The sequence below is a fragment of the Eubalaena glacialis genome, chromosome 1 (assembly GCF_028564815.1).
Source record: "Eubalaena glacialis isolate mEubGla1 chromosome 1, mEubGla1.1.hap2.+ XY, whole genome shotgun sequence".
NCBI classification, from domain to species: domain Eukaryota; kingdom Metazoa; phylum Chordata; class Mammalia; order Artiodactyla; family Balaenidae; genus Eubalaena; species Eubalaena glacialis.
This window is the reverse complement of record NC_083716.1, coordinates 238,044,405-238,105,352: the sequence shown is the minus strand read 5'-3', so window position 1 is coordinate 238,105,352 and position 60,948 is coordinate 238,044,405. Positions and strand designations below refer to the sequence as shown.

At 54.9% G+C, this 60,948-nt stretch overlaps 2 protein-coding genes across 3 annotated transcripts; both read left to right on the top strand.

The window, feature by feature from the left end:
* Positions 1 to 558: 558 nt before the first annotated feature.
* Positions 559 to 38,999, top strand: PER2 (period circadian regulator 2). Its single transcript, XM_061206325.1, has 23 exons — positions 559 to 606; positions 11,767 to 12,014; positions 12,527 to 12,589; positions 13,533 to 13,687; positions 15,326 to 15,447; positions 16,479 to 16,680; positions 18,804 to 18,855; positions 19,935 to 20,077; positions 21,700 to 21,778; positions 23,986 to 24,092; positions 24,674 to 24,827; positions 25,051 to 25,159; positions 25,879 to 26,004; positions 26,464 to 26,548; positions 27,035 to 27,197; positions 27,285 to 27,409; positions 28,220 to 28,384; positions 29,359 to 29,613; positions 31,672 to 32,468; positions 33,487 to 33,673; positions 34,620 to 34,809; positions 35,777 to 35,927; positions 38,402 to 38,999. Exons 2-23 carry the CDS (start codon positions 11,785 to 11,787, stop codon positions 38,549 to 38,551), a joined length of 3,810 nt encoding a protein of 1,269 aa, XP_061062308.1. The 5' UTR covers positions 559 to 606; positions 11,767 to 11,784; the 3' UTR covers positions 38,552 to 38,999.
* Positions 39,000 to 45,001: 6,002 nt separating this feature from the next.
* On the top strand, positions 45,002 to 47,024 carry HES6 (hes family bHLH transcription factor 6). 2 transcript variants are annotated; one of them, XM_061206306.1, is made up of 4 exons: positions 45,002 to 45,152; positions 45,226 to 45,312; positions 45,422 to 45,503; positions 45,724 to 47,024. In XM_061206306.1, exons 1-4 carry the CDS (start codon positions 45,072 to 45,074, stop codon positions 46,146 to 46,148), a joined length of 675 nt encoding a protein of 224 aa, XP_061062289.1. In that variant the 5' UTR covers positions 45,002 to 45,071; the 3' UTR covers positions 46,149 to 47,024. The 2 variants fall into 2 exon arrangements, with proteins under 2 accessions (XP_061062289.1, XP_061062296.1); XM_061206313.1 differs by having other exon boundaries at positions 45,422 to 45,463; positions 45,724 to 45,852.
* The last annotated feature ends 13,924 nt before the right edge of the window (positions 47,025 to 60,948 follow it).

The following is a 60,948-nucleotide window of genomic DNA, read 5'->3' as shown; positions in this document are numbered from 1 at the left end:
AATGAGTGAATGAAAGATATCTGCGGGGGGCGCGCCTCTGGCCGGTTGCCCGAGGTGACAGCCTCTGGGGGCCTGGGCTTCAGCGGGGGTTCGGCTGCCCGGCGGGCCGGCGCGGGTGCACAGGAGCCCCCGTCCCGCGCCCAACTCCCCCCGCCCCGCGGTGGTAGGCGCCACTCCGCACTCCCTGAGCCGGCGGACCCGAGCTGTCTTGAATGGAAGGCGCCGAGGCCGGAAGTGGAAGGGCCCACTCGTGAGGACAAGGAGGGGGGCACGAGCGCGCCGCGTCTTCATTGAGGAACCGAATCTGTGAACATGGAATTCCATGTGCGTCTTATGTAAAGAGAGCGACGGGCGCTGCAGCCAATGGACGCGCGGCGCTTGCAGGCCCGGCCCCCCTGGTATGCAGATGAGGCGGCACCCCGGCCAATGGCGGGCGCCGGGGGCGGGCGCGGCGAGCGGTCACGTTTTCCACTATGTGACAGCGGCGAGTCCCCAGCGGCGGCGGAGGCGGGCGGCCCTGCGGGCTCAGCGCAGCTTTTGGCGGCGGCGGCGGGGTCGGCGGGCGACTAGCAGACGGTCTTGCGGACAGGCGAGGACGCGGTTCCGGTGAGTGCGCGGCGCGGCGGGAAGGGCAACCCAGCTTGGGCGCCGACCGGCGTCCGGCCGCCCGGCTCGCTGGTTACGTAACCGCCTCCAGGCCAGCCCCGGCCCCGGCCTCGGGCTGGCGGTCTGGGGTCTCGGCGGGCGGGCTGCGGGAGGCGGCAGAGGATCCTCTAGCCCACGGAGGCCTGAGCCGAGGGTTTCCTGGGCCCTTTTACTCCTCGTCTTGAAACCAGCCTCCTCGTCTTGAAACTGGCCTGGGGTGGGGACTGTTATTCCCATTTTGCAGATCAAGAAACTGAGGTCCAGAGTGGTTAGGCCCATGTCTGAGGTCACAGAGCTACTGAGTGGCTATATGTCGGACTGTCCTTTTCTAGACGATTTTCTTTTATGAACCCCTCCTCTTCTCCCTCCCTGACCCCCTCCCTCCCCCCCACCACCCCCGTGGGAGAAGGCTGAGAAAGGCCAAGGCAACTGAGGGTCAGTGCGACAGTCCCTGGGAACATGGAGGGACCCTTGGGGAGCCGGCTTCCTGCTCTGAGGCCACAGAGTCAAGTCTCTGGCTGGGGAAAGGCCACGGCTGGGCACTAGTCTAGGAGCCCTACCTGGACAGCCCATGGGTCCCCTGGAGTGGGTGAGTAGAGACAAGACAGTTCCTGGGCCAAGCCAGGCCTGAGCACCTGATGTTCATCCCCTTTGCCCACCCTGGACCTCTCTGTATTTATTCTCTCTCCCCAGGTTGGGTGGAAGAAGGGGGAGGGTTGTACTTTGTGATGCAGCAATCACATTATCCTTCTGGTGGGTACTTTGGCTGCCAAGTCCTGGACAGGAACCAGGGGGTGGGTGGTGGCCTGCTTATCCCTCCAGGAAGGCCAGGATAAGGGATGACAACTCGGTTACCAGGGTTTCTGATATGCAGAAGAAACCAATTTGGAAAGCTGATTCATACTCACAGAAAAACGGAGCCAGAAGGTACCCTGGAAATCACCCAGGGTAACCCCTGAGCTTGACAGATGAGGAAACTGAGGCCCAGATGCCTGCTGGGCACACATCACGGCAGGGCCAGGCCCAGGCTCAGGGTGCCTGCAGGGTCTTTCCATCGTCCTGAAGGTCTTGATCTGGGTCAGGATGAGCTTCAGAAGTTCCATGAAGGCCTGAAATTGGCTGCTGCTGAATCTTGAATGAGCTGGAGTTTAGGGAGAGGGGCCTCAGGCCCCCCAAACGTTACGAACCCTAGCACCATGGCAGAAGCCCCTCCATGAATACCTCTCCCTTCCCACGTCCAGAGCAGCAAGGCCACTGGCCTTCTCTCTACCTGCAAAGGGGAGATGCCCATCCCCTGTCCCCAGCCGGGGTTTCTGGTCCTGGGCTGGTTTGGCTGAGGAGGGAACAGCACTCTACCTGAAGGCATTCACTGGAAATTGAGTTTTTAAACACAAGGCTAATCACTTTTTATAAGGCGTCTGAGTAAAATGAGGAAAGGGACTCCTTTTTCTTAAGTGGAAGCTACGTGATATGCCAACAGGGATGGTACCATGGGTGTTCGCAGTTATCTGTCACTGTCATCTTGGTGTGATTCACTGGTACAGAACCAACACAGCCCTGGCTTTCTGTGGAGGCTGGGGCGCTGGTGAGGAGGGGGTGGCCTGTCACCAGCCAGCGGGCTGCTGCTGGCTGACTCAGCTCCACCCTGAGGCTGGTCTGTACAGCGGGGCTCAGGGTAGGTGATCTTTGAGGTCTGTTTCCATCCCTAGCTTTTTGGATTTCTGTTATTCCACAGGTGATTTCCTTAGGCACCTACACAGGAGACGCAAGTTTCTGACTCTGGGGCACATAATGTTACCCTGTGAGGTTTAGAAGGAAACAGGAAAAATTCCTGTCATTTGTACTATTTCTCAATCACACTTCACTTTCAGAAAAATACTGGTGGGCACGCCTCTGTTTTTAAATGATGATGTAACCTGACGGGGCCTCAGCAAATCACAGGCTCTGGCGGGTCACGGAGTCTCTGGCGAGCCTCTCAGCATTCAGTCCAAAGAGAGAGTGACGCTGAAAACTACCGTATTCGGCAAAACTAACTAGAAACACATAACCTGGCATCTCTGCAGACGCTCTGCACCCCTGCCCAGTGACAAGCTGGCCCACCTGCCAACTCACAGAGAACCAGAAAGTCTGGACAGGGCCTCTGATGGGCCTGCCCCGAAGCTTTTCTGTGAAGCCCTCCTTTCAGCTCTGTGCTCTTTGTAGGCACCTCTGTAACAAGTTTGTTACCGTATTTCCAAGTCTAGAGCAAATCAGAAGCAGTAAGTGAGCATCCCAGCAATGCGGGTCAGGGCGAGGCCAAGGCCACTGTGTTATCAGAGGCAGGCAGTTCTGAAGGTGGTGGGGCTCCGGGCTGAGTGCTGGACCCTCCCCAGGCCCCGAAGTCTTTGCGAATCCTAGCACTCTCCCTGGGGTGACACAAGAATCAGAACAGCTGGGCTATTCCCAGGCACCCCGACGCTGAAGCCAAGAAGCTGACGCCTTTGCATTATTGTTGTTTTAAATTTTGTGCTTCTCCGTATGTGAGGTTTTAAAGGCCGAGCTGAGAGTGCTTGAAGGGGTCTTAGAGAGGCGGAGACAAGCCTCTCCCCAGCCATCTTCCCTTCCATATTTGGACAGCTGCAGTCACATTTTCCTCGGTTACCAACCGTTTCCATGGAGAGTGCGGGTGTTTATTCAGCAGGACAAACATTTTCTCCAGATTACAGCAGGCTGGCCTCAGGGAATTGGCTCCTACCAGGAAGTAGCAACCGTGTTATAATATTTGGGGTTGTAAAATAGCGAGGGTTTGCAGAGACAAAGTGCAGGCTGTGAGATCCCTGTTACATAAAGTTCGGAAACAGGCAGAATGAACCAGGCTGCGAGAATTCAGGCTCACGGGGCCCTGGGGTGGGAGGGGCAGGGGTGGGGGGGACCACCCGGGGCCCCTGGGGGCTGGCAGCATTCTGCCTCCGGGCAAGGCCTTACCATCTCAAGTATCTTATCTTCCATTTCAAATCATTGATCGTCTTAAGTGATTGAACCTACACCGGCTTTCCGCTTTCCACAGAGAAATGCACGTTCCCCCTTAGACTCAGGGGTACTGAGTGCGGGGAGCCTTTATCAGTCCTGGCAGTGGCAGTGGAAGGTGGCCCTGGGGCCCAGGCTGTGTTTTTGTTCTCCATTTTTTTTTTTTTTTTTTTTTTTTTACTATTTATTATGGAAACTATGAGTACATGTGCAAGTAGAGAGGACAGGGTAATGAACCCATAAGCCAGCTTCGCTCTTGGCCCTTCTCCTTCTGTATCCCTGCCCATTTCCTTCCCGTCCCGAATACTGTGAAGCCATCCCAGACGAAGATCTCATCGTGGACGGCACTTTCTAAGTGTTTCTCTGTCCAGTCAGGGCAGCCCTCGCTGCTGAAGGTGTGGTCAGGGGCCAGGAGTCAGGGGTGCGAGCTCAACTCCTTTCCTCCGGTCTGACCGTTTTCCGGGGCAGAACCCGTGTGTGGACAACTGAGAAGCGGCCGCGATGGGCCTCTAGCATTAGGCGCTCGAGCTCATGCCCAGCGGCACACCCAGCTTCTCCACAGCCCCTTTGCAGCAGGGCTGTCCTTTCCTTCGCGGGGCGCCTGGGCTCACGAGGACCCCCCACTGCCCTGGTGGAAACACAGGTTTCCCGGGGCTTCCTCGGGGCCCTGGCAGTGCTGGCACGAGCGGACGCTCAGTGGACGTTGGTGGAAGGCAGGAGGCAAAGTCTGCTTTGACGGGCACGTTGGTTTTGCCAACTTGGCAAAATGAGGTCGGTCAGTTAGAGCTGTCAGTGCTGAGCGACGCGTTTTTCTGGAATAATGAAGCTCAGATGGTTTGGTTTGTTGTTTCCCATTTCTGCCATGCTTGCCCTACCCTCTTAGCAAAAAGATTTACCTTCCGCCGAAGGTCATCTTGTGACCCCTGCTCGATGAGTCCTACTCAGACAGGCTCCCAGGGGTGGGACCGGGGAAAGCCAGGAGGCCCTCCGAGGAGCCGAGCGGCACGCCTGGGCGAGCGTGATGCGTCTGCCAAGGGTCGTCCTCTTGCATGGGGCGGCCAGAAACAGCGCTCGTGACAATGAAGTGTCAACTGTTTTTTTTTTTAATTTGCTTTTTGTTACCCTGTCTCTTTTCCTTTAGTGATTGGCAGTGATGGTAAAAGCCAGCCTTTGCTGGACACTTACTGCATTCCAGACACTGCACTGCTGTCCTTTAACCCTCCGAGCAACCAGTAGGAAGCAGGTACTGCTGTAGCCCCATCTCACAGATGAGGAAGCAAGGCACCGGGACGTGTAGGAACTTGCCCAGGGTAACGGTCAGGAAGTGGAGGAACCCGCCAAAGCCCCCGCCGTCCAGGGTCTGCTCACTTAGCCCTCTGCTGCTGCCCTGTCACCTTCATAACTTACTCAGCAGAAAGGACCGGCCCTGCTGCTTGTCTGGGGAGGGCTGTGGGATGGGACAGGTGGTGTCCAGGGAGTGGAGGGGTCAGAGTGAATGTCCTCTGCACCCTGGGTGGCCCAGGGCCCCCTAAGAGGTGTTCTGGCTTCCACCTTGCCTCTACCCTGTGGCCCTGCTAACACGTGAGTCATACCTTATTGCACAGGACTCTACAGCAGTTCCCACCTCACTCAGAAAAAGCCAGGGTCCTGGCTCTGCCCTGCGAGGTGCCACATGACCTGGCTCTGACCTCACGTCAACCCCTACCTTCTGCCTTGCCCTTTCTGCTCCAGACTCGTCCATTGTCCTCAGACCCATCTGCCTCAGGACCTTTGCATGTGCTGTCCTCCTGCCTAGAATACTCTTCTTCCAGCACCGTCCTGGCCCATTCTGTCACTCTCTTCAGTCTGTCTTAGTTTGGGTTCTCTTAAAAGCAGAGTGCGGGCTGAGGCTTAAAGGCTAGTGCTTCCGGCAATCAGAGAAGAAAAAGAAATAAAAGGCATACAAATTGGAAAAGAAGAAGTAAAACTGTCACTGTTTGCAGATGACATGATACTATACATAGAGAATCCTAAAGATGCCACCAGAAAACTACTAGAGCTAATCAATGAATTTGGTAAAGTTGCAGGATACAAAATTAATGCACAGAAATCTCTTGCATTCCTATACACTAACGATGAAAAATCTGAAAGAGAAATTAGGGAAACACTCCCATTTACCATTGCAACAAAAAGGATAAAATACCTAGGAATAAACTTACCTAGGGAGACAAAAGACCTGTGTGCAGAAAACTGTAAGACTGTTGAAAGAAATTAAAGATGATACCAACAGATGGAGAGATATACCATGTTCTTGGATTGGAAGAATCAATATTGTGAAAATGACTATGCTACCCAAAGCAATCTACAGATTCAATGCAATCCCTATCAAATTACCAATGGCATTTTTTACAGAACTAGAACAAAAAATCTTAAAATTTGTATGGAGACACAAAAGACCCCGAATAGCCAAAGCAGTCTTGAGGGAAAAAAGCGGAGCTGGAGGAATTAGACTCCCTGACTTCAGACTATACTACAAAGCTACAGTAATCAAGACAATATGGTACTGGCACAAAAACAGAAATATAGATCAATGGAACAGGATAGAAAGCCCAGAGATAAACCCACGCACCTATGGTCAACTAATCTATGACAAAGGAGGCAAAGATATACAATGGAGAAAAGACAGTCTTTTCAATAAGTGGTGCTGGGAAAACTGGACAGTACATGGAAAAGAATGAAATTAGAACACTCCCTAACACCATACACAAAAATAAACTCAAAATGGATTCGAGACCTAAATGTAAGACCGGACACTATAAAACTCTTAGAGGAAAACATAGGAAGAACACTCTTTGACATAAATCACAGCAAGATCTTTTTTGATCCACCTCCTAGAGTAATGGAAATAAAAACAAAAATAAACAAATGGGACCTATTGAAACTTAAAAGCTTTTGCAAAGCAAAGGAAACTACAAACAAGACGAAAAGACAACCCTCAGAATGGGAAAAAATATTTGCAAACGAATCAACGAACAAAGGATTAGTCTCCAAAATATATAAACAGCTCATGCAGTTCAATATTAAAAAAACAAACAACCCAATGAAAAAATGGGCAGAAGACCTAAATAGACATTTCTCCAAAGAGGACATACAGATGGCCAAAAAGCACATGAAAAGCTTCTCAACATCACTAATTATTAGAGAAATGCAAATCAAAACTACAATGAGGTACCACCTCACACCAGTTAGAATGGGCATCATCAGAAAATCTACAAACAACAAACGCTGGAGAGGATGTGGAGAAAAGGGAACCCTCTTGCACTGTTGGTAGGAATGTAAATTGATACAGCCACTATGGAGAACAGTATGGAGGTTCCTTAAAAAACTAAAAATAGAATTACCATATGACCCAGCAATCCCACTACTGGGCATATACCCAGAGAAAACCATAATTCAAAAAGACACATGCACCCCAATGTTCATTGCAGCACTATTTACAATAGCCAGGTCATGGAAGCAACCTAAATGCCCATTTACAGAAGAATGGGTAAAGAAGATGTGGTACATATATACAATGGAATATTATTACTCAGCCATAAAAAGGAACGAAACTGCGTCATTTGTAGAGAAGTGGGTGAATCTAGAGACTGTCATACAGAGTGAAGTAAGTCAGAGAAAAACAAATATCGCATATTAACGCATATGTGTGAAACCTAGAAAAATGGTACAGATGAACCGGTTTGCAGGGCAGAAATTGAGACAGATGTAGAGAACAAACGTATGGACACCAAGGGGGGAAAGCAGCGGCAGGTGGGGGTGGTGGGATGAATTGGGAGATTGGGATTGACATGTATACACTAATGGGTATAAAATGGATGACTAATAAGAACCTGCTGTATAAAAAAATAAATAAAATAAAATTCAGTAATCCAAAAAAAAAATGCTAGTGCTTCCCTGGGAGGTGCAATCCCAGGACAGCTGGAGTGAGGGAGAGGGGAGTGCGGAAGAGAAGGCTGTGACACACACACACACAAACACACACACACAGGCACGCACACACGCGCACACAAGCGTTGATACCCTGCTTCACAGACACTCAGCTGGCCGCTCAGCCCCTTGGGGCCTCATCCAAAAAACTATCAAAAAAAAAGGAAGGAAGGAAGGAAGGACACAAAGAAAAGCTCCAGGACAGTCTATTCGAGGGAGGGGTGGAGAGGGACCATCCTCCCACCGGGTGCTGTGGTCAGAGCTCGCCCAGGGAGTACACTCTTCCTTGGGTCCGGCTGCCTCACCAGGCCCTTCGGCAGCAGCGGGGGAAGCAGGGTGCACCCCGTGGTGTGGCGCTTCATCCAAGGTCACACGTGTCCGGCAGAGCCAGAGACCCCTGACGGCCTCAGGTGTGGAGCCAGGAGGGCCGCATGGGTGTGTGCCTAGCGGTGGCCGGGGGGGGGGGGAGTGAGGGGCTGCAGGCCGTGGGGAGAGGGAGGCCAAGGGGCTCTGAATCACCACCACGTGGGGGTACAAGGTCAAACATCACTTATCCATGGGCCTTCCCTGGCCACCCTTCCTAATTCACGCCGGCTGCTCCCACACGCCTCCCGGACTCCTGCTCTGCTTCTTTCTCTTAGCACTTACCCTTAATCTGCTCTACACGCCCTTCCCTCTTGATGGTCTGTTTTCCCCACTAGAATGTAAGCTCCATGAGGGCAGGAAAGATGGCTGTCCCGTTCTCTGCCACCACGGTGGCCCTCAGTGCTGTGCACAGTCAGAGCAAGTTAATCAGAAACAGCCCTGGAGCAGTGCTGGCACACGCCGAGCCCTGCAAAGTGCTGCCTGTCATTTTTACTGTCACTGCTCACTGTTCTGTGGCTTGTCCGTTTATGCCCCAGCGTCTCCCCACATCAGTGTGTCTGGTCTCCGTCTTTTTGATGGAGTGCATAGTATTCCACAGGGCAGATGTCCCAGGGTTTATGCCTTCACACCACGTGCCAGGCCCTGGGGTACAGCCGTCAGCAAAAGCACCCACACGTTGGTGTGCAGTCGGGCAGTGTCGATGCCACGGGAGAGAAAGCCGAGAAGGGGATGCGGGGCTGGCAGGGCTGGGGAGAAGGCAGTGCTGTTTGTGCAGAACGGTCAGGCCATCTGCCGGACAAGTGCTGCGGGCACCAGGGAGCAGCAAACGCAAGGTCCCCGAGGTCGGAGCACAGTGCCTGGGCCAAGGGGGTGGCTGCACAGGAGATCCCAGGAAGCAGCTGGAGGCCTCGCTGAGCTGTTGACCCCTGTGCAGAGCAGAGCTGAGCTCTGCGCCCAGGGGAGAGAGGAGCTCACTTGCCCCGTGTGGTCCGCAGTGGGGTCAGGTGAGGCAGGGGGCCCAGTATGGAAGTTGAGGCTGGCGCCTGGTCAGGATGCGTGTGGTGGCCAGGATGCCCTGGACAGGATGCGGGTAGACTCCTTGCTGGTGGTTCTTTCCAGGTTTTTCTTCCTCCAGACCCCGTGCTCACACGTCTCTGTGCAGGAAGGAGCATTCCCACAGAGCTTCCTAGGAGTGGGGAGGGGCTGGGGTGTCAGCATTGCTAGACACGCCCAGAGACCCCCCCCCCCACCAGGAAGACTTCGTTAGTCCAACACAGTGCACAGGAGTCCTCCTCCTGGCCAACCCAGGATGCTGTCGGTCCTGTTAGATTTTGGAAACCTCATGCTTTGCGTTTTCCTCATGTCTAACTAGGTTGGGCATCCTTCCAGGTTTATAGCTCTTACCTGGTGTTTCTCTTTGTGGGAATAGTCTGTTCTTAGTCTTTGATCTCTCTCTTCCCAGATGTTAGCACCTTTCATTCTTTCATCGAATTAGCTAGAACTTCCCTGAAATGCTGAAGACCGAGCAGTAGACTTGCTTGTTTTGTTCCTGACGTTCACTGCAGAGAGCTGGCGTTTGCGGTTCTCTGTGATTCGGGACCAATAAACAGCTTCCGTCTAAAGCCATAGCGAGATCCTCTAACTGAGACTTCCTCCCTGTGGCCGCGACTGTTTCCTCTCAGAGTGTATAGACTTTATCTTCTGAAAATTTAACATTACAGCAGAGATGTCCAAGGCTAGCAGGACTTAGCATCCTTTGCAGGTAACCTGTTTGTTTTTCCTGTTGGGATGCGGGTAGAATTTTCTTTTTTCTTGAAAACATCATTTTCATCAGGACATAGATGGGCTTTGACACTTCTCACATAATTTTGCCTGGTCCTCAGGGAGTCACGCAGATGCAAATCTGCCTTCGGGATGGTTTCCTTCATGTGTATCTTTCACTGTAGTTTCTGTTTCATTGCTATGGTGTCTTTTTCAGAAAGAGATGCTATCTGCAGGTAAAAATGTGCCTTTAATATCGGCCCTTTCCCTGGGCGTGTTTAAAAAGTTTCTCACTCTCATCCTCCCCATTACTGAGTCTGAACTTTAGCTTTCTAATTGTCTGTTGTAATGTGACATTTTCACTTCAGTCTGCAGCTTTAGCTCATCCTTCGTTACATGTTTCATCGAATCCGTCGTTTCTTGATTTTTGTTTATGATACAGAGTTGGTGCTGTCCTAAATTTGCTTGTTTCCTCGTGCCATGGAGATTGTGTGCATTTTGTCTTCATTGCACTTCTTTTCAGAAGCTGCATGTTGGCTCTTTTCTGTTTATCTGGTTCATGAACAAGACAGGGTCTGATCAGACCTGCTGTTTTCCAAAGAGTAATGGGGTTGGATTCTGTGCGGGTCCCCATCTTCGGCGGGTGGGGGAGCCTGAATCCAGCACTGTCTCCTGCTGTGTGTGGCCTTGGGCAAGTCACCGGCCTGTTTTCCCATCCCTAGAAGGGAATGCTGGTGCACCGTGGCTGGTGATCATGAGGGTTACGTGAGCCAGCACGTGTCACATCCTCAGCACAGTGTCCACAGAGCCCTCCCTGCGGCCTCTGGTCCAGGTGCCTGAGCACAGGAAAGCTGCAGGGGCACATTCTGCTTTCTGGGGACCCCCCTCGGCGAAGGCACCGCTGCCTGGGCCCTCCAGATCTTCCCCCACTGCTCGGTGACCGAGGCTAGCCTTTGGGGACTGTGTCAGTGGGTCCCTCTGCCTTCTGGCTTCCTGACTTCCGAGCTCAGGAGGTTTATGTCCCCCACAGGCCGCAGGTTGTCTGGGTGCCTCTGGTTTCAGTAGCCCTCCTCTTCCTGCCCCTCCGGGCCCAGAGGAGATAACAGCTCCCTCCCCTTAACTGGTTGCCCCCGAGCTGCACATCATTTGTGGTTTCCTTAACCCTGACCACACCCTTTCGTGCCAGGCCTTCCTCGACCTCTCCACTGGGGTGCATGAGTGCCTGCTTCCTCCCGGGACCTCGCAGGGGAGCACCATCCCAGGTCCTGCTTTTACGCTGTGACCTCTCAGTCTCCCGTCCTTAGGCTTCTGGTCAACCCCTCCTGCCCAGGCTACTCACTGTCTTTACTCATCCCAGCCTGTGACCGGTCAGTCTCTCCTTTCAGCCTCGCTCCATCCACCTACCCCCAAAGCACCAAAGCTAAACTTCTGTCCAAACGCGAGCCAAGTTATAGGAGTGTACTGCCTCCAGTGCTTCAGTGGCTCCTCGCCAATCCCAGGTAACTCCGCGCTGGCCTGTACTGGCCCCTCCACCTCCCCGCCCCACTCGCACACACCTTAGCCCTCACCTTAGCCAGCCGAGCACCCGGACCCCCTGCTGCTGTAAGGGCCCCCGCCGCTCTGCCCTCCTCACGCAGTAACGCCTGCTCCCCGCAGCCTCTTTTCTCCCAGAAGTCTCCCTGGCCCGCAGCCTGGTTTCAGGCTCTCCCCCTGCCCGCAGCCTGGTTCAAGGGCCTCCTGTAACTTGTGATGGCCAAGATTTCTGAACCCCGCTGCCCCCTCACATCACCTGGGGAGGCCATCAGCAACTTGGTGTCTGGGGCTGTGGCCACCTGATTCATCCGCCTTCTCAGTTCATGGCAGGCGGGAGCCCTGTGGATATGAGCGCAGAAGACCCACGGTTGACCGCACCTCCTGCCGGCTCCTCCAGCGAAACGTGGAGAAAGATTCCCACAGGACACTTCACCTGGTGGCTGCACGACCTCCTGCCCCCTGAACCTGTGACCTTCTCTCGTTTGCCAGCGTCACTCAGGAGCCAGCATGAACGGATGCGCTGACTACGCCCCCAGCCCCAGTGACCCTTCCAGGGAGCCTGTGGAGCCCTGGCCCAGCCAAGCCCCCCTCCAGGAGGACGTGGACATGAGCGATGGCGCAAGCGGGAATGAAACCAACGAGAACGGCTTGACGGGGCAGGACTCACGGGGCAGCAACGGTGACGGCAGCGGCCGGGAGCTGGGGATGCTGCTGGGGCCGCCCGGCACCTGCCAGGGGTGGGTGTGTCCGAGGCCCCCAAGGCGAGGCCGGGCATTTGCTTTCTCAGTGTCTCATTCCGGGCTATTGCGATTGCTTTGGCAGTCTTTAAATCATGATGACCAAGTTTTTTAAGATTTTTGAAAATCTTATTGACTCAGAATAACTAAAATTTGCTAGGGTCTGTCCTTCCTTATGACGGTGATTTTGGGTGTCAGACCGCCAGTAGCTAGACACATAGCATGGTGACCAGATCTTGGGAGGCGGAAGAGTCAGGGAACCCCTCGAGCAGCTACTGAACCGACGCCCCGTGGTTTATAGAAAACAAAATTCTCCTCTAGTCTTGGGTTTATATCCCCCAGTACTTAGTTTTTCCGGTATCCAGAGGTTTCTTGTTCTTTTTCTCTTAAGCTCATATTTTTTCCTAATTGACTTACTGTGGTGTAATCCAGCCCGTCATCGCTGGGTGGATGGAGGGAGAAGTGGATGGATACACTCTTCTGAGTTTGGCCTTTATTTTTTGTTCTTTTAGTCCAGGTACATTTAGCCTGATGATGGTGAAGTCTGAACACCACCCGTCCACAAGTGGCTGCAGGTAAGACCAATTAGAACTCCCTCAATTTAGAGCCTTTAGAGAGATGGAAAGATTTGTCATGAGATAAGGTTTTGGGGGTGATGCGACTTTTTTCAGGCTTCTGCTGGAACCTGTTCGTCTGAGCAGCTGTCCCCCTTGTGAACCCAGCCACACCCTTTCAGACGACTGTCCCCACGGGCTGCTCACAGCCCCTGATGTTGCCCCAGACCTGTAGCTGCTCCAGCTCTCACTAAGCAGACCTTGTCTGCGTCTTAGACGTGTATCTGGAACACTCACTTTTTTTTACGTGTTTGTAACAAACATGTCCTTAATTTCATGCTGACAGACGCTTTCACATCACCACTGGAGCAAAATCCAGATCTCCGTCCTGGGCATATGGGGCCTTTGCCGTCACCCCAGAGGCCCGACCCCATCACTCTCTCAGTACCCTCTGTCTAAACAGGCCCATCTCCCTCAGCAAGTGCCCCCTGCCCTGCCTCCTACCCCTTCCATGTCCTTGAGTTTGAAGATCCTCCTTATAAACCTCCTTTCCTCTCCAAAGCCTTCACACTTCATTTATGTCCTCGCCCCAGGACGCCACTGTGCTGCCCTCTGGGGTCTCCGTCACTGTCTCCCTCTCTGTCTGAGATGGGGGTGGGCAGAGCTCAGCAGTGGGGCCGCTGGCCGGGCTGCGGCTGGACCAGCAGGTGGGAGGGCACCCTCCAGCATTCACCTGGGTCAGAGCACTGGTTCTCCCGGGCAGTTCCTCTCCCCGCGAGAGACACGAGGCGATGTCTGCAGACATTTGTGGTTGTCACAGCTGCTGGGGGCTGCTGCATCCTGCATGCCCACCAGGAACACGTGGACCGCGGTGTCCTCGCTCCCTGGTGGAGAAACTGGACCAGAGGCACGTTTCTTCCGAAAAGGGCACTTAGGGTACTGACGTCTTTCTTTAACTCCGTAGCAGCGAGCAGTCCACCAAAGTGGACGCCCACAAAGAGCTGATCAAAACGCTGAAGGAGCTGAAGGTCCACCTCCCTGCGGACAAGAGGGCCAAGGGGAAGGCCAGCACCTTGTTGACCCTCAAGTACGCCCTGAGGAGCGTGAAGCAGGTGAAAGGTACGTCCGCCTCACGCGTTTGTTCCAACCTGTAGAAGTAAGTTTCACGTCTCCCCAGATCAGAGCTTCAGTTGTGTTGATTTTCTAAAATTCAGTCCTGAAGTAGCAGAAAGAAGTTGGGGAAGTCTGATGAAATCTCAGCTGGTTGGAAATCTCGGTTCATCGGAAGTTTTCTGTTGTACTTGACTTTTAGAGGAAAAAAAAGCAGGTAGAAAACCAGCTGATAAAAGAAACCTATTTACAACATGAAGCTTTCGTGCCCAGGGCTGGGGTCAGGTCACGTTCAGGAGTGTCCAGCACCTTCCAGGCTCTGGCTGGAGAGTTGTGACGTGTGTGTACGCTGGCGACGTGAATAGCCCCCAGCATTTAGCTGAAGGCTTGCCCCTCCTTTAAAAAATAATGTGAGGGGAGAAAAAGGAAACAAACAGCAACAAAAAAAGGAAAAGATACAAGGAGGGTATTGCCTGATCTTATCCTTAAAGGACAGTACTTTCGAGCTGCTCCAGATTCAAGACCTTGGGCAGTTCATTTCTCGTTTTTCTAAAAATATGTGAATTTCCATCGTGGTGGTCTTTGCACCAGGAAGGCGGGCAGGCGGGACCAGGCGCCCCCTTTCCATCACAGGCACACAGTAACAGGACCCACGTGATCCAGGTCCTGCTTCCCTCTGGGGGTATGTTCGGGTTTTCCTGTTAGGTGGAAGAACTCGTAAGAGCTTTCAGAGCCGGTCAGTGGAATCGACTGAGGCTTTTACCTGAGATGTGTGTGCAGACCTCTTCACAGATGCAGTGCAGGAATCCACCAACAAACACTGCAGATGCCAAAGGACTTGTGTCATCAAGCTCAGACGCTTTACGTTGCAATACGTTCCGGGTCCCTGCCGTAACTTCCAATAGCGTGTAGTCTTCCTTCAGTTGCTCGTGTGGCTGGCCCTTCCACTGAGCTGGGGCCCCTTCCCTGGGTGTCAGGTAAACGCAGGTGCCTCTGTCTCTGGGGCAGGTAAGGAACGCGCTGCTGTGGAGGGAGCGCGGCATCTCTAGCGCACTCTTCTGCCGACAGCCCATCCCCGGAGACCAGGCCCAGGTCACCCACGCCGGGGGTCACCTCAGCACGGTTTAGCTGTTGAAGTCGGGCATCCTGGGTTCCACTCGCCTGAGGGCTCCCCTCTGGGTGGAGATAGCTTTGTCACCCTGTACGGGGTGTCCCTGGATGAGCGGGCCTCGTCTTCAGTTCTGTTCTGAACAGTTCGTTCTGAAACAGGGTTGTTTCTCATGCCCGGTGCTTCTAAGAGTCGATTCTGTGCGGATGGGAGCGTCTGACCCCTGAGGGGGCAGATGTAGGGGCTGCCACAGCTGTCCTGCGCGGAAACATAGATGCTGTGTCACGGTTACAGGCCTTTGGGGAAAGTGAGGCTTAGGTAGAACCGTGTGGCCGTTTACTGAAAATAAAGTGTCTTTATCGTTTTAAAAATTTCTGTAATCAAAGGCCTTCTGATTTTTCAGGGAAAAAAATCCCGGATTTCTGTTTGTCTAGCCTTCCCATTTCTCTGTGTTCTGTGCCCACTTTCTCATGAGAAAGGTAGAGCCCCCAGCCATGAGTTAGGGCCGCCCTCAGCCCTCCCCTTGGTCTCGCCTACAGCCAATGAGGAGTACTACCAGCTGCTGATGTCCAGCGAGAACCACCCCTGCAGCGCCCACGTGCCCTCCTACACGGTGGAAGAAATCGAGAGCGTCACCTCCGAGTTCATCGTGAAGAACGTGGTAAGTGTCTTAACGAGCGAAGTCTTCACCCAGGAGGCTCAGCTCAGGTGGCCGAGGTCTTCACCCAGGGGAGCTGGCTGAACCTCGGTTTCATAGCAGCAGGGTTGGGAGTTTCAGGAAATGAGTTCCTTCCTTAAAAGAAAAGAATGTAAGTCAGGGATTCCGAAGTGGCAGCCGTGTTGCCGACTTGTGCTGTTCTCTGAGGCTGTCCTCTTGCACTGTCCACCCCACACCCCGCGTGTGTGTGAGTGAGCCCCCCTTGACCGAGGGCGGGGCCCGCACGGGGGGAAGGGGCACACTAGGTGACTGTCAGTTCACTCGCAGGGCGGGCACTTCTTGAGACTCCACAAGCTCATGCATTTTTAAGCAACCCATAAAGGTGAGGCCTCCCTGGAGGTCTGGGGAAAGGGGGGGAGTTACCCCCAGTTCTCAATTAATGAGAGGAAACCAGAGGGCAGGTGGGGACCCAGAGGTGCGGAATCACAGCAGTGATGGCCTGCAGAATGGGACTCCCCGGCCCTTCCTGTCTCTTTCCTCCCGTGCCCTCCCTGCGGCTTAACCCGCAGGGAGCCCCACCCCGAGCTCAGAGGGCCAGCCAGCGTGGGGAGAGCCCGTGGTGGGCCAGGGGGCCTGAGGCCTCCAGCCCCCCAGGCAGCCCTGAGCCCCGGGAGAGAGAGGAAGAGGCCCCCTTCCCCCTCCCGCATCACCCGGGCTGGACGCCAGGGAGCTCCATGCCCAGAAGACCGAGCAGGTGACAGCTGCAGGGAATCAGCACAGCTGGGGTTCCTTTTGGCGGTGGAACCCTGATGTGTTTTTTCAGATAATATCCCCCTGGGACGCCAATATATGTGAGAGGGGAAGCAGAGTTACCCTGGTCAGGGCTGAGGAGAGGGGCCCAGAGGCTTCCCCTGACCCTTCACGCGTCCTGCTCCCTTCCCGTCTGTCGGCCCCGATTCTCTGCCCCTCGGGGGAGGGTGACCTGTCCAGTCCCCTCCAGCCCGGCCTCACCAGACTCGTGTTCTCCATTCCAGGACATGTTTGCTGCGGCCGTGTCCCTGGTGACCGGGAAGATCCTGTACATCTCTGACCAAGTGGTCTCCATCTTCCACTGTAAGCGGGGCACCTTCCACGACACCAAGTTCGTGGAGTTCCTGGCGCCCCGCGACGTGGGCGTGTTCCACAGCTGCACCACACCGTGCAAGCTGCCGCCCTGGAGTGTCCGCCACCGAGCAGGTGAGGGCCCCGCGGCCTGGGCTGCCTTGTCCTTCTCCACAGGCAGCATGGGGAGGGGGCCGGGCGGGGCTGCCCCCGACGTGGGGCTGCTGCCCACCTCCCCTCCGCTGGAGGCCTGCAGTAGGCCCCCGTGAAGGGGCCTGAGGCTGCCCTGTCTGTCCCAGGTGCAAGATTAAAGGTGGTTTGCTCAGAATACATTTAGAGAGAGAAAAAAGTCTTTTCATAAATTTCAGAAAGGGAAAAGTGCTTCAGAAGATTTTAAGACATGTCAGGCATTTTAGAAAGGAAGTGGATCGGAGCTGGAGTCTGGACATGAGGCTGCAGGGTCGGGGGAAGGACGGAGGTACATCTGGAAGGCTCCCTACAGGTGGTGCAACGATGTCAGCATAGCGGGGGGCTCTTCACCTCCGCCAGAGGCCGCGCCATCCTCCTGGGCTCAGACCCCAGCCTTCCAGGCGCTTCAGGCTCTAGTCTGCGCCCAGGTGGCTGCTTCCTCGGACCTCAGGCCCCCCACCCCTGCCATGTTCCTGGCCACAGGGCTCTCACGGTCAAGTGTCGTGTGTCCTTGTCCTCCTGCAACGTGGTTGGGGAGACTTTGCGTCTGGGAGACATGGAAGCTCTCTCGTGACCAGCACGGGCCTTCACATGAGTGGGTGCAGGAGGGGACCGGTTGACCAGACACGTCTCAGCAGAAACATGGCACGGGGTCCTGGCAGAAGGTACTGGAGAGGAGAGGGTCCCCACCAGCTCAGGCCTTTCAGTGACCATGTGGCCGACGGCATAAGTCCTTCAGCATCTGTCCACCTGCACCTAGACTGTCATTAGCCCCTCATTGGGCTCTGATTGCTCAGAGCTGAGATGGACCCAAAGAGGAGAAGCCAGGAGAGACGAACAGGAAACGGACGGGGCTGGGAGTCACCCCAGAAAAGCTGGGCCTCAGTCATGATCTTAACCAAGAGCCAGCCCTGGCGCGTCAACCAAAGCTGACTCCCATTTCATCCTTGGCTCCTGGGTCAGCATCTCTGCTCACGTCGAAACGCTCCTCAGCCCACTGTCACCACCTCCTGGATCTTGGGTCCCTCCACGCCATGGTGCTCCCCGCGTCCCCCTGCTCCCAGGCAGCTGGCAGCGGGGCCGTGACTGTCACAGCCACCTTTCAGCAGCTGTTCCTCCCTGACAACAGACAACCCGGGGCCAGAAGCGCAGTTTGCTTTAGGGTTGACTCATTAAAGGAGGAGACGCTCGCTTCGTGTTTCAGAGGTAGAGCTGTCTGCTTTCTCCCAAAGTCCCAGCCCAAGGACTGTGCAGTCAGATCACTAAAGTTTGTGGTGCACGTTACTAGGACCTGTCAATGCTGGGTCACTGCATGGAGGGAGGGAGGCAGCTCTGCGTGTGGATTCACAGCACGAACAGGCCGGCGCCATCTCCCCAGGATGCTTGCCGCTGAATTTTTGTCTGAATAGAAAAGAAGGACCAGGTGACTTCTTGAAGGCCTTTCCAGGCTGGAAATTTTGTACCAATCATTTTCCCCAACCAGCAATCATCTACTTTTCCTCATTTCTTTTGAGTAGAGGAAGCTTTACGTGAAAGACCAAAGTCTAAGATTTCTTTTTCTAAAATGCGTTTATTGTGGAAACACCATTCCGTCATCTCTGATGAGGTCACCCAGTCGAACTCATGTTTTTACTAGACATTTTAAATTTTAAAGTAAGTTAGTATTTAGGAAAAGGATGATGTAAACTGTGAAATGCCCTGAGTTGCTTCTATTAGAATTGAATATCCCCCAAAATATGTAGGTTGAAATGTCCAGGGCTTTATATGCAAAATTCTGCACGTCAGTCAGTACGTCTTCCACAGTTAAATTGGTCATTAGTTAGTGTGTTTGTAGCAGCGCTTTTAGCGTGGCATAATTTGGTGAGTGCACGCTCGTGAAATAGATTTCGCCTTAGTCAGAACTGTGGTACAAGGTCTCTATCTAACCTAAGGGCTGTGCTCAGTGCCAGGTAAATCTGTATCACACCTTGGCTCTCGATTCTCCTGCTTCTGCCTGGTCTGTGGGAAATAAAACCACTGTCCCTGGTCAGTGGTGTAACTGGGTGAGTGACTGGGGCCTTTTCTTTTAGACTCTTTTACTCAAGAATGCATGGAGGAGAAATCTTTCTTTTGCCGCGTCAGGTAAGCCCAGGTTTTCCTGAATTTCATTGCACAGACGTTTCATCCTAAGGGCCTCTCGTGAAGGTGGAGGAGGTGCAGGCGTGCCCTCCACATGCCGCCAGCCGAGGCCACAAGCCTGCCCAGGCCCCGTTCTTTGGGGCTGAGGTGCTGCAGGAGCATCCCTGCCACACAGCATGAGTGTTCCTGAAAAGTCCGCGTGCAAACACGTTTCCATAAGCGGAGTTGTTTGTTTTGTTTGGGGAGGTGGGGCGCCCCTCGACTTGTGGGATCTTAGTTCCCTGACTCAGGATTGAACCCAGTCCCCGGCAGTGAAAGCGCCGAGACCCAACCACTGGACCCCCAGGGAATTCCCGAGCCATGTTTTAAATGTGCACAAGATATTAAGACAGCCTGGTCAACGATGGAGCGGTTTGCCTGCTCCTTGGGGGGAATGTCGGCCTGGGGAGCCCAGACTTGCCGTCCATCACCCGGGAAGCTGGCCGGCGGCCCCCACCTGGGAAGGCATGAACCCCAGGGTCCGCGTGGACCCTGGAAGCATGTGTGGCCTTTGGTTCGAGTGTACGTTTTTTCAGGGAGAGCCCCATAGCTTTCCCAACAGGTTTTTGGCCCCAAATCGAGTGACCAGTTGAGCATCCAGCTGCAGTATCAGGAGTGACCCTGGCCAGACACTGGCACCCTCAGAAGCTGGGGCTGGGACCCCACTGTTGGAGCAGCATCCTCTCCCCAATTAAAATGCAAACTACTCCAGAGAAGGGCCCCTGAAGCTCCCATGGCTCAGGCCGGTGACTCTCCAATTGACCCCTCACTGTCACCGGACATCTGAGGGTGAGGACAGAGGAGCAGGGTTGGGGGTTCCAGACCCTCGGGCGGGACAGAGGCACAGACCACAGACCGAGGGAGCACGTCCGGCTCGGCCTGGGTCCCCAGGTGAGGGGCCTGGCTCTGCTCTGCAGGCGTCCATGCAATAAATAAAAGGATTGCTGAGACATAACAGCTGCTGCTGGGGGAGAGGTAACCAGCAATAAAGGATGATTCCTTCGGTCGTAATCCCAAACCTCTCATCGTGCCCTCCTCTGCAGTGTCGGCAAAAACCACGAGAGCGAAATCCGCTACCACCCGTTCCGCATGACGCCCTACCTGGCCCAGGTGCGCGACCAACAGGGCACCGAGAGCCAGCTGTGCTGCGTGCTGCTGGCGGAGAGGGTGCACTCGGGCTACGAAGGTAACAGCTGGCCCAGGCCACTCCCTCACTTCCTCCCGTGGTTCAGATACATGTGTGTGAGGTGGGCGCCCGGCCCCTGCCTCTTCCCCAGCCTCGGGCAGAGCCTCCATCTCCCTCGAGACTCGGCACCCAGCTTTGTCACCTGGCCCTCCCTGTAGTCCCGTCCACACCACCTCCCCTTGTCGGCTAAAGGCTCCGGGCCCTGGCGTCTCTCACCTGGGTCCAGCCAGTCGCTGGACCGTGGGTGCCTTCCCCTATCCCTGGCCATGGCCTTCCGTCCACGTAGCCTTGATGGGTCCAGGACCCACGTCCCTTCTGTCCTCGCATTCCCCGGCCTCTGAGATGCAGAACCCCAAAGCAGCTACCGCCTAAGAAGTAAGCGCTGGGCGTCCCTCCCTGCTCACCTTGGCCCGTCCCACCTCCTGCTGATGTCCCGCCCTCCGGTACGGCCTGGCTTCTGCAGACCAGCTGTGGAGCCTCCAGAGCCCAGCGTTACCCTGAGCCCCAGTCTCTGTCCTGCTGTTTCCTCCCCAGGGCTCCTCTCCTCCACCTCTGCCTGTAGAGACCCAGTCATCACAGCAGGCTTATCTCACCAGGTGTCCTTTTCTGGGCCTGCTGGCTCCTCAGGCCACCCCCTCCCAAAGGACCCAAGGCACTTTGCCACGCTGCTTGTATCCGTCCAGCAGCCCCTCTTCATAGACTTTCTTGTGGCACGGCCTCGCGCTGGCCACAAGACCTGGCCAGGAACCTAGGTCCTCACCATGGCGACTCAGCAAGTCACGTGATTTCAAAATTCTCTGAAAGCAGGGCCATCTGTAACTCCTGAACCACAGGGATCCAGTTTAGTCCAGGTTTAATTGTATTTATAATTGTCTCTCAGTGGTTAATGATGTTTTTTTTAAAAAGGCATTTCTTAAAAGTGATAGAAATGTTTTAGGTATATGAGTTTCTTTCAGACGTTTGATGGATTCCCACATGTAAAACATTCTGTTCTAGATATTCAGTAAAGATTTAGAGGGGTTACTCAGATCTCAGCAAGTTATTCCCCAAAATGATGAGAGTCTCCTTCAAGAATGAAAAATTTTGGAATTTTGAATGTTCTGTCCATGAATTTGGTAGTTGAGGAAAATTCTACATATGTGACTTCCTTTATGAAAATTACTCTATCATCACCTCTGCCCACCTTAGAAACTGTGAAGTCCCAATACAATGACGTTTGCTGAGAATTTTGAATCCAAATACTTCACTCCTTTAAAAAAAATAATTTGTTCAGTTCACTCTTGTTGGATCTTAAACATCGTGAAGACGGCCTTCCAGCGTGATTTTGCCGAAAGAAACCTAACCTCACCACGTGGTTCTGCTAACATGGCAATTCCTAGCTTTCGAGACTAAAACTGGTCCACAAAGAAGTTGAGCAGTCTGGCTGGTGGTCAGCAAGCGTAGGGTCTGTTCTTCACCCTTCAGGACGTGCTCTGTTATTCAGAGTCTACTTTTAATTTTTTCTCTAGCTCCCCATCATTCTGAATCTTTCAACACGTGGTGTTTTCCAGTAGTTGTAGTATGACTACACAAAGTACGTATGTCTTAGAATCAGAAATCTGTGCAAAATTCTTTTCTTTCAGCCCCTAGAATCCCTCCCGAAAAGAGAATTTTTACGACCACACATTCGCCAAATTGTTTGTTCCAGGACGTGGACGAAAGGTAAGCGATGCAGTGCCGTCCCCCTGCCAGCGCTCGCCTCTCCCGCGCTCCTGGCCTTGAAGTCAGTATCTCATCCTTAATGTCAGCAGGTTGCCCCCTCTCCCCAGATATTTTGTGTTTCAGCATTACCTTGGTAGTTACTTAATAACTAAATAAAGCTCAATCAATTTTCATGTTTTTGACGCTGAAGCTGTTTAGCTAAAGCTAAGGCTGCATGTTATGTGTAATAATCAACTAAAACATTTAATTATACGTAGACAATGAGATAATTATGGAATTACACTAAAAACCTCCTAAGGTATGGACGCTGTGTAGATGGGGCATTCTAGGGAGCTGGTCATCATTCTGACTGAGCCTGTCTTTATTACCTTGTTTAAACCCGTTTCAAAAATTGGGCACATGAGTAAGGGCTGGTACAACCAGGGACCGTGTGCCTGGGGCAGTGTTAGGACACCCTTGGCAGGATCCCAGCACAAGTGCATCTTCCAGCCTGTGTGCCACAGGCTGCTACAGGGAGGGGGCCACCTTGTACCTCTGCCCAGAGCCCACTTGGACTCCCCTCCTGCGTCTCCCACCCGGGGTGCTGTAGCTGGTGCCCATGGCTCCGCTGGAGTCGGGAGCACTGACCATTCTGAGAGGGCTCTGGGTTCTCTGGCATCGGGTCAAGGGCCCTGTGTGACTTCCCTGGCTCCTGGGCAGACGCACGAAGACGCAGAGAATGCGGTGGCTGCCGGCAGTGATCGGGGAGAATTCTCCTCGGAAGACACACGGGAAACACACTGGGCTTCATGCAGTGGCATCCGTGGAGGGTCAGGACCTCCTCACTGCCTGCACCTGGTCTGGGGACACGAGGTGCCCCCTCGGATGCAGGCCACGGGGCCTGCTGGACAAGTTCTGCTCTTGGGCAGCCCGGGCCCCTCAGCCTCCACCAGCCCCTGACTGCTCAGATGCGCACTGCCGGCCACCTGCGGCAGAATCTCTGGAGGGACAGCGTCGAGGTGCAGGTTCCCAGGCCCCACCCAGCCCTGCCCAGCAAGATGTTGGAGGCGGGGGACTGGGAGCTGCATTTGGTAGCCATCCCAGGATAATTCTTATTCCTCCAAAAGACTGAGAACGCCTGTCTGCAGCTACCCCAGGTGTCCACTCATTTGTGTGCAGGAGGGCTGGTGAGCAGGTCGTTACGGGCCAACAGGCTGCAGAGCCTTCCTCGGCAAAGCCCAGTGGGGCAGCCCAGCCCACGAGCCCAGGCTGGCCGGGGCTCCTCCCTCTCCTCCCTCTCCTCCTCCGGCCGGGCCTTGACCAGGGACATTCTGTACATCCTGTCCAAAGGAAGACACGAGGCCCAGAGAGCGTGCCTCAGACAAGGAGGAGGGAATCCAAGAATGGCGCCGGGCCCAGGAGGAAGTTCTACCCCGCACAGAACGGGGAGCCTTCACTCTAACGACGCAGGAGGACGTCCTCCACCAGAGCAGAGGGTTTGGGAAAACAGCTGTTGGGATGAAAGAAGACGGGCCTGAGAAGGGGAAGGCCGAGCTGCAGCTCAGAAGAGGGGACGGCAGCTGAGCTGGCAGAGGGTGCTGGACACGACAGAGAGAAGGGGGCCTACAGAAGTTCAGTGCAAGACATTGCCCAGAAAGCAAAACAACAGCTGCCAGGGAAGACCTGATGGGCACAGAGCGGAGGTCCCCAGCCAGTGGTGGTGGCTCCTGGGGAGCCGCGGTCAGTTGGACCAGACACAGTGACCACACTTAGAGCAGAAGGGGAACACCTTGAGCTGGAAAAGACGCACGTGGGCGGGGCTTTCCTGGTCCCGGCAAACTTGTTCAAAAAACGTCCATGTCGGGCCACATCTAGCCAAACTTACGAATGACACAAAACAGGAAGAAGGTCTTAGGAGAAGAAAACAACATTGTCATGATTGATTCTTTCAGGAAATCAGACACAGAGCTAAAGCACTGAGCCTGTAACGGGCAGGGACTTGTAGGGCCTTATTTCCTATCGCAGACCCCCGGCGATGCTGCCATCTTTCCTTTGCTAATTAGTTAAAGGACTGACTGTTTCTTTGTTAGCATGATACCCAAATTTTGGTCTTTGGGGAATTTGGAGTCAGACTCGTTCCTGGAGATGGTCGGCTGCCCCGTTTGGAGGCTGTGTTCTGGCTCGTGTCCTGAAGCGCAGCCCTGACCCTGTGTGCGCTTGCTTTGCAGGGCGATCCCCCTCCTGGGCCACCTGCCCCAGGACCTGATCGAGACCCCTGTGCTCGTGCAGCTGCACCCCAGCGACAGGCCCCTGATGCTCGCCATCCACAAAAAGAGTAGGTCCCCTTCTCACGGTCCCTCCTGGGGGCATGGACAAAGCTAGAGCACTCCGGGAGTGTCTCCCCGAGGTCAGCACCCACCGGGAGGGGTCCAGTGGGCTGCGGGCAAGGGGTGCCCCGCCTCCTGCCCGAGTCCTGGCGCTGTCAGTTGGTTGAGAGTCGCCCTCGACCTCTCATCTTTTACCATCGGCTTCGCCAGCAGGCGGGAGGAGGAGAGACAGGGTCAGCTGCGGTGGGGGGTTAGGGGGTGGTCTGCGCAGGCCAGGGGGTGGACGACACATGTCCCCACCAAGCCCAGGCCTCACCGACACAGGTGACACTGAGCGTCCCGCTGGCAGCAGACCTGTGAGGCTCGCAGGGAAGTGTGTTCTAAAACATGTAAGGACACTGCCGCAAACAGTCCCCGGTCGCAATTTAAAGCAAGACGGGGGATTGAAAGTGGTGGCTTTGAAGAGGTATTGGCATCTCCTAAGTTTTCAGATGATTCCAGAATCAAGTGCACCTCCACGTGTCTTTTCTTGTACCGTGAACACCGGTTGAATCTCTTCGTGCCCTGAACTCTGTTTTCGCTCTCCTAGTCGTGCAGTCCGGCGGGCAGCCTTTCGACTATTCCCCCATCCGGTTCCGTGCCCGGAATGGGGAGTACATCACGCTGGACACCAGCTGGTCCAGCTTCATCAACCCGTGGAGCAGGAAGATCTCCTTCATCATCGGGAGACACAGAGTCAGGGTGTGAGTGCTCCCACTTCCCCGGGGGGGCTGGGAGACCGGGACCCAGGTCACCTCCCACCACGTACCTGTGCTGACCTGCCCCCTGCCCCCTGGGGGGGCCGGGCCTCGTTCCGGCAGAGCAGTGAGTTGGGGGAGGAAGGTGGTGCGCCGGCAGGTGGCGGGCCGGAGGTCTGCAGAGAGGAGGCGGGGCCCCGACTCACGGAGACAAACGAAAACCACGCAGGGGGCCTTTGAATGAGGACGTGTTCTCGGCTGAGCCGCGCGTGGAGGAGAAGGCCCTGCAGCCCGGCACCCAGGAGCTCACGGAGCAGATCCACCGGCTGTTGCTGCAGGTGGGTGGGCCGCCTGCACGCCCTCCCTGCTGCCCCCGCAGGCAGCCCGAGCTGCCCTGAGGCCTGGGGTGCCCCCGCCCCATTCTCAGGCCCTCTCCTCCTTCCAGCTCTGCCCTGCGCCCTGCTGCCCATGGTGGTGGTCTCTGTCCCACCCGCGTGGGCCTTGCCCGCCTGGGGGCTGCCCCCGCCTCGCACATTCAGGGCGTCTGCTGCGTCTGAACCACAGCTCTGGACAAGTGGCTGAAGGGCGCACCCCTGCACCCCAGCCCAGTCCCCACATCCCAGGCGCCAGCCCGCACGTGGCCCCCGTGGGTGGAAGGGGGCGGGGACATCCCTCCAACGAATGACGTCGCGCTGGAACTGAGGACCCCCCTCCCTGTCCCTGGGGACACAGCACTCAAGACAGATTCCTGCAAGCACGTGGGCCCCACGAGGAGTGGCCTCCTGCTTCTCGGCTCCGGGGACTGTGGGAACTCTCAGGCACCTTGTTTTGTTTCCAAGCCCCGTGGCCGTGGACTCCCTGTTGGTGGAGTCTCCTGGGGATTGGGATCCGGGACCGGCCCCGTGGGTGGAGCCTGGGAGCCCACTGCAGCCTGACCCTGGGTCCAAGCCCGGCCCCACCTGGTCCCCGCGGAGGGCCCCCGGGCAGGTCGCGGCCCCCCTGAGAGCAGGCGGGCGCGCCCCGGCCCGTCCAGACCCTTCTGTTGCTGTCTCCCCAGCCCGTCCCACACAGCAGCTCCAGCGGCTACGGGAGCCTGGGCAGCAGCGGGTCCCACGAACACCTCCTGAGCCAGACCTCCTCCAGCGAATGCACCGGCCAGGAGGACCCCTGCCGGAGGAGAGCCGTACGTGCCCCTCTGTCCCCCTCTGTCCCTCTCTGTCTGTCATCTCTGACTCAAATGACTGAGCCCTTTAGAAACAGCCCTCGCCGGGGCTGAGCCTTTCCGACCTCACCTGCTTCTGGCTGCTCTGAACTTGGCTCACCTGGGACTTGCTGTGTAACCTCGAAAGGGTGGAGGCAGCCACAGACTGTGGCTAGAGGTTCGGGTGAAAATTATTTAACAGGCCAATCAAGCAAAAGTGAGGATTTAACTGTAGGGTCAGGGTTAGAAAGAAGAAAGTGTAACCTGCCGTGGCCTTTACTTCTTATCCTTCAGCATCGTAAAGTCTGCTTTACCTAGTTCTGCCTCTCAGGCCTCATTCAGACCTTGCTTCTGCTGCTGGGATTAATTCTGCTTTTCTCTTTCCAGGGTGGGGCAAAGGCTGTGGGGTCTCCCAGGGTGAATGATGTGTTTTTCTTCCAGGAGATTTGTAAAAATGGTAACAAGGTCAAAAGCAAAATTCCTTATCCGGATGAATCTGGAGAACAAAAGAACAAGTCTGCTGCAGGTAACAAGTGATCCAGCATTTCCTTAGTGAGACTTCAGCGTGGTGAGGTGAGGAGACGGAAAGCTGTACTGCCAGCAATTATTGTTATAATTGTTACTCCCGCCAAGTCATGTTTGAAAAGACCGACCCTCCCCAAGGCAGGGAGCGTCGATTGACCATAAGGCGCCTGTGATCTTATTGGCCCTGAAAGTTTCAGGAGTTCAAGTAAAGAACTGACCTTTCCCATTGCTGAGTCTCTGACCCTGGGGACAGGCCAGACCGAGTGCCGCAGAGAGAGCACCCCCCAGGCCCCCCTGCGGACGGCACAGCGGTACTGGCCCAGCAGGGCTGCATGAATACCACGCTGTCACCGGGTCTCTGCGTCCGTGAAGCATATTCTGAGGCCCCAGCCTTATCCTTAGGTAGAATTAAAGTGCTTTGTAAGTATAGAGTGTACTCTGGGGGAAACAAGGATTAACTGAAAAAACAATGTTGTCGTTCCTCCAGAAATGCAAAGCAGTTCCCCGGCTCAGAGGAAAGCTGTTCCAGCCACGGAAAAGGACAGCTCCAGGGCCAGCCTGCCCGAGGCCAGCCTTCCTGAGGAGCTGGCCTTCAAGAACCCGCTCGCCGGCTCCTACCAGCAGATCAGTTGCCTGGACAGTGTCATCAGGTGCGGCCCTTCTGGCCTCCCTCTCCGCCCAGCTGCTGACACTGCGGGGTTCTCTGGTACATGAAGCCCTTTATCACCCGCCCGCAGGTACCTGGAGAGCTGCAGTGAGGCCACCACCCTGAAGAGGAAGTGTGAGTTCCCGGCACACCTCCCCACAGCGAAGACCAGCGACAAGCGCAAGGCCACCGCCGGCCCTGGGCCACATGCCGCAGGTACCTGGTTCGTTTGAGCTGTTAACTGCGGGGTAACTTAGACCCTCTCTGGTGGGATCAGGTGTCATTTGAGGTCCTGGAGCCCCTTCTCCCAGGTGGATTCTGAGTGGCTTCAGGGACACGGTATTGGGGTATAGGCTATCTTTTAAATGACCAAAGTAGCTCAAAACTTTCTTATGAGCTGGAGATAAAGGTGGTTCTGGACTTTGAGGGCAGGATCCTGCGGGGCTGCTGGAGGCCGGGCCCTCTTGGGGTGTCATTCTTGGGCGTCTCAGAGGAGGACTAGCCTCTGAGGGTCAGTGACCCCACGGGTCAGATGAGACCTCAGGCCCTTTCAACGTGAGGGCACCACCAGGATCAGAAGTAGGGTCTCCCATTGTTGACGGAAGCCCACGACCGGACAGCCGTGCCCTGGTGGAGTCTGGCCCAGCCCGCAGGGAGGGAGCGCCACCTGCCTGCCTGCACTCAGCAGACGGGCTCCTGACTGCCGGGCGGCCCTCCCCGCAGGCCCACGGCAGAGGCCCTGACCCAGGGCGCCGCGGCCACCTGCCGCTTGCCGCCTCCCTCCTCCCAGAGGACTCGGGAAGTCAGGGCGGTGTCGTTCCCATTTCAGAATCTCCTCTTCTCCGCCATCCCCCGTGAATAAACACCTGAGGACACAGTGTCACCTGCCAGGACGTGTGCAGACTTGCAGCTGGCCCCCGCCCCCTGCCCCCGGTACTGGGGCACCACCTAGGCCTCCACGCGGCTTATCCCGACAGTTCGTTTTTATCACATCTTTGTGTCTTGCTTCCATTTTCCCTTTTAAAGAGGCCGCGTCACCCTCCGAGGTGAACAGCCCCGCGGACGTCAGCACGCACTTGCCCTCGCTGACGCTGCCCAGCAAGGCACAGAGCGTGCTGTCCCTCACCAGCCAGTGCAGCTACAGCAGCACCATCGTCCACGTGGGCGACAAGAAGCCACAGCCTGAGCTCGGTACGCTTGCTGCACCTGGGGTGATGTCAGGAGAAATCGGACTTGAACCACAGAGATGAGAAGTTTGGACTGGCGTCCTCAGATTCTCTTTAAGTTTATCCAAGCGCGGAGGAAGCTACACAGCCCAGTAACAGGGGTGCAGGAAATCCGTGCAATGCCGGGCGGGGGCGGCCACACCTGTCCTGCCCCCGCTGCGCTCTGGCTCCACCTGTGACAGGTGGCTGCTCAGGTGTCGATACGGAGGGGCCTCCCAGAACTGAGCAGGGGTCCCAGGGCTCCCCCTTCGTTGGTGCCGAGAGAAGCCTGGGGACGAGCCCCCCCCCCACCCTCCCGCTTCCTTGGATGGGATTACAAGCCTTGCCGTCCCCGTCTGAGGACAGGAGCCAGTACGGGTCGTAAGAGCAGGACAACCAAGGGCGTCACGCTGAGCTGTCCTTCAGACACCGCGAGTAAAACGAATCCTGAATTCGTTCTTTGCTTGGAAGAGGGGCGTGATGAGGGCAAAAGTACACGTCAGAGAATCAGTGCCCAGCCCCTTTCAGGATGGTCCGTGGTCCCACCTGCCCCATCCTGTCTGCACGCGCAGTTCCACGGGCCACACTGTCAAGCCCGTGGTCCTGAGCCAGGATGCAGCCATGCACCAGCCTTAGCCTCTTGTGCTCTGAAAGCACAAGACAGCCTGGAGTGTCTTCAGCGTCAGAGGCTGAAAAACCCCCGAGGTGCCCCAATTTAGAGGACTGATCCCGGAGCCCCCTGGGTAATGGGGCTTCCTACCCCTGCTTTTTGTCTTTTGTCATTAACTTTCTCAGAAAGCTAAACAAATCCATCATGAATTTCATCCGCATGCTGTGGGCATCATGAAGGAATCTTATGTGCGAATGATTTCTGTTCTTTGTAGGTGCAGTATGTGTTTTTTCAGTTGTTTTAAAATAGAAGGGCCCTTGCAGATGAGAGCTCTGCGTCTTCTGTTACAGAGACGGTGGGAGATGCTGCCAGTGGGCCCGAGTCTCTGGACTGCCTGGCGGGCTCCGTGCTGCCCTGCGGCCTCAGCCAGGAGCAGGAGCCCTTCCGGAAGCTGGGCCTCACCAAGGAAGTGCTGGCCGCCCACACCCAGAAGGAGGAGCAGAGCTTCCTGCTAAAGTTCAGAGAAATAAGAAAGCTCAATGTTTTCCAGTCTCGCTGCCATTATTACTTACAAGACAGATCCAAGGGGCAGTCGAGCGAAAGAGGTAAGTGGTAGTACCTGAACTAAAAGTGGATTTATTTTTTAACTTTATTCTTAATGCTACTGAGTCTAGTGCTGCCTTCAGAAGGTGAAATGTCCCCAGTTTGGGACACGTGGGTTTGTAAGAAGCTGTTGGAACTTGACCAGTGATGCTCTCAAGGATGTCACTTTGTGTTCCCAAGGGAGCAGTGCTGTAAATAGTGGTGACAGTCCCAGCCCAGCCCCCTGTGGAATGCAGGGCGGGCAGCTGCAATGCTGCCGTGTCAGACATTTCTTGCCTGGGTGACTCTGAGGAGCAAGAGACCCTACCCCACCTTCCCACCCAGACAGGACCCTCAGAGGACCAGCTGGGCTAATGCACCGCCCAGAGAAGGAGCACAGCACTGACGGCTCCTGAGGGAGGAGGGAGCCCTGGACGACACCGTAGGAGGGAATGGCGCCCTTCTCCCCAGAGCACGTACGCTCCTGGCGGATTGGCCTCAGGGCCAGGCTGCAGACTCCAAGCCCGACAGAGCCCGGGGGTGCGTGAAGCTGCCCTTTAGGCTGAGAGCCATCAGGTGGTCAACGGGCAAGGGATGAAGTGGAACAGACGAGCTTCCCTGCCCCTTTTCTGGTCCAGGAGCCTGGCTCCCAACCCCCAGCCACCTTCCCAGGCCCCACGGACAAGGCCGAGCTGATCAGAGATGCCGCCTCTTCCCTGGGCTCCCAGGCCGTGACACAGGGATCAGAGCTGAGAGCTAGTGAGCCCAGGGGACACACACCACGAGGACCCAACTCCCCCTGGTCTCTGGGCAGACACACCGAAACAAATGTCCCAGAAGTGAGAGGCTGACACACTCCTTAAGGAGTTTATCTTTTCTCCTCTCCTCCTTTCCCCCTTCCTCCCCAGACCCAGGGTTTCTGCCAGCACATCGGGAACCTCTGTGGAAATCAGGAAACGGTGCCCACACCACCGTAGCCCCGGCTTGGTGCAGAATTCCAGCCCCCTCTTGCCCCCTTGGCCGCGCATTTTGTGCAGTGCACAGACTGCACAGCTGTCCACAGCAGCCCTGCCCAGACCCTGGTGTGGCATCCCAGGAGCCCAGTGCTGTAGCTCCGGGTCCCAGTAGGGGACAGATTTCCTGTAGGAAGAACACCAGGCAGAGAGGCTGAATGGCAAAACCTCCACCCGCTTAGCAGTCTGCTTTGGGCTGGCCCATTTGCCTTTAGCGTGTAGCGCGGCCGGCAGGGGATGTCCTCACACACCTGCTGCAGGAGCCCGGAGTTACCCTCTGTGACAGGAGAGGAAAAGCTGAGGTTCCTGGGACCCGTCCCATTGCCCACCCCACCCTCCACCCCCGCTCGGCGTGACCCCCCAGCCCACAGTACTCCCAGCGCCGGCCGGTGCCCAGGGGAGGCGAGGGGGACATGCCCAGGGTCCCTTATGTCACTGGGTGGAGCCCCTCCAGCCTCCTGAGGCCCTCTCAGCAACACTCATCATCAGAGAGGAAGACCTTGGTTCCAAGGGCGAGTGTTCCTTTGACTTCACTGGGCTGGAATCACAAGCTTACTAAACAGAAAACATCTCTTTTTAAGAAACGGCAATGATAAAGCTTGTAAAATTGACAGATAAGGTTAGATGAGATCAGTGGTTCTGCCTTTAAGATTTCACAAACCACCATTGGGGAATAGCGTCGACTTGCCAGCTTTCCTACTGTTTTGGACAAATAAAACCTTCTTAATACCACTTATCACTATTACTTCATGAAAGAAACGGCATTTTAATATGAGAAGAAAGCAAGGAACGTGATCTTGCAACAAAGGGTGGTCCTTTAAATGGATTGAATCTAGTTTTATGAAAACCTAACGTTTTGCCCTGATTTTTCTCACTTTACTGAGGATCCGGGAAGACCGGATGGTGGCCCCATGATCCCCAGGCCGGCGATGGGGAGGGTGGGACTGACTGTTGAACTGAGAGGTGCCTTCCGGTTTCTGAGGTTCTACAAATCTCTGAGAATTGATGTAACAGGAAACATAACATAATTTTTACATTTTAACTCTTGTTGTTTTCCCATTATTCTAGCTGCTCCCGGACTAAGAAATACCTCTGGAATAGATTCATCTTGGAAAAAAACCGGGAAGAACAGAAAACTTAAGTCCAGACGGGTCAAGCCTCGAGACTCCTCGGGGAGCACTGGGTCCGGGGGGCCCCCGCCCCAGCGGCTGCCGCTGGTGGGCCTGAATGCCACAGCCTGGTCACCGTCGGACACGTCCCAGTCCAGCTGCCCCGCGATGCCCTTCCCCGCCCCGGTGCCCGCTTACTCCCTGCCCCTGTTTCCAGCCCCAGGGATAGTGCCAGCTCCAGGGACCGTGGCAGCAGCGCCCGGAGCTCCCCACGCCGGCCTGGCACTGCCCGTGGACACGCAGCGCGAGTTCGCGGTCCAGCCCCCATCGTTTGCCGGCCCCTTGGCCCCGGTCGTGGCCTTGGTCTTACCCAGCTGCTCCTTCTCCCCGGTGACCCCGAGCCTGCCCCCCGCTTTCTTCCCCGGCCAGCCGAACTTGCCGTCCGAGGTGATTCCTGCCTCGCAGCCCGAGTTCCCTGGTCGGACCTCATCCCCCAAACAGCCGCACGCGTGTCCGCCGGCAGAGCGTGGGCCGCCCGAGTCGCGCGTGGCCGCCCGGGCCGCCCCGCCCTCAGCCGCGGGGCCCGCAGGCAGGACGTCGCCGCCGCTCTTCCAGTCCCGCGGGAGCTCGCCCCTGCAGCTCAACCTGCTGCAGCTGGAGGAGGCCCCCGAGGGCGGCTCTGCGGCCGCAGGGACCACGGGGCCCGACTGCAAGCCTGGCTCGGCCTGGGACCGGCGGCCCGAGGCACCGCCGACCGTAAGGATCTCCCGATGCCCTTTGTCTAACTAAGGCAGGTGGCGAACGCGGGCACCGCGGGTGGGTCACGGACACCCTCACCTCAGGTGGTCCCTGCACGGAGGTGACTACCAAAGCATTTCAATTCCGACATAAACACATGTGCTAGGAAGTAACATTTTCCAGGTAAAGGACCCTATCAGAGTAGACCAGTTTTTATTGTCTTGGGATCTGAAGAGACAAAGGGAGATGGATGGTCTGATGGTGGATGCAGGCTCCAAATAGCCACAGGTGATTTCGTGACTCGTCGTCATGGGCCTCCAAGCTTTAAATGAATACTTCGAGGATAAAGCACAGTCAGGTTAAAGGTCAGAACGGAGGCTCTTTGGAGGGCAGCTGGCAGCAGAGGGGCTCACAGTGAGGGAGCAGGGCCAGGAGGGAGCTGGAAACCAGTGCCGTGGGTGCCCATCCTCCCAAGTCTTGAGGGACGTTGGCGTGTGATCCGTGGGCCCTCCGAGGAAGGAGCTGCGTGGGGCTCCCCTGCCCGTGCTTCTGGGAGAGCAAGTGGGAACAGAGTGGGTGTCCCAGCACGGCTGCTGCCCTCCTGCCTCCCGGGCCTACAGTCTGGGTTCCAAGGGTTGGAGGGTTGGGGTGCTCCCAGGCCAGGCCCCCCTCACGCCCAAGCCCGTCCGCACTCTGGGGGTGCGGGAGCCAGGAAGCCAGAGCCCTGCCGCTGTGAGGAGCAGCTTTGGGGTGCTGTAGAAGACACTTGCCCGCTGTGGCGGAGGAACAAGTGTAAGGCTTCCCCCACAGGGATCCAAGAGCTGCCGTCTTTAGTGGAACTCTCCCCAAATTAAATTTAATTAGATGGCATCCATCCCACCACCAAGAGGCCCGCTGTGGTCCCAGTAACCACGGGGTCTGCACGTGTGGCACGTGAAGGAAGGGCCAGCGGTCCAAGGAGAGCGCACCCACTGTGTCCCTGAGAGTCTGGTGCAGACAAGACACCTGACTTGGTGTCTCCTCCCTGTTCCCAAAGTGTGACAAGCCCAAGGACGCCCAGAGCAGCGACGCCCTGTCCGCGTCCAGTGGCCTGCTCCGCCTCCTGCTGCACGAGGACCTCTGCTCGGCCGCGGGCTCAGCCCCGTCTGGGAGCGGGGCCTCCGCCACCTCCTGCTCCCTGGGCTCCGGCTCGCTGGGCTGCGACGCATCCAGAAGCGGGGCAGGTATGTAGGTGGTGCTGGGAGCACCTGGGAGTTGGGGCGGGGTGGGAGGTGTTAGGTGTGTTTGGAAGATTGTCACGTGATACACCTGGGTGTCCTTGACTCTCCGCACCCCAGGGAGCCAGTCACCCCAAGGCCGCAGGCTGACTTGGGCAGGGCCCCGCGTCAGGTGCAGCCTGGGTCCCGACATCCAGGCATCCAGCTGCACCCCGAGCGGCTCCTTGGAGCCCACGGCAGTTCAGACAGGCCCCTGGGCTCCTCCTACCCGGCTCCACCTGTGCGGACGGCAGCCCCGGCCCGTCCCAGTTCCCTCTGTTACCCGTCACTCTCGACCTCAGCGGCACTGCAGGCCCCCACCCCAGCTGGCCCTGGTTGGACTGTCCCTGGGGCTCCCCGGGTGTGCCAGGAGGGCTGGCAGTGGCTCGCCTTCCTGAGTTAGATCCCCTGGTGAGACCCTAGCGTGTGGACCGACCAGGGTCGTTCAGGTGTGATCTGGAACCGCCCCACGGGAAGAGCACACGCTCTCCCCAGACTGTAAGACCCCCGCTTCCCTGAAGTGAGCGGGCCCCTCTCCCTGCGGGAGGCGTGCTGGGAAGCACTCCGGGACAGCCACCTGCCACTCACAGGGGCAGCTTCTCTGTGGTCTGGCTTAGTCCGGAGGTAGCGAGCCCTGGAGAGAAGAGCACGGCTTCTAAGATATAGCCCCACCTGGACTCTTCGGGGCCTCCCCAGGAGAGAACCACCGCCATGGTTCCAGCTGATGTCCCGTTTTTAAATTATCCAGACAATTCGAGAATTGGAAAGAGAAGGGAAGATCCACCAACCCAGGCACCAGTTACCAAATAAAACTCTTCCGCTCCCTAACGTTGCCGTTCCTTTACACGAGCACAGTGTGCAAGGTCAGTGCAGTAGTCAAGGTTTTGACCTGCCACGCTTTGTGTTGTTAAAGGCAGCAGCAACACAAGTCACACCAGCAAGTGTTTTGGACGCGTCGACTCCTCAGAGAATAACCACAAAGCAGAAGCGAAGGTGGACGTGGAAGAGAGCGAGCGCCTCAAGTACGTCCTCCAGGACCCCGTCTGGCTGCTCGTGGCCGACACGGACGACAGCGTCATGATGGCGTACCAGATGCCTTCGCGGTAACCGTTCGCCGCCTGCTCGGGACGGTGGAGGGCTGGGTTCAGGACTCCCCAGAACCACAAGGCCAGAGGCCTTCCCTCGGGAGCCTTATCTCAGATTGAGCTGAGTGCACAGATAGAAGCAGGGCCCCTCTAGGTGGTGCCGCTGGCCACACACAGCCCGCAGAGTGACCTGCTACAGGCCTCCAGGATGACGGGCTCTGGGGACCCGCCACGGTGTCACGAGATGTTTACAAAGCATTCGTGCCAACGTCGTCTCTTTTGCTCTGTTGCCAGCAACCCTATGTGGTCAGTGGTGTGTGTGTGTGTGTGTGTGTGTGTGTGTGTGTGTGTGTGTGTATGTCTGTCTGTCTTAGAGATGCAGAAACCAAGAGTCAAGGTGGGTGACCAGCCCAAGGCTGCTGGCTGCTCTGTAGGGACCTGGGTCTGTGCCTCAGCTCTGACCACTCCAGGGAACCTGGAAGCCATCAGGGTCCCTACCCCTGCGCAGTGCCCCCTCGGTGGAGGGAGATGGGGGGGAGGAAGGACGGATTAACCCTGCGGCTCAGAGCAGCCAGGCCTCTGGGCCAGGGGAGCCCAGGGCACCGTCTCCAGGACTGCTGCGGGGCAGGCCAGTGTCGGCAGGTGTCAGGGGAGGGCTCGTCTACCTACCACCTCGCTGGTGAGAACCTCCCGGGCACAGAACCAGGTGTCTGCACATACCCGGCTCCCACGGCTGCGCTAAAGTGAAATGAAAATCAGAACTCGGTGTATCATCTTCATAGAAAAACTACAGACTATCTACTAGGGAGATGAAGTTACCTTAAATAGGGTAATTTATTTTAAATGGAAAGGAAATTTAAACAAAATCATCTAAAATTACATGATCAATACTGGAAGTGTTGGTAGAAAATGAGCATATTCTTTAAAACAAAAAAAAGCCCTTGAGACGTTCTAAAGCTTCCCTATTTCTCAATATCTCACGAAGAAGTCTAGAAACGGTCCTGCAGGAGGACATGGAGAAGCTGAAGGTGCTGCAGAGGCTGCAGCCCAGGTTCACAGACAGGCAGAAGCAGGAGCTGCAGGACGTGCACCCGTGGATGCGGTCGGGCGGCCTGCCCGCGGCCCTCGACGCGGCGGTGAGCTCTGGGACGGCTGTCCTGACTTTGCGTTAAGAGGCACTGTGACGAGAATGCTCTGTGCTGTCTTTGCGACCGTCCTGTACCTTTAAAACTTCGAAGATCAAAAGTGCATTAAAAAAAAAATACCACGACACTGTTAGGTTTCCTTCAAAGAACTGTCTTCCAATGGCTTTTCAACACTGTTTCCAAAAAGGTCTCCTAAATATCTCGTCTCAATCACATGCTGAAATTTGAATTTTTTTTCTTTCGATTCTGTTTCCAATGAAAACACACACACACACACTTCCTCTGTCATAAACCCTCAACATCCACGTAGACCATTAAGTAACAGGGGGACAGCAGGTCCCCACCCTCCCTCCCACTCTCGCCAGGCTGCCCCTCCTGTCTCTGTTCCTTCCCGAGGGTCCCAGAGGTGTCTCTGTACCCCAGCTCCTCTCCCCCACTCCCCCCAGAGCACCCCCATACCAGCACTGCCCGGGAGGCTGCTCTCGTCAAGGCCTCCACGTCCAGCAGCTGAATCCACTGACGTCTCCGCCCTCACCCTAACCGACCCACTAGCGGCATTCCACCACGGCCGGCCCCTCCTCTGAGAGCGCCCCTCCCTTGACCCCTGCCCCTTGGCCCCTCCCTTGGCCCCGGCCCCTTGGCCCCTCGCTCTTGTCCCCGTCAGTGTGGACGCGCCCAGGCTCAGGGTTTGCACCTTCCTCTTCTGTCTACACTCCCTCCGGCGCTGTCAGCTCTCTCCTCCTGACCGAAAGTAGCGTCTCCATGCCGAGACTCCCTAGCGTCCACCTCCGTCGAACTTCATCTGCCGTCCTGGTTATGCTCAGAGAGAACCAGCCCACCCACTCTCTTCCCACCCACTCGAGGGCGACTCCGTCACCCCCCTTGCTCGGGCCACAGACCTCTGGAGTCTTCCTCTCGTGCCGCATCCAGTCCATTAGCAGGTCCTACTGGCCTGACCTTCAGGGTGGCTGGAAACCAGCCCCTTCCCATCCCCTCCAGCATCACCACCCTGGTCCACGCCACAGTGCTGCTTCACCTGATTGTCACAGTATCCCCCCCGCTGCACTCTGTTCCCCCTTGTCCCCTACAGTGAGATCACGTCACCCCTCAGCTCTGAGCCCTTCCAGTGGGGCCCCTTCTCAATCAGGATAAATTGCTGCAAAGCCATTAAAATATGACACCCCCTCCCCACAGCTCCCATCTCCCCTCACTCCCTCCTCTCCAGTTGTTCCCTGAAATCATCGAGCAGGCTTCTGCCTCAGGGCCTTTGCACCTGCCCTTCCCTCTGCTTGGAATCCTCTTTCCTCAGACAGACACATGGCTCACTCCGGCTTCCTTCAAGTCTTTTTTTCACATGCTGCTGTGTTATTTATCTAATACTACCTAGCAAATAACCCCAGAACTTAGCAGCTTAAAATAATAATCATTTATTATCTCCCACTGTTTCTTTGGGTTGGGAATTTAAGAGTAACTTAGCTGGTTGGTTCTGGCTTAGGGTCTCTCCTGAGGTCGAAGGTGAGATATCGGCCGGGGCTCGTGCCATCTGAAGACAGGATGGTGGCTGGAAGATCCCCTTCCAAGGAGGATCCCTCACGTGCCTGCACGTTGGTGCTGGCTGTTGGCAGGAGGCCTCAGTTCCTTGCCGTGTGGATCTGTCCATCGGGCTGCTTGTGTATCCTCATGACACGATCCCGGCCTCCCCAGAGAGATCTGAGGGGCTGCAGTGCCTGTTACAACCCACATGTCACCTGCATCACCTCCTCTTTGTTAGTGGCCCGTCACTGAGTCCAGGCCTCCACCTTCTGAGGAAGGGGTGTCAAAGAATTTGTGGGCGTATTTGAAAACCACCACAGTCACTCTCCCAGTGGCCTTTTCTGAACGTCAATAAAATTACAGACGTCCTCACATGCCTCATTCCATGTCAGCCCCGCACTTCCCATCTTTTAATACACTGTGGAGCATTTCTCATTCGGCTACTAGGAGATCACCTCCACTGGGACACAGATTTTCCTCTTTGTTCACTGCTGACTCCCAGTGCTTAGAACGTGCCTGGAACACGACAGGTGCTTAACAGGTAGTTGGGAAATGAACAAATGAGACGGTACGTTGTTGCTATCCCATTCTACAGATTAGAAAACTGAGGTTAGAGAAGGTAGGTAGCAACTCCATGTCCCACAGGCAGAAAGAGGAGGAGCTGGCACTAGAGCCTCTGGTTGATGCTGTCCCCTCGCTATGCACAGCCACCTCTCAGACAAGGGAGGGGCCTGGGGAGCTGGGAGCGGGGACCCCTTGGGAAGAGCTCTGGCTCCTTGGAGAGCGGGCAGGGGTCCCACGCCCAGTGGCACCTGCTCGCCCTCCAGCAGCCTCACGGCTGACACCTGATCACCTGCACCTTTCTCAGCTTGAACTACTTTTTCGTACCAAAGATCTCATTTTTGTTACTGATTTACATTTTTTCTTTTAAGGAATGCGTTTGCTGTGAAAACAAGGGAAAAGACAACATTTGCGTGCGGTATGAGGAAGCTACCCCTACTCTGGGACTCAGCGGAACAACCGACACCACAGAAGAGGAAAACGGACCCTCCCTGAGTCACAGTAACGAAGGGCAGACGTAACCCCCGCAGCGGGACAGCCAGTGGCATACATTAGATGGTGCTCTGAGGAGAGGGAGGGTCTTCACCTGTGTTTCTAATGAAATGGACGGATATACTTACATGGCTTTTTTTGTTTTAGAAAAAAACCCCATCGTTTTCCGAAGGGGTGATTTGAAACCATGGAGGGTAGGAGAAGTTTGGGAAGAAATAGTTTTTTGTATTTAAAATATAAATATGGAGTTTTCGGGGACAGGGGAGGAGATTTTCATCATTGTTTAACTTGAGAAAGACTGCTTCCCTCCTTGTGTCGGGGAGGCGGCTGAGTGCTCTCAGCCAGAGCACCAGTGTCTGCTGGCTCCCCGTGGGCGATCCCGAGGCATCGCACCGGGCTGTGACCAACAGCTAGGATGCCACAGGTGACTCCAAGCTGAGGGGCCAGCCTTTCAGAGCTTCCCCAGGGTGTGTTTGGGTCAGATCAAATTATGTCCTCTCTGGGGGGCTGCTTTTTATCTAAATTATTTAGTCAGACTAGATGTTTTTAAAACATACCAAGTGGAGATCACAGCCTCCGCTAATTTTCTTTCAAAATGTTTTGCGTTAAATGGCGTGAAGCGTAGTTTGGCAGACCAGCAGCTTCAGCTTCAAGTGTGGTAGCAGCAAACATTTCATCTGACGTAGCTTAAGTTTGGGGTGAACGAAGTTGAAATGCTCGCTCTGGACTAAAGAAGCCTAGTGGTTTGTGTGACCAACTCCATCATAGAAATATACGTCCTCAGAAATACACAGACCTTTCTGTATATTTGACATCATTCTCGTATCCTTTTCACACCGGGATAGCCAATATGTAGATAAAAAACACATTGTCGGTCATCCCCTTATTGTGACTTCCCTCTGCAAACCAGGCTTTGATCGCCACACTTGGGACCGACTCGTATTTATTCTTTGATTGGCACTTCCCAGACATCAGCTCTGGCCCAGCCAAGCCAGCGTTTTCTCCTGACTTAGCTGGTGGCTGCATCTGTGTTTTCCAGGGTGCCGTGAGCTAACCGCTCCCACCACACCTGGGCTGGAACACTGACCCTCATTCTTTTCATGAACCTGACCTCATTGGTGCGACTTCCGGTCTCTGTGGTGATGTCCACTGGTGTCGCTGGCACTTTCAGGTGAATGGGACACTTGGGGAAAAGTGAGACCAGACGGCCCAACTTTTTGCAAAACCTCGTATTGCTTCGTCTATCCCAAAGATTGTCTGGAAAAATGTTACATTGGTCCCTAGGGTGAATGAGAAGCTGCCAGTGATGAAACAACTGACTTACAATTGCATTACGTCTGTAGAAAGTTAAAAGGGGGCAGCTTCCCCTGTTCTTTGATGGAGAAGCAGCTACTAGAACAGGTGAAGTCTCCTTGTAATCCAGTTGGTTTTCATAGTAAAACCACTTTATGCCTGAATATCAATCCTATTTTTCATAAACTCGAACACAGAAAGTTTAATTTTTTTTTTTTTTTAATTTACAAAGCAACATCACCTGCAGATACCCAAGACAAGGTGTAGTCTATGCATTTGTGTGCAGACTAGATGCTACAAACTGCTTCCTGCCACTAAAGTCAGATCATTAAGGGATTAGATGGGAGTCAAAGTTGCATTGACTTTCCCTAAACACAAGACTGCCAACACGTTCTCTCCTGTTAAGAATGTTTACCGTCAGCATTATCTTACCATTTATGTATATTCATTGATAACTGCTGCGTAGCTTTGACGTGTGCTGAGAAGTTGACAGCAGGAGCATTTTGTGAAATTGTTTACACGGTGTCACGCATCGGGTCTTACATTTTCGTTAGTATGTGTGCTTACACGGGTGTTATAAAAAACTTCTTCTCGACTTTAAACTGAGCCTTCTTTTTAATATATTCCTAAAAAGATATGTAAATAAGCTCTCAGAGTCTGTGTAATGACGTGTTAAGCCTTGCTGGACAAGTGGTTTGTTTATGTGCAAACCAGACTTTCTTCACCCAGTGCAATATGTTTGTTGGACTGCTTGTGTCTTTTTATGACTTTTTGCCTTTTAGAAAATTGGTAAATAAAGCAAGTATATTTTTATTTTTATTTGTGTGTATTTTTAATGTAGCACAGAGGAACAGGAACCTGAATAGAGATCAAAGATTATCAAAATCTTTTTTAGAAAAAAGAACCCTAGAAATCTGGGTTAGGAACTCTTCTGTCACAAAGGCCCCCCTCACCTCTTCCCCTGCACAGGGTGCCTCTCGCTGGTCCCTTCCCGTCTCTGTGTGTCTCTCTGACATGCAGCCCCACCCCAGTGAACTCCCAACGATTTAGATCTAATCCCGGAGTCCCGTTCCCCCATGGTTTTTCACTCACAGATGGGGAGTAGGGCCGCTCAGCTCAGCCCCTGGTGCCCCCGTCCACTCTGCGGTGACCCCAGGCACCTGCTCCATTCTCTTCCTGCCTCCTCCAGGGTAGTCTGTCTCACCTGGGCCGGCTGCCTGTGTGCTGGCCACGGGGCTGAAGGCAGAGTGATCTAAAGGACCTCACGTCTCCATCAGAGGTGATACAGGCAGCGCGGCAGTCTCCTCCCACCCCACCCCCCAGTCCTTCCTTCCACAGCGATGAAGTCGTGCAGGGCCTGGTCAAAACAGTGGAGGCCTGCTCCCTCCCCCACCCCACTTTTCACACCAGGACCGTATTGTGGTGTCGGAGCAGGGAGATGAATGGATCCTGGCCCTGGTGCCCAGCCTTCCAGAAGCTCCCTGAGCAGGAGGGAGGGCTCGACGCCGCTTCCTGTCCTGGCTGCCTAAATCCAAGTGGTGATTGCGGGCTGGGGAGGCAAAGTCCTCCCAGTGAGCATGGAGGCCTCTGCAAAGCCGCTAAGTGGCCAGATATGGCTGTTTCACTGAACGTCTGAGTGCCTTCAGGGGCTCTTAACTGCATTTTTATCTACCATATATCCCCAAGGGCATGCCCTCCCCTTATTTCTAAACCAAAAGGAGCTTCTCCAAGCCCCTGGGCTGATTGCCCACGAGGGGCCTGGACATCCATAGGCTGGCCACTGTCTTTGTTCCCTGGGGATGGATTTATGGCTCGCCACCCCAGCCACTAACTGGTCCGCCTGTGGCCACTGCAGCCCTGCCCAGCCTCTGTTGGCCTCTGTTTTTGGATATGAGGGGATCAAAGAGCCCAAATGCTCAGGAAGTCTGTGCTCAGGCAACCTTTGAAGGGGGGATCAGTCCAAGGGACAAATGGCAGGAAGTGTGTCTGCTAGGGGAGGCCATGCAAAGGAGAAAGAATGGGTGTGGTGGTCCTGAGATGGAGTAGCCAGGCTTCTGGGAGGAAAAGGCCAAGCCAGCCAGCCAATGGGCGCACTAAAGGAAATGGAGGCTGACTTCGAAGATGAGGCCTTGGGCAACTTCCAGTCTAACCAAGAAGGATTTTGCTGACTCACACTCCCTGCTCTGTCCCTATACTTTCTTCCCCAAGGGTACTTGGTCAGACTGAGGCATATCCCAGCACTTAATTTCTCCTTCCTTAACTCTAGATAGCATTCCTCAATCCCCCCACCCCATGTAAGACAAGGGTTATGAGGTCCCTAGCCCATGCTTCAGCCTCCTCCCTTCTCCTGACAACTGTCATCTGTCCTTTTGTTTTAACAAAGCAACTTTATATCCTGTAACCATAATTAAGCCTTCCTTGCCTTTTCTATAGATTGACTCTAAAATGTTGAAACCCTATGAACAGTGTTACATTGTTCTGACTGTGAAAGAATTGGCTACTGGGCCAAGTAAGCGCTAAGATTACACTTCTCTTCTTCAGCAGCTTTTTGTTTTTCCCGGAGTTCCTAGTTGCCTTTCATTTTTTGCTTGCACCATTTGCCTTTATCATTCTTCCTCCACCTCCCACATTCAGTTCCCCATCCAATCAGGAAAAGATTAATAGTTTTTTCCCAGAGGCCTTCCCCAGAGCCCTGATCATCCTGTTCCAATACAAACTGTCTTTCAGGGAGAGCATTCTAAAATACTTGTTTGATCTTATTCAAACAATATAATCAATAACGGGAGGGGTATGAATCAGAGTACAAGAAATATCACTGAGTTTATTTTTCCATATCTGAGTTCCTCAGAGTAGTAGAAACTTAATTGTAGTTTCTTGGGGTGGGGGTGGGATCTCCTTCCCTGGGGTGATGTCTAAATGGTGAAGAAAAGTAAAGTTATAGGCCAGCTATCGGCTCTCTCGGGGTTCAGTACTCAAGCCCCTCCCCCACTCTGTCAGTCCCTCCACTAGGAGTACAGGGGGAAGGGTAGTCAGGTCTCTGACCAGGCAGGGGAGGATGGGAGGAAGAGAGCTAAGCTTTCTGGCTTGTGGGGGAGACTGAGGACAACACAGCGTGACTGAAGGAAAGGAGTAGGTTCATACCTGGGTGAACAGTGCAGGGCTGGGGAAGTCTCCGGGCCCTGCTCACAGAAAAGCAAAGAGACAGCCAGGTGAGAATCAGCAGAAGGGGTTCCCAGGTACTTATAGAGGTCAGTGAGGTGACTTTGGGAACCATCAAGCCACTCACCAAACTTGCCCTACCTACAGAGGTCCCTCTGGCGGGGAGCTGAAGTGAAACAGTCACCTGAAGGGCTGCCAGATCCATCTTCAGATGGCTGGGGGCACAGGTGGGTGTCTGTGGCCTAGTCCTGCCACCCCACCACACTGCAGTCCCTGGATTTTTCTTTCCCCTGCTGCCTTCCAGCTAGGCTTGGGACACTCTCTCAATTTCCCTACCTACCCAGTGCTTCTGCTAGGCCAGGCTCTGTGCTGGGGGTAGATAAGGGGTCCTAGGTCAGACTGTACCCCCAGGGATGCTTGGAACCTGGAGGGGCACAGGCCAGACCCTGACAATCCCAGTCCCGGGAGGGAAGCAGAGGACTGGGTAAAGGTGCAGTGCTACTCTAGAGCAGGTCCACTCCCGCTGGGTGGATGGATAGGGAAGCTGAGACCTAACAGTGAGGAAACAGCCACTGAAGGGAGATCCCAGCGTGTTCCAGGTGTAAGGCGCTGTGTGGGCAAAGGCTTCACGGTCTGAAGGCAAATTGGTATTCTGGCTGTGCCAGGAGACGCCGTGGACCTAGGCCGGTGGGGCTGCGGCCAGGCTGGGGTCCCCAGGGAGCTGCCCCACCGCCCACGCACCCCACCCTCAGGGAGGCTGGGCCAGCAGATGGGCGGCCAGCCGTGGGGGTGGCGGTCGTCTGGCGGACACAGGCGCACCCACCGCCCGCTCCCGCCCGAGTGACAAAGCGGCAGAGACAAAGGCGCGGCCAACACCTGTCGCTCTTGGCTAGGCTGCCGCTTTTCTCCGCCCGAAGCGGCTGCAGCTGCCAACTGTCACGGGCATCAAGTTACGGGGACCAGACGGCGGCCTCCGCCAGCCGGGCGGGGGGGGGGGGGGAGGGCTGGGGGGGAAAGGGAGCCGAGGGGGGACGGGGAGGGGTGCCGGGGCAAACGAACAAGGGTGCGGGGAAGGGTGGTTGGCAGGGAGGGCGGGGATCAGGGAAGGGCGAGCTCGGGTTGGGGATCAGGGAAGGGCGGGCGGGGGTGGGAATCAGAGAACGTGGGTTGGGGGGCGGGAGGGCAGGGAAGGGAGGGCGGCGGTGGGTGCTGAGGGGGGAAAAGGAAGCGAAAGAGGGGTCGGGGAGCAAAGGGGACGAGAAGGAAATGAGGGGAACTCCGGTGGTGAGGGCGATGATGACCAGGAGAGAACAGACGGCCTGTGGGGACAGAGGATGACCCGAGAAGGAGAGCCTAGAGATGGAGCGGTGCGGGCGGGCCTGCGGACCCCGCCCCACTAGGATCCCTGAGCGGGCTGAAGGCGGTGTCGACGTTCGGATGTCAGGACCCACAAGCCCGCAAGAAACGCACTGGGGCCAAGAGCCCGCTCCCACCCCCGCTGCCCTAGGGGCCCTCACCTCCCTGGGGCTCTGCAGCCACCCCAGCCCGGACCTGTAGCTCCCTCCAGGCCCGGAGACCGCGGCCTTTGCTGTGGCTCTGGCCGCCAGGACCCCGGCACTCGCGCAGGAGCGTTCCTCTCCTGTTGCACCTTCGGTGAACGAAGTCAAGCGTGAATGAATGAATGGGCAGATGGATGCGCCCCTGCTAGCACGCACCGCAGACCTGGGCGCCTTGCTCGGTGTAGGAAGGGAAACAAGCGCACCCATGGCCACAGCTCTCCGGGTCATCGCCCCCTCCGGTGCCCCACAATGCGGGGGTGGCGTGGAGGCGCGGCTGGACCCCCCAGTCCCCGGCCGCAGGCCACGCCCCGCCAGCTGCCGGCCGACCCCGGCGGCGGGGCCAGACAAAGCACGCCTCTGCCATTGGCTCTCACGAGCAATCGGCGCCTTGAGATGCAAATAAGGCGCTATAAAAGGCGCGGGCGCCGCTGCAGGCGTGAGGACGCGGCGTAAGACGCCAGGGGGTGAGGGCGGCGGCGGCTGAGGGCCGCTGCGCTGCTAGGGGCGCGGGCGCGCTGCGCTCCGGGCGGTGGAGGTCATGGCTCCGCTCCTGGCGCCCGGCCGGGACCGTGCGGCCCGGGAGGATGAGGACGGCTGTGAGGCGCGGGGGGACCGCAAGGTGCTGGCTGTAGCCGCGGATGGGCGGGCGGGGGGCCGCGCAGCGCCGGGGCTCAGTTGCTCGCTTCCCGCAGGCCCGGAAGCCCCTAGTGGAGAAGAAGAGGCGCGCGCGGATCAACGAGAGCTTGCAGGAGCTGCGGCTGCTGCTGGCGGGCGCCGAGGTGAGGCCGGCGGGCGGGCGCCCAGGGGCTGCGGGCGAGCGGGCGGGCGGGGGTCGCCGTCCGGCCTCGCCTCACCGACCCTCCCCACCGGGCGCTCCCGCCGGCGCAGGTGCAGGCCAAGCTGGAGAACGCCGAGGTGCTGGAGCTCACGGTGCGGCGCGTGCAGGGCGCGCTGCGGGGCCGGGCGCGCGGTGAGTGGCGGCGGGGCGCGCGGGCGGGGGCGCGGGGCGCGTTCGCCTGGCCTGCCCCTGCCCGGGACCGAGGACTTCCCCTCCTGGAGCAGGGCGCGCCCCCCGCGTCTCCTGGGTGAGCCTTGTCCCCGCGGGCCGGGCGGGCCGGGCCGGGCCACAGCAATCAGTTGCCGCTCACCGAACCGGGCGCGGCCCTCTCCCCTCCCACCCCTGAACACAGAACGCGAGCAGCTGCAGGCGGAAGCAAGCGAGCGCTTCGCCGCCGGCTACATCCAGTGCATGCACGAGGTGCACACGTTCGTGTCTACGTGCCAGGCAATCGACGCCACCGTCGCCGCCGAGCTCCTGAACCACCTGCTAGAGTCCATGCCGCTGCGCGAGGGCAGCAGCTTCCGGGATCTGCTGGGGGACGCCCTGTCCGGGCCACCGGGAGCCCATGGGCGGAGCAACTGGCCAGTAGGAGGCGCCCTGGGGTCCCCACTGCCCAGCCCCCGGGGCTCCGGGGACGACCAGTGCTCCGACCTGGAGGAGGTCCCCGAAGCTGAACTGAGCCGGGCGCCTGCTGAGGGGCCGGACTTGGTGCCCGCAGCCCTGGGCAGCCTGACCGCCGCCCGCATAGCCCAGAGTGTCTGGAGACCTTGGTGACCATCGGCAGCCTGGGGCCTAAGGGGTGGGCCCTGCCTTCCCATGCTCTATTCCCTCCTCCCTGGGGTCCAGATATCTGGACAGGGGCAGGGTCCTGGATATCTCCCAGGTCTGCTGCCCTCCTCCAGTGGATGCTTGCAGGGCAGTCCCCGATAACCAGCCCAGCCAGGCCCCTGTTTCTTAAGGGAGTAACGTTTATGGACCATCCCCACCCCCACCCCCTGCCCCCCTAGCCCTCTGGTGGGTGGAGGGAAGGAGCTACAGGCAGGAGGAAGTATCTTGCAGGGCTACCAGGTCTCTCACCTGTCCCAGACTTCTCAGGCACTGTGTGGGTCTGGGGGCAGAGGTGACAGAGTGGAGCTGAGCCTCTCGTGAGTGCTGGGCACTAGTGTCCTGGCAGAAGGAGACCTCAGGCCCTGGCAGCCCTGGCCATTCAGCCAGGACACAGGGGAGGCATTCTGCAGCACTGCCCAGAGCTGCCAAAGAGAAGCATGGCTCTCTGTATGTCTTGCGTTTAGCACACTCGAGTTTGTGTATTAGGTTGCCATCAATTGTTCCAATTCTGTTAAGTAAAGGGTTTTGGAGAGTTAGTTACCCTTCTGAAGTATTGCTGAATGCTGTGGTGTCATTAAGGTGTCAAATGCATAAAGACTAAACCAAGCACATTTTTTCCCCATATCTAATGCTGTGAGTGGTTTTAAAACTTCTGACCCTTTATCAGCAAAGTAAGTAGTGTAATGGCAGTGGAGATGGGACACCCCGTGGCATGGTCTCACGTTGGACGGTGCTTCTTCCTCCCTACTGCCAGACCATTCCAGATCGGTTTCCCCTTCAGGTCCCTGGGCCTGGCCTGCACTCCCTGGGAATTGTGTGCATCCTGGCGATGGAAACCACTGCATGTAGTTTGTCTCCAGAGTAACTAAGCAAGAGGGAAACGGCCTGTCCCTGGACCATTCTCTTGTTTGTGAGCTTCCAGGAATAAAACGAATGCCTGATTACTAGCCATATGGTTTGGAAGTTTCTTTCAAAAGTCTGTTTTAAGGTCCATGAGTTTGATGCAGACGTCAGTCTGCTTAGGTGGCCACTTTTCTTGACTGAAGAGGGAGCTTCCCCATTGCCAGTGACCTCGGGGGCATGGAGACCCACCCAGTTCATGGCCCAGGCAGTTTGGACTTAAGGCCAAATTGAGCCCAGGAGGTCAGAACCCTTGGAAGGAGGGTGACGGGATGGGCAGCTGGGGTGTAGGGAGATGGCCCTCTTGGCCTGGGTCTGCAGACAGCATGCGGTCAGCGGATAGCAGTCACTGCCACAGGTATCCCGGCCCCTGCATCTCCTGCTCCAGGACCCCAAAGCAGCTTGTTCTTGTTCGTACTTTGGGTTGGCAGTGCCCAGACCGGGTCAAGGTGTGACAATTTAGGATTGCCACCTGGGTCTCCTCTCCAGTGTGTGCCTTTGCTTGAAAAACATCTCTCCCAAGAACCCTTTTACAAAAGCCCCCTAGCAGATCCTGGCCACCAGGGGTGTTTCACTGTGGCTCCCCGGTGATTCAGTCTTAGACCTCAGCCACCAGGCTATAACCAGATGCAGCCTAATTTTAGCCACTGGGGATGAGTTTTTGAGGGGTTGGGGTAGGGAGGCAGGTCCATAAAAGAGAGCTCAAGAGAGATGGAGACTTTTTCCTGGGATTATCTTAATCGCCCCAGTCAGACTGATGTAGGATGTGTCCACAGGGACACGAGAGCAGGTCCACCTGTAAGACCTCTGTCCCCTGTAGCCCCCAGCAGTACCCAAAGGCCACTGTGATGAGCTCTGATGCCATTTGGGGAGCATCAGCCAGCGACTGCTTAGGAGGAACCACTCTTTCCTCTCATACCCACACTTGTCACGTCCTCCCAAGGGGTCCTAGAAGGGGGCCCAGGGGAGCCCAAGACACGGGATTTGAGGTGCAGGAGGCTGACCTGGGGGGAAAGATGTTGCTGGGACCAGGACCCCCCTAAGGTCAGACGCCACTAACCCAGAACTCTGGCCCTGGGCCCCCTCCCACCTATGAGTCAGCTTCTCGGGACCCCCTCAAGAGTGGTGTCTTTTCTTTCTCACAAATGTAAGTGGCTCCCAGAGCAGAGACCACTGTCGGCCTCCGTGGGGTGAGAGCAGTTTTTGCCTATGGTGCAGCCTGGGACCACCAGTTTCCTGCCTGCATTCCTTCCCATTCTGCCAGACAACTTTCACACCACTTCCTCTCTCTGAAGTACCCAACAAACCCTTGCAAGCCTTGCTCTAGGCATTTGATAGCCTTGCTTCATCATTCCCTGTGAATCACCTCCTTCCCACTTCAATCCCTGGCCCACTGTCTTAGTCCTCTATGAATGCCATACATTGCCACAAACTTGGTGTCTCGAAACAACACACATTTATTATCTTGCACTTCTGTAAGCTAGAAGTCTGATGGGATTCACTAGGCTAAAGTCAAGGCAGGGCTTCATTCCTTTCTGGAGGCTTGAGGGTGAATCCATTTCCCTTCCTTTTCCCACTACAGAGGCCGTCCACATTCCTTGGCTGGTGGCCCCCTTCCTCCATCTTCAAAGCAAGCAACGTTGCATCTTTCTGACCTTTCTTCCATAGTCACATTTCCTTCTGACCCGCCCCTACTTCTTCCCTCTTCTTTCTACTGGTGATTACTTTGAGGCCACTTGGATAATCCAGGATAATCTCCCTACCTCAAGGTCCTTAACCCTTAATCAGACTTGCAAAGCCTCTTCTGCCATGTAAGGTAACATAGTCACAGGGTGTGGAAATGAGGATGTGGACATCTTTGGGGATCCCTGTTCTGCCAACCACAACCACCTGCGCCTCTGCCTAGGCTTTCTGCCTTCCATCGTGATGCAGTGTGGTGCCAGCCTTCTGCACGGGCTTTGGGTTCCATACCCTCGGACCTGCTCAGTGACCCTGCTCTCTCCACTGCATCATTAATCTCTCCTTCCTTCTGGGTCATTCTCATTGACCTACAAACAAGCTGTAACATCTCCACCTAGAAAAAGAAGAGGGACTTCCCTTGTGGTCCAGTGGTTAAGACTCCGCTCTTCCAATGCAGGGGTTCCATCCCTGGTCAGGGGACTAAGATCCCACATGCCACGCGGCAGGGCCAAAAAGTAAAAAAATAAAATAAAATAAAAAATAGAAAAAGAAGAGCCAAAACCTCCCGGGCCCGACGTACCCTATTAACCTCTGCTTCATTTCTCTGCTTTAAAGCAAAATTCCTTGAAAGCATTGTCTACACTTACTGTCACTGCTTTGGCACCTTTCACTCCTCTTCTTCCTCTCAGTCAGGTTATTGCTCCCACCCCTGCCCTTGTCAAGAGCTTCAGTGACATCCATGTTTCCAAATCCAGTGGCTGTATCTCTACGTTTCAATGTACTCAACCTTCCAGTGAAGCACTCCTTAGGTGTGATCACTCTCTCCCTCCTAAAAGGCTCTCCCCTCTCAACCTCAGGAGCACTCGCTTTCCGGGCTGTCCTATCTTACTGGCCGTCCTCGGCCTCCTGCCAACTTCTGAATGTGGGCATGCACGTCCAAGGCTCTGTGCCCAGCTCTTCCCCATCACCCCTGCCCAGGAAGCCCATCTGGTCCATTTGGTTTGTTACATCCACGTGCCCTCGAGCTAAAGTCCATCTCCGTTCTGTTGGCCTCCCTATATCCTCCTGTGTACTCAGTGTTTCCACTGAGATGTGAGATGGGCATCACAAACCACAGCCAAAACACAACTGATTCTCACCCGAAAGGCGTTTGGAGGCGCCCAGCACTCGGGCGCTGGAGACGCTCAGAGATATTCAAAGGCACTGGAGGCGCTCGGAGGCATTCGGGAAGCACCCAGCGACGCCCGGAGGCGCTCGGAGGTGCTCGGAGGCATTCGGGAGGCGCTCGGAGGCTCTCGGGGTGTTTGGAGGTGCCGAGGCCTTGGCCACGCCCTCTCTCCACCCCCACGCCCAAGGGGGGCCGCGATGACTTCTGGGAAGTGTAGTTCCAGCCCTTTCGTCTTCCTTTCCCCGAGGTCCCTGCAGGCCGAGCCGGAACTACGACTCCCAGGGGCCTCCCCGGCCCGGAGGCCCCTCCTTCCGCCGCCTCGAGCTCCGAGCCCGAGGCCTAACGGAGCCTAGCGGAGTCCAACGGCGATTGGGGGCCTTGCGCCGTCGGTTAAGCGGCTCTGCGGCTGGCAGAGGCTAGGCTGTGGTCCCGCCAACGTCCCTGGGACCAGGAGAGGAAGCGATGAAGGCGCCGGCGCCCCGCAGCTCGGGCCGTCCTCCTGCGGCTCCAGCCCAGGACCGCTGACCGCCTCCGGTCGCCAGGAGGCCTGGACGTCGGGAATAGTAAAAGCGCCCCAGATGGTTCAAAAGTGCAGCCAAAGCTAACAGCGACTGGTGTCGAGGAAAGAGGGAGTCGTTCCAGGCTGTGGCAATGGAAGCAGGTTTCTCGAGGAGGGAACACAAGCCTTACTGACCCTTCGGGAGACCAAGCCTCAGCTTTGTCCAGCATTCATTCTACAAGTGCTTTGAGCACCTGTTATGTGCAGGGAACACAGAGACGAGAGTGTCCAGGCCTTTGCTGTCGAGGAACTTGCATTCTCTTGAGATGAGCAAGAGCCCACAGAGAGCCGCAAGCCACCACATACTGCCCAGAGGTAGACGAAGGCGTTGCTTGGTGGAGAGTAGCCAGAGAAGCCCAGAGCTCATCAGGTTATTAAAGACAGTCCTTGGGTTTAAATGGATCTGAAAGGAGGAGGGATAAGGTTTTAAACCTCTGACCCAGAGGCCTTCTAGCTCCTCATGGGGGCGCCCAGGCTTTTTGCTCTTTCACCCTCATGCAAAAAACTGCCCTCCCCTGAAGATCGTACGCTCTGGCCATCCATATCCGTTCTGCTCCTAGCTGCTGTCATGCTGTCCATCCACTGTCAACAGATGGCACTTGGGGTACCATCTTCCTCTCCCCTCCAGATCCCGCCCCACCTTAACCTGGGAAAGTCGTGTAGGTACTGTAGCACATACACGACTTCTCAGTCAATGTATGTACTGTAGTAGACTTTTCAGTCAATAACAATGCCACGGGCTTTGTCACCCCTTACAGTTGAACTAGCTGCAAAACCCTAAGCTCCTGCCTTCCATCCACTCCGTCCCAGGAAACTTGTTTAGACCTCATCGGGGTCTCCTAGTTAACTGTCCTGCCGTTTCCTTCACAGTCAGGTTTCTTGAGAATAGTCTCTATTCTTACTTTCTTCATTCCCTTGCCTGCTTCCTTGTCACAAAATTTCACCATTTTCCATTTCCCACCATTCTACTAAAAACTTCTGGCAGTCCCTGGCAAAGACCTAGTTGTCAGGTAGACCCTTCATTTCCATCTTACCTAAGTGTTACAGCATCTGACACTGTCAATAACTTCTTGCTTCTCCATCTAGCTTTCTTGCTTCGTCTTTAACCATTCCTTCTCAAGTTCAAGACAGGGCTCTTCTCTTCAGCCCACCCTGTAAATATCACCATGTCCCACGTCTTCCTTGGACCTGTTATCTCTAAACTATGACCTGTATGATCTCCGTGGCTTCACCTACTGCATCACTGACTCCAAAAAGGACCTCCAGCCCAGTCCTCTCTGGAGCTGTAGTCGGGTTGGTCCAAATGCCCGGGTTGTCACCTCTCAGACATCCCACAGGTTCTTCAAACTCAGCTCAAACCTGAACTCGGCTTTCCTGCAAAGCCTGCCCTTTCTTTCATGTTCTGGAACCCTGAGAGCAGCATGGCCATCATCAGCCACTCAGGGCAGAAACCTGACATTCAGGGAGACATCCAATTTTCCTTCAGTCCCACCCTGCGAGCGGCGTCCAGGAAGTGTCAGTTCTACATCTTTAATGGGTGGAGTGAAGGAATGAATGAATGAGTTTGCATCTTATGCCTTATCCCTTTTCCTCTGTTCCTGCTGCTACCTTCTCAGTTCACGTCCTTATCACTCACCTGGAGAATGACAGTGGTCATTAAGTCTCTACATCTAGTATTACCTCCTGAACTTAAGTCCTTCAAAAGCCCAGCACTCCGCAGATGAGCAGGTGTAGTAGGCCCACAGCTCCCGTGGGTCGGCTCGGAACTTCATAGCTCCGCCCCTGTGCCCCGCTCCTGTCCCACCCCCCTGCCAGGTGTTTGTCTTGCTGCGCTGCTGGCTCACTGCTTGCCTTCAAGGTTGGCTCAGATGTCACCTGTGGGAAACATTTCCTGGTCCCCTTGGTTTTATGTAGCTTCCAAGGTTTCTCTCTTGCGTTTCCGTGATGGTACATTTCAAACAATGTGTATTTATTCATTCCACAATGTTTCTTGCATGCCTCCTCTTTGTCAGGCATTATTCTAGTTGCTGGAGATAAAGTTTCTTCTCCAGCTTATACTGTAATGAGGGAAAGGGACAAGAAATACGTGCTGTGGCAGACGGTGTTTACGTGCCAAGAAGAACAATCAGTCAGGTCAAGGGGACAGGGAGTGATGGTGTGGAAGCAGGGTGCAGATTGATGATAGAGATGACTGTAGGTTTTGTCCGAGCGGAAAACAGATGATACGGGGGAACAAGCAAGCCGCTGTCCTGGGAAGGGGTGGTCCAGGCAGAGGAAATAAGTGCAAAGGCCTGGAGGCAAGACGACGCAGGGCCTGTTCAAGGGGCTGTGCTGCTGGGTCCCTGAGTCGCTTACAAAATACTCGTGTTTTCTGTACTTATTGACACGCACCAGGTACCAAGGGACAGTATGTCAAGCGCTCTATTCATGTGACCTTATCAGTTCCTTACATGTCACAGTAACCCTCTAAGGCAGGTATTACTATTCTTAATTTCACAAATGAGGAAACTGAGGCTCAGATAGGTCAAGTAACCTTTTCTTAAACTAGATTTTTGTTGTAAGAGGAATACACACTCCCAGGAAAAGTCGGGCATCACCGAAGGCCTGCGGTGGAAGGTCCAAGGTCTTCCCTCTTATTCTGCACCTTCATCCCTCTCTCCAGGAGTCTCCAGGTTTAACAATTTCCTGGGTGTCTTTTACGAGGCTTTCCATGCATCCAGAAGCATATAATGGGGTAGGATAAATGTCTTTCTCTTCTTATGCAGATGGGCCCATTTGTACATACCATTCTGCAGTTTTTTTTTAACTCAACAATAGAATCGTTTATTCAACAGTGTAGACTGTGCATCTGCTGTGTGCCGAGCACTGTCCTAGGCGCTGGGGACACGGGTGAGGAGGAAAAAGCCCCTCCTTCGCGGGACCTCCTGGCCCACCGCACCCAAACACGCGGACCCTCCTCGTGCATCTCAACTCTGCAGGTGTCCTCCCCCTCCAAGGTTTTGCTAAGATCAATACTCAGCGAACAACCTGGGTACTTTGTAACATTCCGTATAAACTTCTGGAATTAAAATGGCTGGGAAAATGGTAAGTCATTGAAAAGTGCACATCTTGTCAGGTTGCTGCCCTGAAAAACTGTCTCGATTTACATTCCCACCTTCAGCAGATGAGGGTGACGGTTTTCCACACTCTTGTTCACAGCGGGCATTCCTAGTTCCCTGATTTACTACTGTTAAAACTTCTTTTAAGGGAAGGAGATGAAATTGGGGGGTTGCCTCTCGGCATCTTTTGAGATAATCACATGTCTTCTTGTGTGCGTCCTCTGGCCTAGCCACATGAGGTATTTTGTGATTGGGATTCACCGATAATGAGCAATGCTTGTGTTTTTGTTATGAGCCCCAGTGGTCACGGTGGGATCAAGGTCCTGCTGAACTCGGTTTGTATATAATTTTGTGTGGGATTTTTTAGACTGGATTTTATTTGTTAGAGCAGTTTTAGGTTCACAGAAACATTGAGCAGAAGATGCAGATGTTTCCATATAATCCCTCTCCCCACACGTGCATGACCTCCCCCATCATCAACATCCCTTGCCAGATGCTGTGACACGTCATTGTCACCCAAAGTTTATAGTTTACACTAGGGTTCACTCTCGGTGTTTGTGGTACATACTACGGATTTGGACAAATGTATAACATGTAGCCACCATTGTCATTCATGCAGAGTAGTTTCACTGCCTTCAAAATCCTCTGTGCTCCCCCATTCATCCCTCCCTCCTCCCAGCCCCCGACAATCACTGATCTTTCTCAATCTCCATACTTTTGCCTTTTCTGGAATGTTGTGCAGGACTTTTGTATCAAAATTCCTAAGGGATGTTGTTCTATAGTTTTCTTTTGTGTGCCGTCTGGTTGGGGCGTCCGCGTTTCTCTGCCTTTATGAAAAGCTCGGGAGCCTTGCTTCTGTTCCTCTGGGCTCTGGAACAGCTGGAGTGGCACTGGGGCAATATAGTCCTTAAGTTCTGAAAGCATCCGCCTTGAAGTCACCTGTCCCATTCTGTCCTGTTTCCCAGTGTCTTCACAGGCCACATGGGGGTGGGTGGGCTTGGTTTTTGGTGTCTTGATCCTTTTTTTGTTTTTAATATTTATTTATTTTGGCTGTGCCGGGTCTTAGTTGCAGCATGCAGGATCTAGTTCCCGGACCAGGGATCGAACCCCGGCCCCCTGCATAGGGAGCGCGGAGTCTTACTCATTGGACCACCAGGGAAGTCCCGGTGTCTTGATCCTTGAATAGGCAATTTCTGTCCCTTCTCTGTTCCTGCCTCTTCTGTTTGCTCTCTCCTTTTCCCCTCTCCCACCCCCTTCTTTATGTCGCATGCCTGCGTCTCTCTGTAAAATGGCCCTGGCAATGGTACCGGGCTTGTTTTGAGCATGAAGTGGGACAGTGGGCGCAGAGCCCTTTCGAATCCCCTTTGTGTCCCCACTTGCTCCCCCTCCCCGTCCCTCTCTGCTCACTCATCGGTCTCTCTCTCTCCCTCCCCCTCTGCCACCTTCATTCTTACTTTTCCTCACCTCTTCTCCCCTTCCCTCTCACACCCCCCCCCCCGCTTCTTTGGGCTTCGCTGCCTCTCCCTCTGCCCCTGCCTCTCCTCCTCCATCTTTCTCCAGCCTCCTCTGCCCCCGCCTGCCATCTCCAGCCGTGGGTGTGGCTGGGGACAGTGCAGCTTCTGCAGGGCTGGTGACTCTTCCTCCCTGTCCTGCACGGCAGGCTCTGAGCTCCCCACCTGCCGGGGCCGGGGCCTGGCTGCCGCAGTCACCCTGCCGAGAGGGCTTCGGGACACCGAGGGAGTGTGCCCGGACGTGCCTAGGTGCGTCCTGGGGGGCAGGTGGAGAGGCGGGCAGTGAGCGGGAGGCATGATGCTCCCCTGCTCTGTTTCTTCCTCCACTGCCCACAGACAGCCCTGCCGGTCTCGACTCTGGTAGTTAAAGGGGGCCATCATCAAAAAATCTACAGACAATAAATGCTGGAGAGGGTGTGGAGAAAAGGGAACCCTCCTGCACTGCTGGTGGGAACGTAAATTGATACAGCCACTATGGAGAACAGTATGGAGGTTCCTTAAAAAACTACAAATAGAACTACCATACGACCCAGCAATCCCACTACTGGGCATATACCCTGAGAAAACCATAGTTCAAAAAGAGTCATGTACCACAATGTTCATTGCAGCTCTATTTACAATAGCCAGGACATGGAAGCAACCTAAGTGTCCATCAACAGATGAATGGATAAAGAGGATGTGGCACATATATACAATGGAATATTACTCAGCCATAAAAAGAAACGAAATTGAGTTATTTGTAGTGAGGTGGATGGACCTAGAGTCTGTCATACAGAGTGAAGTAAGTCAGAAAGAGAAAAGAAATACCATATGCTAACAAATATATATGGAATCTAAGAAAAAAAAAAAAGGTCATGAAGAACCTAGAGGTAAGATGGGAATAAAGACACAGACCTACTAGAGAATGGACTTGAGGATGCAGGGAGGGGGAAGGGTAAGCTGGGACCAAGTGAGAGAGTGGCATGGACATATATACACTACCAAACGTAAAATAGATAGCTAGTGGGAAGCAGCCGCATAGCACAGGGAGATTAGCTCGGTGCTTTGTGACCGCCTAGATGGGTGGGATAGGGAGGGTGGGAGGGAGACGCAAGAGGGAAGAGATATGGGAACATATGTCTATGTATAGCTGATTCACTTTGTTATAAAGCAGAAACTAACACACCATTGTAAAGCAATTATACTCCAATAAAGATGTTTAAAAAAAGGCGGGGGGGCAACCCAGTCGGCATCGCTGGGGACCAGTGCGGCAGAGCAGTCCCTAGTAAAGGAGCACAGGCTCGGGGGTGGAGGCTGGGTGGAAGCAGGAGGGAGACGCGCACACTCCGTACGAACTGGCACATGGGACGTATATATATACGGGAATGTCATAGCTGCAGGGCTGGCCCCAGCTCTTGGCTTTTTCCGCAGGCTTTGCCATGGGCCCAGTACGTACCAAGACCCGGCATCCCTGGACCCCTCCGGAGGCTTGGCCGCCCCTGCGGGCTCTAGAAGCGCAGCCCGGGTTGGGGACCCCTCTGCTGGGCCCTGACGAGCTCTGAGGCCGGGCAGGGTGTGGGGTGGAGGGGGCGGATGCACACCCTGCCCCAGGGAAGCTGAGAACAAATCTGGGGGGGCAGCTTTGCACCCTGCAACCAGGAGGAGTTCCGGCGGAGAATTTCACCAGCTTCGGGGGAGCAGGGCTTCCGTCTTGAAGGAAATGTGATTTTAGGGGAGGCAGACATTCCCTGATCATTCGTGTCTAAGAAACAAAGGCCACGAGAGGAAAACAATAAGTAGGGCTGGGGGCTGGGAAAAGGTGAGGCAGCCTCCTGGCAGGCAGGCTACTGAAGGAAGACTTCCTGGAGGAGGTGGCGCGTGAGCCCTGCAGGTGCCCTTGACAGGCGGAGGGGAGGTTGAGCAGAGACCGACTTTCCTGTAGGGCTCTCGGTGCCCACACCTGCACGGGAGGACCGGGAGGGGCTGAGGCAGGGTGGGGGTGGGGGAGTGCGGCACGCGGCCTTCCCCCGGGAGGGGGCGGGCCTGGGGAGGGGCTGCCTCTGGGGCTTCCTGCCCTCCCTCCGTCCTTTCCGTGGGTGCGGCGTCTGCATCGGGTCTCCTTCTTCAGCAACTCCCAGGGAGCAGCTTCCTGGCAGTTGGATCTGGAAGGCTGACCAGACTCCACGAGGTCCAGCCGCGCCCCGGCCCTCCCTGGGCTCTGGGGGCAGAGCCGGGGCAGGGGGTCTAGTCCGGCACCCCGCTCCCCCGTCCCCCAGGGCTGTGCAGAGCCAGGGCTGGTGGGAGCTGAGCACTCGGGACCCCAGACCCTGGAGCAGGAAACTGACAAAAGTAGATAATGGGAAAGTGACCTATCGCCGGGTAACAAACCGCCCCACCACGTAGCGGCATGACACAAACCTTTGTTATCTCACAGTTTCTGTGGGTCAGGGGTCCAGGCACGACTGGCGGGTGCCTCTGTCTCGAGGGGTCTTACAAGGCTGCAGTCGGTGTCGGCGGGACCGTGGCCTGTGCGGAGGCTCCACCTCGAGGGTCCAGGCTCGCTCCCGGGTCGTGGGCAGGATTCAGTTCCTCACGAGCTACTAGATGGGGGCCTCGTTACTTTCTGCTGTTTGGTTGGAGGCCTCACTCCGTTCTTTGCCACGTGGGCCTCTTCAGAGGGCAGCTCCCAGCAGGGCGGGGGACCTGCCTCTGATGGAGCGTGGGAGAGGACCACCGAGGGGGAGGAAGGCTTCTGTAGCCCCCTTCCAGGAGCGGCAACCTGTCACTCTGTGCTGTGTCCTGTTCCTTAGGTTCGGCCCACACTCCGGGGAAGGGGGTCACGCAGGGTGCACACACCAGGAGAGTGGGGACCCCCCAGGCCTGCAGGCGTGGGTCTCTCCAGAGATGGTAATACTGTGTCCAGTATATTAGTTTTGTATTTTAACTGTTATTTTAGCAACCGTAGCCTGGACTGTTACATCATGAGGTAGATGTACCCAGAGAGTTACAGGCAATGACAAGAGGTGCGCTCATGTAGAAGGGGTTCTGTCTGCATCCTTCCCTGTGTACGCCTTTCCAAGGCCTCTGATTACTTGTAACTCCCGCTTCCTGAGTGACATAGAGCATCTTTTCTTCAGCCTACGGGTTATTTGAATTTTCCTTGGAGCTGGGTTGGGCCCCCAATCTCCTGGGAATGTAGAAACACCCGGGAGAATCTGAGCAGGGCCCTGACGCCCTCGCAGGGACCCACCCAGGCCACACAGGCCAGGCCTGGCACAGCTGAATCTCAGTCTTGCTAGAGCATCTCGTGGTGCCCCTGGAGCGCGAGAGCCCGGGGGAGCGGCTGCAAGTCCGTGGCCCCCCCAGACCCCTGGGAGGCTGAGCAGGAGGGGCTGAGCAACAGCAGGGCAGCAGCCCTCAGCGGCAGGGTTGCAGCCACCGTTGATGTTGTGGCTCTCCGGTCACTGGTGTCACCCTGCACAGGGGCCATGGGGAGCTGGCACCTTTGGCTGCTCTTCCTTCTGTGGTCTGTGTAATAAGCGGAACCTAAAAGGGCTCGCTCTTTCTTTACTGGCAAATCTGTCAGCCTTGGCCACCTGTGCTTGACAGAATGGAAGGGAAATGAGGGGAGGCGGGAAGAAGGGATCCAGCCCCCAACCTGTCTCCACATCTTCCCTCACCAGGTGCCAGATCCTGCTTTCTGGGCCTGCTTTCCTCCTGGGCCCCTTGGGGTTTGGCCACCTTGCCCTCAGGATATTATGCCCAGAACTGCCCCAGTCATGCCACCTGGAGACACTCCAGGACTGGGCCAGCTCTCAGGCGGACCAGCATTTGGAGCAAAGTGTAGAGGACTCCAGCTACCTTGCCTTTTCCCCGACACCTTGTGATGGAAATCTGCAAACACATAGCAAAGCTCAAGGAATTTTATACTACACACCTGTATACCCACCGCCAGTGGTCCCACTCGTATTTTACTAGGCCATCACTTTATCACATCTAGGTAACCCTCCATCCTTTACTCCATTTTATTTTTGATGCAGAGTCAATTTTAGCCTTAAGTGTGCTTTCCCCTGCATACTTCAGCGTATAATACATCATTAACTAGAGTTCATTATTCAGTCTTTTTCTTTTAATGTAAAACTTACAACAAAATGCCCTGCTTGCAAGTGAACATTTGCTGAGTTTTGACAGATGTATACATTTTGCCTTATTGAGATACTGAGCGTTCCCGCCACCCCAAAAAGTCCCGTCATGCTCCTTCTGGTCGACCCCCAGCCCACTCAGAGGCAGCCACTCAGTATCCTGCGTAGTGATACTGGAGCCTAAAGCAAAAGGAAAGAAATATTTTTTAATGACTAGTTTTTTTCCCCAGAACACTGAAGTAGGTGAAAACCCATTGAAAAATGAAAGTAGATATATTAAAACTCAAAATATTTTAAGTTTAAATATTTTATTTATACAAAAACCAATTGGGAATTTTGCTTTCCTGGTTTTAGTGGAAACAAATTCAATATTTCCAAAGTCTACTACTTATCCTTTTTTCTTTTTTTAAGTTTTATTTTTTGGCCGTGCTGCGCAGCATGTGGGATCTTAGTTCCCCGACCAGGGATCGAACCCACGCCCCCTGCATTAGAAGCATGGAGTCTTAACCACTGAACTGCCAGGGAAGTCCCTACTTATCTTGTTTTTAATGGAGAGAATTGCCATGCTAATTTCTTTTGACCAAGTGATCTTAAATAATTTATCATTAACTGCTACTCACTGAAATGTCTTACATGATGCCATGATGACTGGGAGTGCTAACAGCCTTCTCAAGGCCATGTCCAAATTAGCAGGGATTGCACTAAGCAAATTTGTGAATCAGTCTTCGAAGATCCAAACACAGTGTTAATTTTATATTATAAATTACTGACATTGCATGCTGCTTAAAACTGTATCTGATGAAATTCCTATAGGACTTAAATCAGAATATTCGAGTCAGATAAGTGGCTGCTTTGTGTAAATCAGATGTATCCACAGAAAATAACTTTTCTCCAGTTAAAAATTCAAAATGTAAAGACACTTTAATTTTTCATATCTTCATATCAAATGTGAAATTAGAGCATCTATAATCTCCTTTCCATTTGATATGCAGGTTTCTTATAACTGACACTCATCCAGTGATTCATTTCCAATTTCTGTACTTTTATTTTAAAGCTGAAGTGCAGCATTTGTGGTATAGTGGTGAGCATAGCTGCCTTCCGTAAAATTGAAGCAGTATACCCATATCTTTTGCTAAAATTTTACATTCATCAAACATTCTTTCAAAGTTACTGTTATTTATTGTAAGCAAAGGGACAGACCTTCTGTTAGGCATGCAACTTTATGTATAGTCATTCTTTTTTTATTGTATAGCCTTAATAACTTTTCCACTTGGTTTAGAATATCATCCCACACAGATAGATTGCATAAAATTATGCAATTATTTACACCAAGATGCTTTTGATGTTAGCATAATGTATTTTTCATTTGATATATATATGTTTCAATATTTATGTCTTTGTGAAGTGCCTTGATTGCATTTAATCTTGATCCTCATGGGGTATCTAGATTTTTTTTTTTTTTTTTTTAGAATAATTGGGGCAGAACCAGTCAACCCTCTCTTTTTTTTTTTTTTTAATTTTATTTATTTATTTTATTTTTGGCTGTGTTGGGTCTTCGCTTCTGTGCGAGGGCTTTCTCTAGTTGCGGCAAGCGGGGGCCACTCTTCATCGCAGTGCGCGGGCCTCTCACTATCGCGGCCTCTCTTGTTGCGGAGCACAGGCTCCAGACGCGCAGGCTCAGTAACTGTGCCTCACGGGCCCAGTTGCTC

Bases quoted from the DNA above. Each gene is read 5' to 3' on its own strand.
- HES6 (XM_061206306.1), top strand. From the start codon at position 45,072: ATGGCTCCGCTCCTGGCGCCCGGCCGGGACCGTGCGGCCCGGGAGGAT. The intron at 45,313-45,421 runs GTGAGGCCGGCG...CCGCCGGCGCAG, and splicing joins TGCTGCTGGCGGGCGCCGAG to GTGCAGGCCAAGCTGGAGAA. The intron at 45,504-45,723 runs GTGAGTGGCGGC...CCCTGAACACAG, and splicing joins GCTGCGGGGCCGGGCGCGCG to AACGCGAGCAGCTGCAGGCG.
- PER2 (XM_061206325.1), top strand. From the start codon at position 11,785: ATGAACGGATGCGCTGACTACGCCCCCAGCCCCAGTGACCCTTCCAGG. The intron at 12,015-12,526 runs GTGGGTGTGTCC...TTGTTCTTTTAG, and splicing joins CCGCCCGGCACCTGCCAGGG to TCCAGGTACATTTAGCCTGA. The intron at 33,674-34,619 runs GTATGTAGGTGG...GTGTTGTTAAAG, and splicing joins CGCATCCAGAAGCGGGGCAG to GCAGCAGCAACACAAGTCAC.